Here is a 72089-nt window from a genome sequence, read left to right as displayed (position 1 = left end):
AGGGTTACTTGCTTCACCCTGAACCTCGGTGCTTATTCATTGATGACCTGCGATTGTGACGTCATTCGACCATAGCATTTAATGTCGTGAACACGCTTTCGAGGCCCACTTCTCTGCGTCATGAAGAGGGCACCATGGTACCGGTAACAAAGGCATTTGGGCAAATAAAAGAATGGAAACTACTGATGGAGAGATCAATACAGCGCTGTTGAAATACTTTTTAGCACGAAAGTGTTTTATTCCTGGGTCCACCACGGCGCCGCTGACGTATTTCCGTCACGGATATGACAATGTAAAATATACACTAACAGATGGCAAAGAAAAAAACTAGAAGAAAAAGGTCCGTTGCAGGGAGTCGAACCTACGACCCCTCGATCCACAGCGCGCGGCGCGAAACCACTGAGCCACAAAGCGCATGTTCTCAAGATCACTGACGGCAAGCTATTTATATACACCATTTACCGTACGCGATACTCAGAGCTTGGTGGCTTCAGCGTGTTCTTGTTATCATTAGCGAGATGGCGCGAAGAGAGCGCCGGCGCGCCTTAAAGATCGTAGCTCCGCGATTCGCGATGCGAGCGCGCTTCTACAGGGGGTGTCTCTCGTGCGTGCGTGCTTATCTCTTGATGGGGGCGGTTTACACGTCTTGTCCTTTAACCGCAAGTTACTGTTGACAATTTAGAGAGCACAGATGTCACTTCGGTTGCTGCAGCGGCCGCGTTTCCGAAAGAGCGCGCTGCTCACTCGCAAAGAGGTAACAATTGTGACAGTTGTTAGCTCGCGCTCGTCCTGTGTATGCTGTTTTCTTGTGACATAACAATTTGCTGCTATAGCATTCATTCCTTCACCTTGTGGAGAAACAATGCACAATAAACGCTCAACTACCCCTGTGAATACATGCTTCACTTTCGTGTTATACCGATTCCTATGAAAGGGGGATCATCCATGTTTTTTTCTTTTGGCTGGTGGTTTCTGGATCGTGGGGGTGGGAGGTATATGTTGGTACACGGTCTTCCCAGATACATTGTTCTTCTTCGTGCAAAAAATATGACTTAAAGTTTAGCCGTGAGGCAAGTACCCCGACCAGCGCCCCTTGGCCGCAGAGTTTGAACTTAAAAAAAGAACTGGATGTATATGTTGGTATTGATCTTCCCACCAGATGCATTGTTCTTTTTCGTGCAAGAAAATATTAGGTAAAGTTTAGCCGTGAGGCAAATGGCCCGACCAACGCTCCCTGGCCGCAGAGTTTGAACTTAAAAAAAAACTGGATGTATATGTTGTATTGGTCTTCCCAGATGCATTGTTCTTTTTCCTGCAAGAAAATATTAAAGTTTAGCCGTGAGGCAAATGGCCCGACCAACGCTCCCTGGCAGCAGAGTTTGAACTTTTGTTTAAAAATCCCGGATGTATATGTTGGTATTGGTCTTCCCAGATACATTGTTCTTCTTCCTGCAAAAAAATATTAATTAAAGTTTAGCCGTGGCGCAGTTGCCGTGACCAACGCTCCTGGGCTGAAACCTCTCGCCTTTTTGCAAGCTAGTTAACGCCATCATTAACGTCAGTGATGAATAGATTCAGGAGATTGAGCTGACAAACGCTGTGAAAACACTGTGTCATTGTCGTTGTGAGGTTAACTGTTATTGACATTGACGCCTTTTACACTTCACACGTTATTTTTGTGCATATCGCCATATTCGTGGCGTGTGCTCCAAATTATTGGCTTGCGCTATACTTGGGCCTCACAGTGATGGAAGTGACATTATGCTTTTTAACATGAAAGTGTTTCATGCCGGGGTCCACCAAGACTTCAGTAAAGTGTTTTCGTCACGGAAATGACGTCAAAAAATTGCGCACGATCAGATGACAAAGAAAAGAAGGTCCGTCAACGGGATTAGAACCCATGACCTCTGGGTAAGCGGCAACAGATGCCGGACACGCTATCCACTGCGCCACGGTCGCACACTCTGGAGGCTTTACAAACGCGCCTTTTATATCTCATACTTTCTTCTCAGAGTGCTCTTGGTCGGCGGGGTGGTGTCGCCCTCTGGGAGCGGTAAAGTGAAGTAATGCATCATGACCTTTCCTCCGCGCTTACCTCCTGCAACGTGTCGTTGCTATGCGTCCGTCCCATTCGGGGCGTTTCCAATAGGAGAAGTGCAATTTTATAAACGCCTTAACACACCGCGAGGTGGCGACCTTAGCCCAAGCGTCGGCCTCGCTATAATGTCTAGAATGTACTTGCTAGTGTGCCGACCGCGGGCGTCGTGGTGGCACGGAGAATGATACCTTCCACCGGCGGCCACCAGGCGGCCATAGCCCCAGGGGCCGTGCTATTGGCCGCGCGATCGAGCGGAGTCGCCGCCTGGCGGCTACTGGCTGAAGCGCGCCTAGTGTGGATTGCTCCATGCATCGTCTGCTGACCGCGTTGTGTTTGCATGTGCGCGTACGTCATGCAGGGCCTCAAAAGGTGGTTTGTTCCGTTGCGTTGGTGCAACCTATGGTGCAACTTTAACCGCTCGTACATATGCCTAACAACATGTAAAGAAGCATTTGGCCTTGATTGGCTGTATATGTACTGTAATAAGATCAGTGAGTGCACTTGTCGAGAGTGCTGTGTGTGATTGTCGTACCGTCCGTTCACGAGAGTCATATCAGTGTAGGTGCCGCTCTGTGGTTCAACCGCATTGCAAAGTGCACTTGGCGTTGTCCTAAAGATGAGAAGTATTAAATCTCATGTGAATATAGCCTTTTAGCGGCACGGTGGTTAAAAAAAAAGCTCTCATGCACTTGCGCGTTGTGTTTAAGTGTATAACTTCGGGACTGTCGTTTATAGGTTACGCGACGAGCTTCAGTTGTGTACGGTCCTGGTCCCACTGCAGAGAAATATTTCTGTCAAGTCACGCCTGACACTTCGGTACTTAAATTGTCCCCTAAACAGAACAGAAAATGGAATGACACGGTAATCGCAAAACTGAGTTGCCTTGCGCAATTATAACTTGTGGCGAAATGTATACAAAGGCACCCGTGTACTTGCGAGGTAGCTTATGCCTGTCAAATTTGCGCTGTGGCAAGTTCAGTGTCGGAAGTGCGTCAGGCCTCAATCTCTTCCGCGAAAACCCTTAAAAAAAAGAGAGCGAGCGAGAAAAATATATTCATCAAGAAAAGCAGTGGCGATAAACTCGCTCGCGCATTTTCATCGCTTAGGTGGCGTGTGAGGGCTCATAAAACGATACCCTTTACTATGCACCAGATCATGCATACACACTTGCCACGTTTCGGTGGACGTACTTGCTTACTGCGACCGTCTTCACGCTCGTAGTGCACAGCAGCAACAAGCATATAAATGCACACATTAGCGAGGTTATCGCTGACTACTCACCATTCTTTCTCGTCCGTGAATGCGAATGCACCGTCGTCGAAGTGCTTGCTGCACACCATCGCGTACTTGGAAGGCGTCTCGCCATTACGAAGCCTAACGAGCCACAGTCGGCGACGTTCCGCGTCGGTGGGATAAAAATGGAAGCTTATCCCTGGCTCTGTGCAGTATGTGCGGCATTGTGGCACTGAACAAAACCTCACCATCGATAACGAAGAGTTTTCTGCGGGTACGGAACACAAAATCACGATGTGAAAACAGAAGCCCCGTGCACTTCTACACACACACCACACGAAACTAGTATCCACACTAGCGGGGTGACGGTGCTGCCACCAATAGGTCTATCTCGCCGCGAATTGGCCGCGAGATCGAGCGGAGTCGCCGCCTGGCGGCTACTGGCTGAAGCGCGCCTAGTGTGGATTGCTCCATGCGCCGTCTGCTAGCCGCGTTGTGTTTGCATGTGCGCATACGTCATGCAGGGCCCCAAAAGGCGGTTTGTTCCGTTGCGTTGGTTCAACTTTAACCGTTCGTACGTATGCCTAACACGATGCAAAGAAGCATTTCGCCTTGATCGGCTCTATATGTACTGTAAAAAGATCAGTGAGTGCACTTGTCGAGAGTGCTGTGTGTGGTCGTCGTACCGTCCGTTCACGAGAGTCATATCAGTGTAGGTGCCGCTCTGTGGTTCAAGCACATTACAAAGTGCATTTGGCGTTGTCCTAAAGATGAGAATTATTAAATCTCATGTGAATATAGCCTTTTAGCGGGTCGATGGTTAAAAAAAAGCTCTCATGCACTTGCGCGTTGTGGTTAGGTGTATAACTTCGGGACTGTCGTTTATAGGTTACGCGACGAGCTTTAGTTGTGTACGGTCCTGGTCCCGCTGCAGAGAAATATTTCTGTCAAGTCACGTCTGACACATCGGTACTTATATTGTCCCCTAAACAGAACAGAAAATGGAATGACACGGAAATCGCAAAACTGAGTTGCCTTGCGCAATTATAACTTGTGGCGAAATGTATACAAAGACACCCCTGTACTTGCGAGGTAGCTTACGCCTGTCAAATTTGCGCTTTGGCAAGTTCAGTGTCGGAAGTGCGCCAGGCCTCCATCTCTTCCGCGAAAACCCTTAAAAAAAGAGAGCGAGCGAGAAAAATATATTCATCAAGATCAGCAGTGGCGATAAACTCGCTCGCGCATTTTCATCGCTTACGTGGCGAATGAGGGCTCATAAAACGATACCCTTTACTATGCACCAGATCATGCATACACACTTGCCGCGTTTCGGTGCACGTACTTGCCCTGCGGACCACTGAGAACTGTTCTCGCGGCCGTGTAAACACAGTGGAACATGCGTGAACTACAAAAGGGCACGGGGACTCTCGTTTAAACAGACTCATAGCCAAGCGCGAACAAACTTTGCATTCACAGAGCAGACAGTACATGAATGACACAGAATAAATTCCATGAATTAATTTTCTTCTTTCTCGATTGATTCTCGCTTAATTTTCCTTCGGAAGTGTTCACGCTCGTATAGTGCACAGCAGCAACAAGCATATAAATGCGCACATTAGCGAAGTTATCGCTGACTACTCACCATCCGTTCTCGTTCGCGAACGCTAGAATGCACCGTCGTCGAAGTGCTTGCTGCACACCATCGCGTGCTTGGAAGGCGTCTTGCCGTTACGAAGCCTAACGAGCCACAGTCGGCGACGTTCCGCGTCGATGGGATAGAAATGGAAGCTTAGTTCTCGCTCTGTGTAGTATGTGCGGCATTGTGGCACCGAACAAAACCTCACCATCGATAACGAAGCGTTTTCTTCGGGTACGGAACACAAAATCACGATGTGAAAACAGAAGCGCCGTGCACTTCTACACACACCACACGAAACTAGTATCCACACTAGCGGGGTGATGGTGCTGCCACCTATAGGTCGATCTCGCGGCGAATACCGAGCGGCGTCCCTAGCCAACTCGCGCGCGCGTGCGAGAGACGCCGATGGGCAGTCCCAGCCCCCTTCGAGCTGCGGAACGTTGGTTGAGGCAACGTTCGAGCAAAGCGTAATCAAAAGAATATGATTTCGTTGCACTTACTAATGATCGCACGCACAGATATATCATTATTAGGCTTCACGATACAGGGTGCTTTTTCGAAAAATGCCAATAATGAATACGTGGTTCCCGAGAAAGAAAGATAACTTTTTTCAAAGTAAGCTATTATATGCGGTACGTGTCTACAAATGCTAAATTGGCACCAATTTGTGGCTAATTACCAATAACTTACTAATGATTCACATAGCAACATCTATTTTAGTGATGATCTGTTTAATCACCAGACGACGCTCAGTGTTGAAATTATTGAAGTGCGTCTCACAACCGACAGCCACCGGAGTTAGTTTTCAATCTTCCCTTTTTAAAGGGCCCCTAAACAACCTCTCAAAATAGAAAGAACGAGCGCGTTATACTCTCCTGGCGTTACCGGTCATTTCGACACAATTGGTGAATCCAGCAGTCTGTTCACGAGACGTCATGAGGAAACAAGCTCTCGATCATCATTTGTGAGTTTTCTCCTACTCAGCTGTGCGTTGCAGTCATACGCCAGTTCTGCCTTGTCTCGCATGGCTATCGTGTGCAATCAGCTGATTTCCCTTCGTTCTCTGCGTTTTCGATAGCGCAAGTGCAGATAACAGTGTGTAGCCGAAAAGTGTGAAATCCTGATAGTCTCACTGCTTAGCATAGACATTATCTATGTATTTCATGAAGAAATAAGTGACGCTGAGGAGACAGCGAATGTAGGAGGGATATTGAAGGTGAGGAAGAAACCACTCTCTCGTCTTTTAGGGGCGAAGCTCCTTAAAGCGGCACCCGTTCGTCCCCGTCGTAGTGCGTAACCAGTCTTAACGCTAGTACCAGATCTTGACATCCAAGGTGGTGCCGGTGGGAGATTTCTCCTGTGCGTTGTTGAACAATAAAAAATTCGCAGCGTGCGCGTTAACTAAAAGCCGACTTCTTCTGTCTCTCATTTCCATTAGCAGCCATTGTTTACCTCCAAAGTAGTGCCTGGTGAGATTTCCTCTGTGCGTGATTAAACAATAAAAATTTTGTTCAAAACGCCGTTGATTGATGAAATAAAACAACGAAAGACACCAGATGTTTTCTAAAAGCAAAACGAAAAGGCGCCAGCTACCTAACGAAAGACGCCAGATGTTTTCTAAAGCAATGGTTTTCTAAACAATGAAAATTCACAGCGTACATGTAAAATTAAAGTGAGCTGCAAGTCGTCATAACTCTCATCGAACATTTAGTATAAACGCGCCCGATCTCACGTCGGTGATGATGTACTGGGCAGAATTCACGGAAGATTCACGGTTTACCGATGAACCTCCGCAGCTTCGCCCACTCATCATCATTCACTCCGTGGATATGCTGTGATTTTTAACTCAGAGTGGTTTAGGGGCCGTGTAAATGATATTCCCTCTCGGCTAAACGTGCTGCGTCAGCAGGCACGCTGAATAATCAGACCCGCTCGTCGTTTGAGCGGTATCCACGCGTAGTCTCGTAAAATATGGGTCAAAACAGGTGTTCTCTTAACGCCTCGTTTTCTGCGACGACATCGCGGTTCCGCGAACGGAAACAATTGCGAACCGCGCGCACAGAAAAAAAGCCAGCAATTACATGCGGAGACACGCTTCTCCCGCTTCTCCCGCTTCTCCCGCTTCTCCCGCTTCTCCAGCTTATCTGAAGCGCAAGCGACGCGCGTGCAACGCGCCAACGCGCGCTGTTGATGTGCCGCTCGGTTAGCATGGTCCCTTTGGTGGCCTCCGGCGGCAGGCATCACCGGCAGCGCCAGCGTCTCCCATTGGAAACGCTCGGCGGTCGGCACACTAGTAAGTATATTCTAGGCACTGTAGCCTCGCTCATAACATCCATCCATACTGGATGTATGGATGTTACGCGCGCCTGCTTCACCTGGCTTCAAGACCGCGTTCCCCGCTTACGCTCGCCCCGAGAAAAATTGCGGCCGGGCGAGACCAGTGGGCGAGACACGACGTGCGTTGCGTTTCCCTCTAGTCCGGCCGTGGTGTTCAATAATTCTTTAACATGCCTCGGGATGGCAACCTTAGCCCAGGTTCTGCGTCAAAGCAGCGGCGCTCTACTGGCTGTCACACAGGCTTCTCTGATTACGCTCTCACCGTTAACTACTGCAGCTGCCACAAGGGTTTGTTTAATCATTGATCATGGACGTTAGTCGTCGGGATGTAGATGTACCACCAAGCGTCAACGTGGGTGCATCCTCGTTAAATGGTGATATAGCCGCCAAACACCAACAGAAAGTTATGCAAGCTTTCTCATATCAATGTGCTGTAAGCATTCCACTACTTGAGGGCACGTTTTGCTTTCGTGTTATACAGATTCCTCTGACAGAGGGATCACCCATGTTTTTTGCACAGATTTCAAAGCAAAAAATCTGCCTCTTCGGAGCAGGCATAAACAGCAGAAAAAATGCTTCTTTGGAACAGGTATGGGCTCCTTAGGAGCAGGTGGCAAAGCACGCTGTGCAATTCCGTACAGCACTTCCATCACTGGCCTCATGATCGCCATAGTCGTGAGAGGCGCGTTTCCGACACATACATCGTCGCGTGTCCGTAACGGCCAATTGCTACTCACAAATGCCCAATCGTCTCTTTAGCTACGCCATTTTATGCGATGCGTGCGCTACGTCCTACACGTCGGTTACAGGATTGCTTGATGTGGTCGTGGCTTAATAATCGGCAATATATACACGGTACATGCTTGCCCTCAGAAACACAAATATACATGCTGAAGTATGTACGAAATACATGCAGGTTCGTCACGTCTCTCTTGACCATTGCGCAGTGCAAGACTGCAGAAATATCCAGTTAGCAAAGGTTGTTGTCTCGAAATGACGAACGAATATATACTGACTGATGCATCAGGCCACCGTAGCTGTGATTACACGAGTTCAAGAATCAGTGGCGGTGGTTGGCAACTTATTTCCAAAACATTTCATTCGCTGATATCCGCGCGCTTTGCCCATGTTTCGTTTGTAATTCCTGTTGTGTCGCAAATGGCTAGGGTGTTCCCCCTGTATTATGAAGGCGCTCTTATATTACAACGCTTGTGTACTTCAGAGAGAACTACGAAGTGATGCTGTACGGGGTGTTTCAACAAACATGTCCGAAAATACCCAAGGATACGGGAAATCGAATATTTGCTTGCTGCCTTTATAATTACTTAATATGTAGCGGCAGGAGACATCAATCACGGCCGTAATTAAATAAAGTAAATTAATTAGCCTGTTAATTAGTGGGGACAGGCGGTCAAGTCAAATTGGAGAATTGAAGTCCTTTCTGCAAAGTGCCCAGCTCCGCTTTTAGATTTCAAAAACGCGGAGGTGGGCACTCCGCGAGCCAGAATGATGTCACTGTTCACGACAGCAATTCCAGTGCGGTTAGCGCTTATACATTCGTTAGCGTATGTGTGGCATGCGTGACATAATCGCAACTGGAGCCTGCCTTCCCAAGAAGGAAAGACGATAGACGGCCGATATAACGACGCTCGCTCTTTCTCGACTTCTCGGAAGAATGTCGCAGCTGCGCTACTCCGCATTTCGATTCCGTTTTCGCCGACGAAATCGGTCAGAGCTTGTCACTTTGATAAAATTACCAGTGCCCGCCTTTTGGAAATCTCAAAGCGGCAATGGGCTCTGCGCAAGAAGGGCTCCAATCCTCCCGTTTAATTGACCCGACCACCTGTGTCCAAGAGTTAAAAAAGCTAATTAATTTAATTTCTTTAGCTACTCTAACAAAAATCCGGAAGGTGCTAACTCCGGAACCCTTCCGCCGCGGAACCCTTCCGCTGCCTTGCGCAGCCCCAGCCTCGGCGACCAACTTTGGGCTGTCCAGCAGGCCCGCGAGGCGGCGGTGAGGCAAGGCCTCGACGTCCCCATGTGGGAAACCTAAAGCCCAGTCGGCGAAAGCTCTGCCGGACCATCAATAAAGTTGTAACCAACCAACTCTAACAAATGATGTCTCTAGCCATCTTAAGATGTCTGCTGCTACAGAAAATGTAATTATGAAGCCAGCGAGCATGTATTGCATTCCACTTATTTTTGAGGGTCTCCGAACACATTTCTCGAAAATCCCTGTATTCTGCAAGAACACGATTCCGGAGTTTATCGCTTGAGTATACGTCGAACAGACGGGTGCTTACACTAACACAGTTACGTGGGACAGAGTGCCGCAGTGTATAAGTAAGATTTCCGGGAATTGAGTTCTTTGCAGCGCTGTAGTTCTGCGGTGGCGGTGGTGCATTGTATTTTATTTCTTCAGTCTATACCGATGGCGGAGCCGGTGAAACGGAGGCCCGCTCACGACACATTAACACACAACCGCTTGGCAGTAATGAACGCTTTCAGATTGACACTTTTAACAGCGGAGCTCTTAAGCACGGCATGAATATGTCCCTGCCCCGCAAAAACACTATCATCATCATGATCGGGTATGTGCCACAGAATTTGGGCAAACTCATTACTCGTAGCTCCGGCGTGGCCTGTAATAACCATGATGAGTGAGAGTACAAGTACAGAGAGAGAGAGAATGAAAGAAAGAAAAAAGAAAGAAACAGAGAGACAGACAGACACAAAGAAAGATATAAAGAAAGAGAAAGGGAAATCGTTGCAGAAAAGAAATTCTTCACGAGGAGGAATTCGAACCTGCGTACCCTCGATCCGAAGGCGAGCGCCCTAAACACTCGGCTATCCAGGCACGCTGGCAGAGCATAGCATATCCTCGTATAGTATAGTGCAGCAATTGTGTGGGAAAGGGAAGTGAGCGTGATGAGGAGAGGTGTGATGCTGAGGAGGAGAAAAAGGAGGAGGGGAGAGAGCAAAGCGTAGCACAGAAAGAACGAGAGAGAAATAGAGAGAAAGAAATGCAGAAAGAGAGAAAAAGAGAACATCAACGAAAAAGAAAGAGAGAGAGAGAGAAAATAAGATATAAAGAAGGAGGAAGGAAGCATCCCGTCGCATCGTTTAGCGGCTAGATACCGCACCACCTGGCCAAGCCGCGAATGCGCAGTAGCTAAGCTACGTCCACCGACGGAGACATCGTGCGTGACCGTGCGACTTCAGCTCTACAGTGCATAGCCAGGCTGCGCCCGTACGTGCTTAGACAGTCATGGCGCGTCCCAAGAATGTGCGTACTCCCGAGGAGGAAGCCGCGCATATCGAAGCTAGACGTGTCGGTCGACGGGAAGTACGAGTGGCGGCGGGTCTGGGATTTGCTGTTCCAAGCGCTGCGCGAATTAGTGCAAGCTCCCCGCATTTTTTGTAATTATGAATGCATTTTCAAGGTTTGAGGAGGAGTGTTCGTGGACTAACTCGACACACACGTCCCAACGTAGAAGTAGAATCTCAGAGCCGGCCTTTTGTAGCAAGAATTACGAAATCTAATCCACGGTTAGATGAAGCGTTTTAAACATTGTCACAGCAATTGGAAAAATTTGTGCGGCACATACGATATACAAATTTTGCGATCAGGGTTTGCGAGTTGACGACACATTTGCTTTGTTTTTATTTCGTGCTTCCTGTTAACGAAGGGAAAGAAAACTTAATGAGTAAAAAGTAGGAAGAAAAGCACATACTCAATAGAAGGTTTGCTAGAACACTGCACAGCTTTTGAACTAAAATATATATTTAATGGTTGCAAAGTCGTTTATTGAATGCTACTAAATTGTAGTAAGAGAGAATAAAAAATGGTGCGCCTTGAACAATTAACGTGTCATCTACATGCTGTTACTAGCGTCCTCCTAAATGCATCAGCGAACTTTCTACACCACATCCTGTGCGACTGCTAGGTATATAATGTTCAGAGACAGTCACTGGCGTCCGTTCTAGCGCACCTTAACAGTGGACAAATGTCTGTTGAAACTATACTTGCATGTCGTCAACAGAAGACATCGCAGCTGAAGGCGACGAAGGCACTGCTGAGGTTTTTGAAAGAGACGAAATTGTACAAGCGGCTGTGACAGAAATGTCGCGTACCGCGCAAGAGTGACCGACTGTGACTGACTCTGTGTGCGCTGTGTCATGTGCTATCTTTCTCTCTCTCTTTCCTCTCCATCTTTAAATCTCCCCCACCCTGTTCTCATGTGTAGGGTAGCAGACCGGTCTTCCTAAACTGGTTAACGTCCCTGCCTTTCCTTCTCTACTATTTCTTCTTTTAAAGTTTGAGTGCGCTGTAGAACATCAATTAATGGAAACATTTAACTAGAAACGGAAAAACATGACAGGTGAATACTGTCAGGGTGTGCCCCTGACAGTATTTACTCGGGGACTTTCTCCTGTGTTATATTTACATTGCAATTGTACTGATACCATATAATAATAATAAAGAAAAACGAATGATTGATCGATACAAAAAGCATGGTTGATTCCTCCGTCATAGGAATCGGAATAACACTAAAGCGAAACGTGTCCTCGCAGAAGTAGTTGAATCTTTATTATATATTGATATACGAGAGCTTCAACAATGTCTGTTGGTTTTTGGCAGCTACAGCACCGCTTGATATGGACACAACCGCGTGGACACCTGGTGGCACATTTCCATCCCGACGAGTAACGTCCATGAGCATGACTAAACCTTTGTGGTAGCTGAAGTAGTTAACATACACCTGCACACATCATATGGTGAATCCCGCGTAGACATGGCTTCAACATGCACATAATAAACACCAACTCTACATACGTTCTCTTAAAGCGTCGTAATTAGAGGAGAGAAACGGCAGGGTGTGCGCTCTTTAGTAGTCGGTTCCAGTGCAGTCCATTTAAGCGGCCCTACGCTGACAAGGAGGCGTCACACGCTGACGCGATATGCGAATCGCGTAACGGCGTCGTCACCGAATCGAATCATCGTGGAAGCCGTATTTCAGCGGCTATAGAGTTTCCTACAATGTTGCAGCGAAAACTTCTGCCGCGCTGAGACTACCAAAACGCTCACAGTCGGTGCTTGTTCGTATCATGATGCATTACTGGTGGCCTCCGACACTAGCTCCGGCAGCGCGCCATTGCTAATGTTGTTCAAGTCGTTCCATTCGCAGAGGGAGAACGTAACCAGAGGATGTGGTATGACAGCCAGAAAAGCGTCGGTTATTGGACGCTGAGCTTCTTTACTGAGCTTAACTCTTCTGAGCTTTACTGTGCCTCGATATGAGCGGAGAAAGCGCGCATCGAACCACTCTACTGAGCTTGGGCTAAGGTCGCTATCCCACGCAGTGCTAAAGAGTTAAGAAAAAGATCACACCACGGCCGGGCCAGAAACGCGACGGTAAACGCGACGCACGTCTTGTCTCCCCTCTAGACACGGCCGGTGTGGAAAGGCGCGCAATCGTTCCGGAACGCTCCCGTGTCTTTCGAGTCCGGCCGTGCGCTAGTCTGGCCATGATTGCTCATGGTTCGAGCAAGGAACACGGTGTGGCCATTTAGTTTCCATTTGTCTATGGTGTGACAGCCAGGCGAGCGTCGAAGAGCTATTTTTTAGGGGAGAAGCACCTTAGGGCCTGGGCCTGTTGGCGTGTCATGTCACGGTCCACCATAAAGAGGTATGCACCACAAAAATTGAGTAAATACCACTACTTCCCAGCGATCCATACTATGCATATTACGAGTTAAAGGCTTATCGTTACTGCGTAAAATATTTCTTTGGCTTAGCAGCGGTGTCAGAATCCCCGAAAAAATTTACCAAGGCGCTCAAGTTTCTTACCGAAAACTAGAGACATAAAGGTAGATCTCCACGGTAAACTCATCTATTTGAAACACCACTTCTTGAAACATATCTGCAAAGAGATGGTGCTTTACTCGCCACGGTCCACTAAAAATGAAGAAGGCGACAGTTAGCCCAACAAATAGCCGACAAAGTTAGTGGAGCTGAAACACCCTTCCCTACATGCAGCAGGGAACTGAAACTGGGCATGTAGGGAAGAAGAAGCACCTTAGGGTAAGCTGCGTTCCGACGCACTTTTCCTACGATGTTAGTGGAGCTGAAACACCCTTCCCTACATGCCCGCTTTCAGGCTTGGCACCACTAGTGCCTCACCAAAGAAATCTTTCTCAAAACAATGCGGCAATGTATGCTGTTTTTGTACCCTCTGCCATAAGGCTCCTACCTACTCTGGGAGCTTTGCCAAGAATTGTATGAAATACGAATTTTTTTAGGTATTTTGAGTATTGTATATTGATAAAAAAATACAGAAAGACGTACGTAAAAAGGAAAATGTGGAATAATTGTTTTTCAAAAAAATTAGACCAGACACTTTAATCGTTATCCCGAATAATAATAATAATAATAATAATAATAATAATAATAATAATAATAATAATAATAATAATAATAATAATATAATAAAGGCTGTTTCTTTCTTTTCTTTACTTAAGTCATTAGTATTATAAGAATACTTATACAAGTAGGAATTTAAAATCGTATTCGTTTTGTTTCCTGACGATGACTACTGACTGCGTCAAACGCGTTCCTGTGGCAAAAGACCAGAGCTGAAGCACCGAAGGTGGGTACATTGTCAATTGTGAAGTTCAGCCCCAGGGTAGTGAATGGGATAACAAGCAGTCTTTTTCTTAGTAATCTGTATCGGTGAAATGACAAACAATTGTGCTCTATTGGTTTCATTTCTAAACAAAAGTGAGATAGCGGCGATATCGCCGGACTAGCCCTGTGTGAATATAGATTTAACGGGGCACACGCCATTGTAACCTAGTTATTATGACTTCCAATTGTTTAGTATTACACCACTGGAACTTTGCCATCCGATCGCGTGTATTTCGCCGACATTTTTGCGCGACGGAAATACGTCATGAAAGTCTTGACGGACCACGGCATAAAACACTTTTGTGTTAAAAAGTGATGCTTGCTCTGGCGTCTCCTGTGCTTTGACAGGCACAAATGTCAGGAACAGATAGGCTCAGTGAATGCACAATAATCACACTTTGAAGTACACCTTAACATCGCATAATAATAGCGTGTAATGAGCTATAATGATTATTTTTTTTGTAACAGAATGCGCTGAATATTATACAGTTGACAGCCTTCCGACAATAGAGAAAAAAATGAACCTCAGCTCTACAGAGAAACTGTTCAGTTTTTGTCGAGCTCGGTAGGGAATCTGCTTGTTTCGCAATTTTTTCTCACCAAAATGGCTTACGGCTTACACCTGGAAAATAAAAGAGAAATGCGTGTCTATGTGGAGGTACTGAAACCGAAATAATTAAATACGATCGTATATGTTCTAACTTTGTCGTACGCTCCCGTGTTTGAAAAATAACTATACGCTTGGACATCGGCACAAAAATAAGTACACGTGTGATACAACTTACTAAAATGTCGCATCGCACGTCATTGCGAATGTGTTTGCAAGACATCAAGCAGACCCCACGCACTCAAAGAATCAATCTTAATAAAATCACTCAGGAAGGCGATGAATATGTTTCGTTGTCTGATGATTCTCGGACGCCTGGAGTGATATTTGGAGCACAACGACATTTACCCAGATGTGCATGCAGGCTTTCGACGTGGTCGATCATCGATTCATAGCGTCATTGACCTGATCGCCTACCTGGAGCTCGAAAAAGGCCATAAGCGTCTTCGCGATTCCTTGTTCCTCAACGTCACTGGGGCATATGATAACATTGATGAATAATGGTTGTCAGAGGAATCAGCACTTAACAATGGCAGGTTAGAAATTGCTAGAAGAAGGGCTTCACTCTATTTCGTTTTCGTTGTGTATGTACCATTACGGATGGATTCAAGAGCCCCCTTAGAAACGAGAGTGGCTCAACAGTGGCGACTATAGACAACGCTAAGGACCACCTCGTAAATACCCACATTGAGTTTCAAGCGCTGATGACGCACACGAGACATCTTGCCCGGACACCCCACCGCCACATAGCCTCACTACCAGCGTACAGACCACGCATCTCCTTTTGCCAAACAGTAACCGCGCATTGCGAATCACTACCAACTGGACTCGCACCTGCGGCCTAGACCTTCGGTTTCTCCACGGTGCCTCAAACAGCCAGTCATCGACCTGGAAATTCCAGGCATCCAAAAAAGCAAGGTTTTAGGGGCGAAGCTCCTCTTAGTCTAACCTTGTCACGTCTCCGTTGTCCGGCGTAACCACCTTTGCAAACTGCCCACTACTTCATCTTTGCAAACATCCCACTACGACCCATCACCGATTCATTATTTCACCGACCATAAAGCCGTTATAATGAAGGGGGAACGGAAGCCACCTTTGCAAACTGCCCACTACTTTGTCTTTGCAAACTGCCCACTACGACCCATCACCGATCCATCACTTCACCGACCATAAAGCCGTTATAATGAAGGGGGAACGGAAGCCACGTCTAGCTACCACTTACGATCAATAAAATTTCTTGCATAAATATATACAGTGTTTGTCACGTCTTTGATGATGTACTGGGCTATCGCTTTGATTACTGCTGGGCGAAACCACTGAAGATTTCACGGTGTAACCATGATTGCTTCAGGAGCTTCGCCCAAGCTCCTCATCATTCACCCGTGGATATGCTGTGAATTTTTTTCAACACCACCTCTTAAACAGCTCGCTTTACTTATATTGTACGAAAGGCATCAACAGTGTCTGTACACATGGGCACACTGATCGCGCCATCCTACCCATCAACTTAACTGCGGTGGTCCTGACACCAACTTACGCAACAACTATCAAATTCAGGATGGTTCACCCAACAACATCGATGGCAACAGAGCTCACTGCGCTTTGCGCCGTGCTGCTTTTCATCATCATCATCAGCCTGTCTACGCCCACTGCAGGGCAAATGCCTCTCCCATGTTCCGCCAATCAACCCGGTCCTGTGCTTTCTGCTGCCACGTTATACCTGCAAACTTCTTTATCTCATCTACCCACCTAATTTTCTGTCTCCCCCTTACGCATCTGCCATCTCTTGGAATCCAGTCAGTTACCCTTAATGACCACCGCTTATCCTGCCGACGTGCTCGGCCCATATCCATTTCTTCTTCTTGATTTGGTAGCCTTTGGTAGTTATTCTTGATGAATGGTAGTCTACCACTATCCCTCAGGAGGAAGGTATATAACAACTGCGTCTTACCGGTACTTACGTACGGAGCAAAAACCTGGATATTTACAAAGAGGGTTCAACTAAAATTGAGGACGAAGCAGTGAGCGATGGAAAGAAAATGATAGGTGTAACCTTAAGAGACAGGAAGAGAGCAGGGTGGGTCAGGGAAGAAGCGGGGGTTAAAGATATCATAGTTGAAATCAAGAAGAAGAAATGAATATGGGCTGCTTTTCATTAATGACCAAATGACAAAAGGGTGGGCAAATTTCTGCGACTCCAAGGCGGCACTGCAGTCTCTATGTACTGGGTGTCTTGGTTCAGCATAGTTGTAGCGCAAGGCGTGAAGACGACAGCTGGCAAAAGGGAGAGTGCACACACGCGGTGCGCCTCCTGTTTGTATACTCTCCCTCGTGTTCGTATATGCCGCTTAACCTAGAAACCTATTTTCATGATGTACGTGATATGTGAAATCACGGTCACTTTTAAAGTTTCCCTCTCGAATGTAGAGAAAAATATGTTAATAACCCAAAGCAGCCAACACGGATCATTTTGCTTTCTAGCACTTTTTTTTATTCATGCAGTGCCAATAACGTCGTTAATTCTTGCGGAGCACGTAGCAGCAATGAATACACATTTTGTGCATGTCGCGCATATATATAAGTTTTCCATCCGTGGTGTACGCGTGTCGCTGTAATGACTTCGTATTGTAATGTTTATAAGTCTGGGGGCGTCGGTCTGAACATATATAGAGCAAATCGTTACATCGCCGTGCAGTTGGCAAGAAGTAAATGAGCTGTGGCTTCGCGACCGCTCCCAACGGAGGCCAGAAAAACAGCCGTCGCTCGATATCGCCACGCCGGAAACGCATCTCGGGTAATTCTGGCACTTCTACTTACTTCAGCTATACGTTAGGTAACAGTTAAAAAAGTTCTGAGGCCAAAATGCAGAAACTTCAACCATCGCAACTCATCTGCGCCGAGATCAGTCCTACCCAGTGCGACTCCCAGCGAGCGTTAGGCCTAGCGTACCGACCGAGTCCGTCTACTTGCCACCGGCGCCTCTTCGTTTAAGTACACGCAATTTCAACGTATAAGAATTACTGTAAAGTATAGTCTGGATATCCGTGAACCTAAAAAAGCATTTTTTCTTGTGTACGGTGTCCGCACAAGGAGCGATGACCATCGATGCGACGCGCTTTCAGCAGCGGACGCGGGCTCACCGAAAGCAGCCGGCCGCACTCGCCGGTACTTCTCTGACTCATACGTCAGAACACATACGTGTCAACTGGTACGCGTTAGTGAACAACACACCGGCATCTTTTTTCAACGGATTGTATTTGTTTTTGTTGAGCGGTTTTATAGTTGTAGGTATCGATAGAACTGCAAATCAGTATACAGGCACGCCCGCCCGCGGTAATATCGTCGCTCACGCGAGAAAACTGCTCAGTATGAATTCATGTAGGCGCGTGTTTATCGAACGAGTCATCGTAAAGCTTCTGGACATGTTGATCATTAGCAAGGGCGAGAAACGGCTATTAAAAATCGGCAGTAACAACATGTGCCCTGCTTCTCGATCCATTTGATATTTTTCGGACTTAAGACGCTTAAGCGCTATGTTTCTTAAAGAAACAGCGCTCTTCCCATTATGGGCATTTCATTCGTTGCCGGCAACCCTTTGTTTGTGTCTAATAAAGAAGCAAACTTGATTTGGAAAGGAAGATCGCGTCATCCTTGAGCACGCGACATCAGCATATGAAACGAAACGCTGTCTTACTGCAAAAAAAAAAAAACATTTATTGCCTATATAACGTTTCTGGGCAAATGGGTGGGGTCCTCAGTCCAGGGCTTCACTGGCCTTTGCGGCTTGCTGGGCTTGGTCGAGCAGAGCCAGCTGGCTCTCCCGGTCCTTGCTATTGACACCTCTATTAGAACGGTGTCGGTATGTTTCAGCGTGGCGCAGTGGTAGCGTACTCGTTTGGGGATCGAGAGATGGCGAGTTCGAATCGTCGTGGTAGAGCGTTTTTTTTAATATTGCAATAGTGCTTTCTATATCACTTTCTTTACTAATGTATTTATGTAGGGCAGGTAGGCACGGCCGTTTTAACGCTGTAGAGCCGTTTTGCGCTTCAGTACTCAGCGCCTCTCAGTAAAACGCCGCTCCAGCGGCCCAGTATCCAGCGCGACGCTGGGCCCATAATCCGGCATGATACTGGACGCTGCTACCCAGTGGCGCTGGGTTTTGCAATAGGGAAACGATTCAACATTTCTGTCCAACTTCTCGCAGTACAGCACACGGAGACAATCTCATTGTAATGCTCTCAACAAGTTAGACAACCGACCTCTGTCAGGTCGTACAAGCACTACTAGACGGACAGACAGACAAACAGGCGGGCAGGCAGGCAGGCAGGCAGGCAGGCAGGCAGGCAGGCAGGCAAGCAGGCAGGCAGAGGAACTTTATTGTGTCCTGGGACGAGGGTTCCTAAAAACCCGCGGAGGGCATCGCCCGCGAAAGGGGTCGGGATGCAAAGGTTCCCGATCGCTTCACAGGCTCCCTGGACCGCCCGGAGTTGATTCGGACGATCTGGACTTGCGATGCACTTTAAGAATTCTGTCTTGTTGACGTGATGCTTTCTTGTGCAAACAGGCTTCCCGCGATCTACTGGCCTGTCTGAACGATTCTGATTGGAACGCTCTCGTTTGTGTTTGTGTGTGTGTGATTGTGCCTTTAAAAATGTATTTTTGTTCTATGTATGCTTTCTTTCCAATCCCCAATTTTTTCCACCGCAGTGCCGGGCAGCATACTGGAGGCTACCGTTTGGTTAACCTCCCTGCTTTCGTCCTCTCTGTCTCTCTCATCGTCTGAGTTACTCAGAGAGGCAATTCTATCAGCAAATCGCAGGCTACGGAGACATTCCTCATTAATGCTTGGGCTCTGAAACTCTCCTGTAAAAACGCGCCGAAAAGCAATGGAGATAGCGTATCTCCCTGCCTTACACCCTATTTATTGGAGTTTTAACGCTTTCTCCACAGAGGACTATGGTGGCTGTGAAGCCGCTGTAGATATTTTTAGTACTTTTATATACAGTTCTACATTCTTATTTTGTAATTCCTCCAGATGGCTGAGGTATGGACTAATCACATGCGTTCTTGTAATCTACAAAGACTGTTTATAACGCTTGGCTATATTCTGCGCAGTTTTCAGTCACCTGATTATTAGTGTGAATACGATCAATTGTCGAGTAGCCTTTGTAAAATACCGTTTGGTCCTTTTAGGGGCGAAGCCCCTTAGGGTCTGGCCTTGTCGGTGTGTCATGCTGTCGTCACTGTGGGCGTGTGATGTCGTCGTCGCACTGTCCATGGCTAAACGGGTATGCGCCACAAAAATGGGGTAAATCTCACTACTCGCCACCGGTACATACTATGCACATTATGAGTTAAAGGTTCGTCGTTACTGCCTCCACGATGAAATTGACCAAGGCACTCAAGTTTGTTATCTAAAACCAGAGTCACGAACGTGCATCTTTACGGTAAGGTCATCTATTTGTAACGCCACTTCTTGAAACGTCTGCATAGTGACGGTGCGTTAGTGGACCGGTGGCGAGTAGATCGGTAAAGAGTAAAGATTTTGCTGTGGGAAACAGCGGCGCACACTGCATGCTGCGTCCCTCCCCAGGTTTCACGTTAGTGGAACTGAAGCACCCTTGCCTCATGCTTCGCCCCTCCCCAGTTTTTCGAAACGAAATTCTAGTAGATGTTTTGTTTTCTTTTTCTTTTCCCTTTCAGCGAATGCAGTAAAAAAGGCACACAAATTTGACGTCTTCCTCTCCTTCTTCACTGATTTTCGTGATGGAATGCGTGCGAGGAAGAATATGTATGGGTTAGATGCGGTACGCATCAACAAGCGAATTTCGATTGGTGTGACTACTTCCTTAAAAGAATAGACCAAATGAATGAGAGAGAGAGAGAGAGAAAGAGAAGGAATATAGAAAAGATAGGGAGGTTAACTAGAATACACGTCCAGTTTGCTGCCCTACACATAGGGAGGAGGAATAAGGGAGTAAAAGAGAGAGATAGAGAGAGAGAGAGAAGGAGAGACACATTTCACATAACACACAGAGTGCCGAGTTTCGCAGGCGGTCGCTCAATGAAGTTGCTTTCAAGTGCCGCAGCACGGCTCATGTAGCTTTCTGGGCTGATGTGCTGCCTGGTCGCGCAGCACATCAAACGAAAATGCTAAATCAGCAAGCGGTCAGACTATCGCAAGTTTCTCAAACACGCGGCACGCGGAACATTTCACTAGCGGCCCGCGGGTTCAGAATTAATAAACTTTTTACTAATAATTTATATCCACCTTTCTGGATTTTCGGTCACGGAGAACGCTGATTTTTTGCTGACAACCAACGACGCCGACACCGACGCCGGAATTTCTGCGAAGCGAGGTCGTTAACGCTCTCGCGTTAATAATATGAAGAGCGAGAAAACGAGTACAGAGAGCGCGAAAGAAAGAAAGCAAGAGAGAGAGAGAGCGTAACAAAGAAAGAGAAAGCAATAAAATCGCCAGGCCTTCGCCGAACACGCAGCACAGTCACAGCGAAAGCTGGAAGAGCGTGAATAAAATTTCAAATGAATGAAAATGCTAAATAAGCAAGCGGTCAGACTATCGCATGTTTCTCAAACACGCGGCACGCGGAACTTTTCGCTAGCGGCCCGCGGCTTCAAAATGAAGAAACTTTTTATTAATATTTTATTTCAATCTTTCTGGATTTTTCGGTCACGTAGAACGCTGATTTTTTGCTCACAACCAACGACGCCAACACCAACGCCAGAATTTCTGTGAAACAATCCTCTTATGAAAATGACTATTGATTTTCTATGAAAATGACTATTGATTTTCTATTGCCAAAGTATGATGGAATTATTGACTTTATTGATTATAATTGATTCCGCAATACGCACTGACTCGGTCCAATACTTCGTCAACAACACTTCTGTTGAGCAGTTCGCAATGAAAATGTCATTGACTCATTTCTATCGAAATACCATTGAGGGAATACTTCCTCAACAATATTTCTGTTGAGCACTTTGCATTGAATATTTCATTGACTCATTTCAAGCGAAATACCACTGAGTACATAATTCGTAAACAATATTTCTGTTGAGCACTTTGCAATAAAAATTTCATTGACTCATTTCTATCGAAATACCAATGAGGACATAATTCGTAAACAACACTTCTCTTGAGGACTTTGCGATAAAAATTGCATTTACGATTTTGAAATACAATTGAGGAAATATTTCTTCAACAGTATTTCCGTTGAGTAGTTTGCAATAAAAATGTCATGGACGCAGTTATGTCGAAACATCATCGAGGCATTATACACTGCCGAAGGAACTGTCGTGCGACTCAAAGTGGTTCACGCGTCACTAACCACTGGTAAGCCTCATTTATTAGATGAAAGCATCTTATGGCGGAGTTCAAACCGGTGGTGTGCGGCGTGACCACCCTTACTGCGCATGCGCAAACCCTCTCCACACATCTCCACTCCCCCTCCCCTCTTCACTTCCCCTCTCCACTCCCCACTTCCCCTCTCCCCTTCGCCTCTTCACTTCCACTCTCTCGCTTTCCCCCTCTCCCCTTCCCCATCTCCTCTCCACATCTGAAACGTGGGCTCGACATGCCGAAACGCTGCTTCGCATCGCCTCATGGTCCCCTTTAGCGGGAGATGGTGTGATTTTTTCACTTAGTACAATCAATGCCTCATGAATTTTAATACTGTAAGTCAGTCCAAAACACACACACACACACACACACACACACACACACACACACACACACACACACACACACACACACACACACACACACACACACACACACACACACACACACACACACACACACACACACACACACACACACCATGCACCCCCCCCCCCCCACACACACAAGCGCACGCATGCACGCGTAAACACACACGCACACACATACATGCGTGCGCGCGCTGGTCAAAGTTATGACTCTGACGAAGGCTGTGCCACGGCCAAAACGTTCGCAAATAAGTATAATGCACGCAATTTTTGTTAGGTACGACCTTTAATTTGTCCACCATATGTGCACCGGACCTGCAGAAGTTCCTCGCACCGTTACCTTTGAAAACTCCACGTTTCTTTTGTGAACATTCTTCGCGGTTCTTTCTTCTCGACCGATCCTTTATTGTAAAACCATGGCCGGTCTGGAGGCGCGCGCGCTCTTCGCGCGCCGCCAGACCAGCCGTGGTCGGGCGTGCAGGCGTGGTTTGAAACTTCGCAAATTGTCTGTATGGTGTGCGTCAGGGGCGTAGCCAGAATTTTTTTACGGGGCGTTGGGTGAAGGTTCACCTGCCCTTCATGTATGTTCATGCGTGTATATATATATATATATATATATATATATATATATATATATATATATATATATATAATATATATATATATATATATATATCTATATATATATATATATATGTATATGTATGCAAAGTTGAAAAATTCTGGGGGATGTTAACAGCCTCCCAGTCAGCTCTCTTTTCGTGCATTCGTGTTTATTCCCGCGCTGTTGAAATTGACTTCACGATGAACTACCAACTCCCCCAAACACTCACGTTAATCGGTTTGTGTATGCACGCGTTCTGTGACTCTAACCCTCCCGGGATCAAAGACGCTATAAAAACGCATCGGAAACGTAAATTTTGTCTCGTACTTATAGGTCGTACTTTTCATGAACACAGTAAATCAAAGAAGAAACTAAAATTGCTGCAAGGACTGTATGGCCTTTCCGCCTTCGTTTCTCCAATGCCAAGGACAACGTATTTCGTGGAATACTGCAAAGCGCAATATAGTCGCGCTGCAAAGCGCGACTATATTTTGTTGATTAGCTGTCGCGCTTCAACAAATAAGTATTTTCTCCTGCTTTTATTACCACGACGTGCAATGTACTTTTAAATAGCGTTTAAATGGGCAATTTCAAATTGATAGTAACTTGCTTACATGCCCCAATTAGAATATATCAATTAAGGCTAACAAAGTACATCAATAAGAAAGAATCTGCACCTGTATCACATTGAGGGCGAGGCATTGACGGTGCCATTGGTTCATTGCTCAATACGAAGAGGTATTAACTGGTACCGAGAACAGTTGCTGTCAAAAGGCGCCGGTTTTCCGCGTGCTATTGTTTTGCACACGCACGGACGTGCACATTTAGCCAGCCGTAAGGACAGCAGCTGTTACTTTTGGCAGTAATTAAAACGCACCACTCGTGTTCATATGCTGTATATTTTTAAACAGCGAAATCGTTGTAGTAGTATTAATAACCGATCAGACCCGGTTGACGCGTTGCGGCCGCCCGATTGTATAATACAGACGCGCGTCCGAAAAAGAAGTGGTGAACAAGGCATGACCTCCGAGATTACGAGCCGGCGCAATCCGCCTTTTTCAAGACGCCCCGGCGCACGCGCTTTCCCCTAGAGGAAAAGTCGCGAACCATCTATTCATCTCGGAGGCTTTGCTTCTGGCAATACCGGTTGTCGCGGCCCCTACCAAACCCCTACCAAAACGGCAGAGGGCAGCACAGGAAAATGAAAGAGGAGGATTTCGGAGGCCATGAACAGGCAGGTGCAGTAGACGGACGGGAGAAAGCGCTGCGGCAACTCAGTTCAAAGGTTCAAATCGCCTGCTGAGAGAGAGCCAATCAGTTAAAACCGAAAAACGTGCAGGCGCAGTGACTTTCAGGCTGGTTCAGACTCGTTGAAAAGCTCTCTGCGCTCGCGGCGAAAAAGTGTTTGTTTCGCGCATGTATTTTTACCGTTTTTTTTCAATATTACGTGCGGTTATCGTCGTTGAATGGACATGTACTAATATCGCGTGTCGGGACGTGCGGGTCGTTGTTTGACGTGGAATCGACGGCGGTGATGCGCCGTCGTGGCCCCAACCAGCGGACGCGCAGCTTTGTCTCAACAAGATCGCTAGCGCGGGCCTTTTGACGAGACAGTCACCGCAGCGGATACTACACCTCGGTGAGTTCAAGAATGTTGCCAAATCGCGTTACTTAGTTACCTTAGAGCATGACGACTTTTATGCAGGTAATAGTGCCCGGGTGGGCGGCGAGTTACCACAGCAGGGATGCTGCCCAAGAGAAAGGGCCTGATACGAAAGTATGCATTGTGCTAGTATCTGTGCTTTCGGTGCTCTTCGTTATACTTTTCTACGGAGCGGTTGCCGCGTGCGTTGATTCCAGCTGAAAACAAGCTGAAGAATGCGTGTTCCATTACGGGATTCTGTGATCCTGTCACGGAAGCCTTGTGTTGTTGAGCCGTTGTACCTTGGCTGCGCGAGACCGTCGCTTGGAGCGACTTGCACAGTCAGTGCCTTGTCGACGTAAAAGTGGGTCCGCTTTTAAACATACTGGACGTTCCACACCCTTTCTGTGGTGGAAATACAATAGGAGTTATAGTTCCATAAGCATAGGTATAATGAACCAACTTGCAAAGGTAGACGGGGGCGCAGATAGGAAGACACAATGCTGTCATGCACACGCGATGCTGCTCAGAGCATATGTCTCTGGTTGTGTAACCGTCTACCGTGCTGCGTCGTTTTTGCAAGTAGTTAGCACAGTTGCCTTACGGATAGTATAATAATCTGGCTGCGCATGGTCACGGCTCGTAGCACCTAGATGTGTGCTGTATGCCCATTGGAAGCAATGCATTTGTGTGAATCACGCTATGGATACTGGTAGTGGCAGGGAGTACACACATATAACTGAAAACTAGTTTAACAGGAAGTCGCACAGCAAGCATGTATGGGTGTTTTCTTGTTGGACATTACATATTTTTCATAAATGTTGTGTGAGAGTCAGGCTCCTGTCATTTTCGCACATGGAACATGAAGTTGAGGTGGAAATGCTTCGCCGCATGCAAAATTACTTTGACGCGACTAATTAACAACTCGTCCATCCACTTTTTAACTATTGAGGGAAGTAGTTTATATTAGAAAAATATAGTGCGTGCAAAGTTAAGGCATGTCGATTTTTTTTGAAATCACTAAAGTTGCACGTAATCCGAGTTATTCAACTTCGAACTTTAAGGTTGATATCAAAACTAGGCGCGTCCGGAGCGCGGGAAACGCGGCGTCTCTGTACTACACGTGACAAGGAAGTGACGACATTTCAAGCAAAACTTGGTATGCGATAAATTGTCATGCACCACAACTTTCTAATATAAACAGCTGCACTAAAGTCAGTAATTAAAAAGTAGTTAACGAGTTCTTGATAATTAGCGTCAGTTCCATTATTCATATTAGCAAGTACATTCTCTCCTTGTTGCTGTGTTTGTGTGATTAAAATTGGGTCAGATATTTCACATGCCATTTCATATTTTCTTTCTTTGATGGACCATACATGTTCTAATACAAATTCTTGTAATAGTGAAGTAGCACCATTGCAAAAGCTTCTTATCCCAAATGGTTTAGGCTGTGCTGATGCATCGAAACACTACTTGATTGTGTTGTACTGTACAGTTTTTGTTTTCCTTGGTGCTTTGCTAAAGAAGGAGCAAACTGAAAGGGGGTTCTTATTTGCAGGATGCACAACTAAGATGTAGCATTCAGTGAAACTGGTGACAATGCTGTTTTAGTTAATGAAGTAATTTATTAGAGAAAACAATTTCTGATATGTGTATATATGTTTGCAGATCACAATGGATCACTGGTTCTCAGACGTGCTTACAGCACTGAGAAATTGAACAAAAGCAAAAAAAAATGAAATAGATCAAGGGGCTCAGTTTTTTTGTTAGACACAACCTGATGAAGCCAAGGGAGGCATAGGGGAGATTATTCGTAGTTCTTAAAAGTAGTGTAGCAAATATGACATAAATAATGAGAAATTAATGTGGACAAAAATACAACACTCTGCTGCCAGGGCCTGAACCTACAACAAAGTATTGCATCTGATACTCCACCACACTAGCTACGACATAGTCGTTCGCTCATCCACCCCGCTGGGCACCTCTGTGTGTGTGAAGTCGGCAGTGCCACACCAGCATTCGTAGCCATGCTGGTGTCGCATAGCCCGTGAAATCTTTACGAGCTGGTAGCTGACCAATAAACCTTCACGTGCTACCTGAGGGCATCAAGTTTGCTGGCACGCGGCCCTCGCTATGAAAGAACAAAAGAAGGGGTGTGGATCAAGGGCTCATTAAAATGAACAGACACTTACTATAATTTACATGACCAGGTCCGCATATGAATGGACTTTAGAACAGCAAGGATAGTTTTAAAAAAAGAGGAAAATTGTGCATGTTGCTAAAGCATGCTCAAGATTTAGTAACTGCAAGAACAGCAGAGGGACAGAACAACTGACACAGTGCTCAATCTTTTCTGTCCCGTCTGGAATTCCTGCGCTTTTACTGAATCTTAAGCTTTATTGAAATCTCCACATTCGTGATGTGATACAATGAATGGGCTCATAGTCATCCATTCTGCACATTGGCCATACATATATTTATTTAATATTTTGATGGAAGTGCTCCTGGAGTTTTCTTGTTTTCAAATTACCTATATGACAAGCTGTATAGTTGACATTTTTGTAATAAACAAGGGTAGGAAAATTCGACACCTAATGTATAATTAGAATTGTTTGCAGTGAGCCACTACTCCTCTAATGCTTGTTCTTAATGCATCCTGGGCCCATTTTCGAGGGCAATGTTGGTATATAATTGATGTGCCTGTGTTAAGCCATCAGGCTTAATATTTACTACTTGTGTGCTGTAAAGCCTCTTTGTGCGCAAGTTGACAGAACTTTTTGTTGTATCTGTTATGCATGTATTCAGCGTAGACAGCTGCTCACAGGACTGAAATGGTAGGACAGCTTGCTGTAAAAGATGGAAGCATTCTTCCTGAAAGTCTGGACAAGGCCATATTAATTTGTTTCCATCACTACAAATAGACAGTTTAGACATTTTCGATTGAGAAACTTATTGCATCTATATTGTGAGCAACTCCAAGACGAAACAATACTTTATAGCAAGTGCATGTCATATACATTTCCACTTGGACATTCATGCTTGTGCCACGTGCTTCTGGTAGGATGTGCTGAGTGCTTTGAGTTATAAAGATTGTAAGAGAGACACCTGGAACCAACACTAATGTTCAAAAATGCGTTGTCAACTACCTGCACAGTGCCATAGCAGGTTATCTGCCTGTTTGAGAAAACAAAAGACATCTATGCGAGGCAGAATTAACAAATTGATTTTCAGAGTTTCACGATAAAGTATATCCTTGGTAAAACAAGTTGTAAGGTATGCATGCTTGTGCGTTAGAGTGCCGTCTTGGGCACTGTATTTGCCCTAACCAAGTTGTGCCAATGAACGAACAGCGGACTATGGCATTCAAGTATTATTCTTTACCTTTATGTGCCAAACAGCACAAAAAGCTAACGAAGAGCAAGACTGGTGGAGCACGGCCATAGTGCTGACTACCAGTTTAAGGTTATTAGTAAAATCCAGCCATATATTGCAGTTTCAAAAAGTAATTTTCACAGAGGAAACGAAAAAAGGGACGCATGAAGTGTCTTATGATTGAGAAATTTTACTTTTGCTGCCATGTCTATTGATGGCGTGCTGACTATCTTGTCGCCAGACTTACATACAGTGTGCCTCTAGATCTTCACCGTCCTTCATTTCTGCATTTATTGTAAATCTGTCTTTATGAAGCAAATTTTTGCATGCGCGCTCCTTGCACTGTAATGCTCAGTGACTTCCATATTCTTTTCTACATTGTTCTGGCATTCCACAGCTTGCGCGTTAACATTGTCCTGTCTGCTATTTAAAACTTCACTACAACCTAATAGAATATTGTATGCCAGATGAGTTATTCGGTGTCTTGTGTGATTGGTGGTGGTCCCCTTATATTTGCACGTGATGTTTGGGGCTTGTTTGCAGGTAAGCACCTAGCCCATTTAAAGCACGCCATCAATCAACTTCGCTGCTAAGTTAGGGAGAGCATGTTTAACTTTTTTCAACATGCTGGCTAAATAAAACAGCTCTGAATAGGCGTTTGGTGTCTGTTATGCTTTGCTTCTTACAAACCGTGACATGCATCTTAATATACCACTGTGAAACTGTTCAACTCTTTTGTAATTTTTTAGTTAAAAAGGAGCATTTGGCTGTCGTAGACTGCTTGTGAGTAAATGTGAGTTTATAGTTATAAAAAATAATATTCTTACAAGTATATCCGACAGTGAAGATGCCACTTTTAAAACAGTAACATTCCTTATAGCTGTGGTGTTCTGCAGGCTTTAGTCTAACCAGCTTCCACAACTGCAGTAAAGCCAAAGTAAAATGGTGTTCTGAAGTTTGAAAACACACTTCACTGTCAGCAGTATTATTACATTTGTTTGTATACAAGCCTATGAACAGTAATTATGACATACAAAATGAACTTACCAGCATATTAGCTTGCACAATGCAAATTAAAACGAAGCTACCCTTCATTCTTGTGGCGTGGTGGAATTTTCTTTAGGAGCAATGAAAATATGCTGCACGATACGCACTTCTTAAAGCTGTTTGCATCTCACTTGGGTAAACAGGCAAAATTTCTTCAAAATGTCTTATAGTTTTTGTAAGTTTTCTTACTGAACATATTGTCGCTCAGTAGGAAAAGTTAAATAAGAGAGTTGGGCTAGTTTGTGTGATTGCTTCTGCTGTGACATATCTCCTAACGCCTACACTGAACAGGAAAATCAAGAGTGAAGAGGAGAGGCAGCTCAATCTTTTTGGCAGCTCGGCTGCCAGCGAGCACTAGGCTTCAGGTGACGAAATTGAAAAAATCGCACATGCAAGGAAGCCAGCTTATGTGCAAGCAAATGCACTGAGCAATGCACGCTATTGGCTTGACTGTTAAAACTAAAAATGTAACTCGTATTTTTAACTAGATATGTGGGCTCTTACTGCTCTCTGACAGACATCCAAGAAGACTGCTGCATTTTCATGGCTGGTGATAAATATATAAGCTTGCCATTTTTGAACTCGCAGGGAGAGAAGGGGCAAAACCTAATAAGAACCTTACTGACAATGACTTCCGTCGCCAGTGAAAATTTTTTGCTGGCCTGCTTGAATGTTAGTTTCTGGCACACTTGATGGAGCATTTGTTTGCCCATTGGGGATACTTTGTGATTGTGAATGAATTTCAGCAGTTCAAGGCAAGAGCTCTGCCCTGTCTCTCCTCTTATTTCTGTTATATGTATAGCTGGAAATTACGTTGCAGCCAAAATGGTAAAGTATGCTTCACACCTTTGACATAGAAGGTATTCATAAAGTTCTGGCACAGCGTGCTTTTCGTTCTTGCGCTCTTGTACATTTTTACAGGGGCAATGCAAAATACTGGTCATGCACAGCAGTTATACCCATTCAGAACTAATCAAACAATTTCATCGTGACGCGTGTATACTTTGTGATATTTTTCTTGTGGAACTTTTAGATATAAGTGCACTGTCCTTCTGTCGCAGGCTTCATCTGTCACAAATCGCAGGGCACGAATGTAAAGAACACGCTGGCCCCACTGCTGTCGAGGGAACCGAAGTCGCCTGAACAGCCGAAGATGGGTAGTGCTACCAACAGTGAACGACTGTGATTTTATAATGTGCAAGTTTATGATCAACCGCGTTACGCTAACACGAATTGCATTCACTACCGTAGAATACCGAGCAAGTGCCTCCCTCTCTTTCTTTAGGAGATCTGAAATAAGCGCCAATGACCGAGCAGGCGCCCACCCCCCCTCCCCGTCCTCCCCTGCGGCCAATTTTTTTCAAGACGAGCATCGTTTGTGTAAACTTGCGTCAGTTCATCCTCCTTGACATTCTCAAGAAAGAAAATTGTCATTATCAAGAAAAGAAATGGACTGTAACATTATCGGTGCGATTGTTCCTGTTCAACCCTACAAGCGTTGTAGCATCAAGGAATTTTTAGCGGCTCGCCTGCCGCCATCTTGAATTTCGGTCCGGGACCGAGCAAGCGCCCCCCCATCAAATCTGGTCGGATTATCCTTCACCGTAGGGGGGGGGGGCGCTTGCTCGGCATTTTACGGTAGTCAAGCATTGCAATATTGTAATGTGTAAGTTTATGCACAGTTGCATTAAGTGAGCGCTGGATTAAGCTTGGGCTAGTTTGTAATCACGTATTTTAGTAGTCCTTTACGTAATGACGTAATCACGTTTGTAATCACGTACTCCTTTACTGAGGGTGATGCAGTTCCTTGAAACGCTTGAAAACCCTTGAAATTGAAAAGTACATTTTCAAGGCCCTCGAAAAAAATCCCAGCATATCCACCGGGTTAATGATGATGAGTGGGGCGAAGCTCCGGAGGGAATCATCGGTAAACCGTGAAACGCTTTCGTGAAATTAGCCCAGTACATCATATAAAGAGTGTGAAACACCGTGTATATATTAAACATCAAACTTTTATTGTACTGTTGGTTTACGTGGTCCCTTCATTATCACCGCTTTGTGATCGGTGAAGTGCAAGGAAAGTGTACGCTCCCGAGCGATACAGAAAGCGCGCCATGAGCGACCGCGTTCTCCGCTCCCCTGTTAGAATTAACGGCAAGGCTAGAGGGAAGACACGACGCGCGTAGCGTTCCTCTTCGCGTTCCACAACGCGAGATCGGTAGCATGCCCAACGAAAGCCAACGGAACGCGATCGTGCAAGTGCTCCGGCTTCGCATCGCCTCATGGTCCCATTTAGCGTCCCAAAACCAAACATCTTGCTCAAGGTGTGCTTTGCGTTTTTCGTAGAAATAGTTTTTTTATCATGTACATTAACACGAAAAGTTGAAAGCTCACTAGAGTATATCGCCCGCAAAGTATGTCTTTTAGTGTGATTTAACTCTCGTACGACAGGGTCCTCGCGCCTTTGCCGACCGGCGCTCGCCCGTTGCCGATCGGGCGAGGTGGCTACATACTACTACAGAGGAGGGAACGACCCACACCCTAAGGAGCTTCGCCCCTAAAACCTGGAATTGGTTTCTTTCCTTGAAAACCCTTGGAATTTCTTGGCATGTGGTGTCTAATATCGACTATAGTAATTGCTTTCTGTGGTCGGTAAACATTTGTCTAGCAAAATGAGGGAACATGTCGTGCTCAGTGATGATTGCACTACTGTGTTTACCTTGCCTGCATCATTGCTTGACCTATAATTTATTTCGTTTCCGCAAGTGTCGGTCCGCATTATCCCCCTTTCTCTCGACTTGGCTCCTTGGGACTCGACTTCACTCCCAGCGCTTATGCTAATTTTTTCCTCTTTTATAGCTAGCTCACTGCATGTGATAGATCTAGCTCAACAAACATTCACTGTCCTAATGCAGGCAAAATTGAAAAGAAGCTGATGCTATGTGCTAGAAAAAGGTAGTGCTTCTGACTAAAGCTGATGGCATTGCTGCTCAGGCTTAGTGATTGGCTCTCACGTAGTATTGCTCTTTTATGTATGCAAAACTGCTAGACTTTATACGCAGAGGATATTTGCTCAGTTTCTTGCTCTGCTGGCACAAGTCAAATTCACATTTGACTCAATCCTTATCAAAACCCCAAAAAGAGAAGCATGATGACTGCTTGCAGTAAAAGATGTATTCTAACGATCAAATTGTAAAAATGGGGAAAAAATTTGAAGCGGTCATACCATTTTTTGTAATAGCAGGTCAGTACTCGGAAAAAGTAGAAGCGTCATACATCACCTTCATAAAACTGAACAGTTTCCCAATGACTGAAAAAGTGAGATGGGGTAACAGAACAAGACTACCTATCTAATATAAAAGATGTCCCAGCAGCTGCATTAATGCTGTGAAGTTTTATGCACATTAGTAACCTAAGGTGATCAGGTAGAGTATCGGACGCATTATCTCAAGGTTGTAGCTTTGGTCCCTACAAGGAGCAAGTTGATCTTTCATCCACTTTAATTCCTTTCCATTAATGTCATAATTACTGTTCTGCAGTTAAAACCTACAAATTATGTCCTTGAAACCTTCCTTGGCTTCATTGCCTCTAGGTTCTCATTTGGTTGAATCCCGTTTTAAATGCGAAGCATTTATTAGTGAAGTTTTGCATTTTGAGCGCTTCTATCTATCTATCTATCTATCTATCTATCTATCTATCTATCTATCTATCTATCTATCTATCTATCTATCTATCTATCTATCTATCTATCTATCTATCTATCTATCTATCTATCTATCTATCTATCTATCTATCTATCATCTATCTATCTATCTATCTATCTATCTATCTATCTATCTATCTATCTATCTATCTATCTATCTATCTATCTATCTATCTATCTATCTATCTATCTATCTATCTATCTATCTATCTATCTATCTATCTATCTATCTATCTATCTATCTATCTATCTGTAGCGAAGCGTTGTTAGTCTGTAATGGGTCGCCCTCTCGAACGCTTTCTAGTGGGTCGTCCCCTTCGGCTCCGCTCCTCGCGCTCAGAGCCCGCGCTCTGTCTTGACTGTCGCCGTTGTGCTTCGTCGACTAGTGCTGTCAATAAACGCCTTTATAATTTGGTGGAGAGTGCTGCGCCGTCCAACCAGCTTCGGTCCGTTCGATGCCCCTGGCGCTTCGATCCCGTACCGTGCCCTCTACCATGCCTCAAGACGCCGCCCAGCAAACGCTTCCCCCTGTACCGACACCATGCTCCGGTTCCCCCCGCATCCGCGACCCTCCTATATTCACCGGCGCGGATGGCACTGACGTGGAGGACTGGCTCGCGATATACGAGCGCGTGAGCGTACCCAACAAATGGGACGAGGCAGGAAAGCTGAGCAACCTGGTTTTCTACCTCGCGGGTGTGGCAAGCCTGTGGTACAACAACCACGCAACCGATTTCCTCACGTGGTCCGATTTCAAGACCGCCATCATCAACGTGTTTGGCCGACCCTGCCGTACGTAAACTGCAAGCCGAACAGCGTTTACGTGAACGAGCTCAACAGACCGGTGAGTCGTTTACCAGCTACATCGAAGACGTCCTCGACTTGTGCAAGAAGGCCGACGTAACCATGTCTGAGTCTGACAAGATCCGACACGTTATGAAAGGCATCGACGACGATGCCTTCACCATGCTGCTCGCCAAGAACCCTCGTACCGTGACAGAGGTGATCACGCTCTGCCAAAGCTACGAGAGCTGCGCCGGCAGCGGTTGCTGACCCGTCGACCTCCATCACGCGACGCCGACCTCGCTGGCTTGTCGGCCATTTCTGATCACTCGGGCTTGCTCGCCGAGGTCAAGTCATTTGTGCGCGAGGAAATTGCCCGCCAGTTTTCTCTACTGACCTTGCCTCAGTCGCAGCATGTTGAACAGCCGTCCACCACACTGCTGCCTCCCTTACGCCGCGCTATTCAACAGGAAATCGCGGAGGTCATGCGGAATACCGCCAGCCACCTCCGGCGCTTGCGCCACTCAGTTACGCGCAAGTTGTGGCCAGGCCACCCCCAGCGATCCCTGTGTCTGCCCCACATCCTTACGCCGAAGTCGTCACCAGACCACAGGCCTTCCAGGCGAGTGTGCCGGCTGCGTACGCCGACGTCATTCCTAGGCCACGACTGCAGCCCACCATGCAGTCCTATCAGCCGCCGCCCCGTCCACCGCGTCTTGGACTATGGATGGGACCCACCCCGGCGAACCGATGGCGCACTTCCGACAACCGCCCCATCTGCTTTACGTGCGGTTGCGCCGGTCACGTCGCCCGCTATTGCAATCGCGTGCAGTCGCCCCCAGTCGCTTCAACCATGCCAAGCCAGTCGAGCCGCCCGTATTACGATTCACCGCAGCCTATGTCACCGCCGTCTCGCCCAGCGCCCTCTACCCGCCGTTCACCGTCACCACGACGCCGCTCACTGTCCCCGATGCGGCCACGTCTGGTCCCACGCGACCAGGAAAACTAGTCGTCGCAGTCCACGAGGCAAGGGCTGCGACGCGATCGAACTGCGAAAGCCCTCAGCGAAGCCCATCGAACGTGATAGACGTGTTTGGTAGACGGTGTTCGTGCATCTGCCCTTATCGACACTGGAGCCGCTGTATCCGTTATGGACGCAAAGCTTAGCCGAATACTGCGCAAAGTGACGACGCCACTTTCCGGGCTCTCCCTCCGTACAGCCAGCGCCCAACGTATTCAGCCTACAGCGGTGTGCACAGCCCGCGTCATGATTAAGGACGCTATGTACGCCATCGAACTGATCATAATTCCTGCCTGCTCTCACGACGTCATCCTCGGATGGGATTTTCTCTCCCGCCATGACGCCGTCATTCATTGCGCACCAGCCGAAATAGAGCTGTCACCATTCTGTAATTTGACGCCGGAAGACAGTCCATCGGCTGCGAGCAAGGTACTCGTTAAAGACGACATCAAATTGCCTGCAAACTCGTCCACGGCGGTGTCCGTCTACTGCGCCAGTCTATCCGACACCGTTGCACTCCTCTCGCCATATGACCGTATTTGCACGAGGAAAGGCTTGCTGGTGCCTTTCGCGACCGTTCAAATCACTCAGGGAAGCACCTCTATTTTTGTAATCAACCCCTCCCCGTACAGTGTTACGTTGGTGCGAGGGGAATGTCTCGGCAGCGTGGAACCCCTCGAAGACGCACAAGTTATGGACGAACCCGATGACACGCACGGCCGCAGTTCCAGTACGCTCAGTGCTGTTTCGATGTCTGGTTCATCACCCCGCTGACGTGTTTGGTTCCACCATAGCTGACAACCTTACGCAGGTCCAGCGTTCCCAACTTCTGGACCTGTTGGAAGAATTTCGCTCTTCTTTCGATGTCGCTCAAACGTCTCTCGGTCGCACGTCGGCCGTTACGCACAGCATCGATACTGGCGCCCACCTGCCACTGCGGCAACGTCCATATCGCGTATCTCCCACAGAACGCCGTGTAATCACCGAGCAAGTCGACGACATGCTTCGACGCGATGTTATTCGACCCTCCAACAGCCCTTGGGCGTCTCCTGTCGTTCTTGTTGCGAAGAAGGACGGTTCTGTGCGTTTCTGTGTCGACTACAGACGACTCAACAAGATCACTCGTAAGGACGTGTATCCACTGCCGCGAATAGACGATGCGATTGACAGCCTGCAAGGCGCCGAATTCTTTTCATCCCTCGATTTGCGCTCAGGCTACTGGCAAGTACCTATGGCTGACGACGCTCGACCGAAGACCGCCTTTGTCACGCCCGACGGCCTGTACGAATTCAACGTCATGCCGTTTGGGCTGTGTAATGCGCCCGCCACCTTTGAGCGCATGATGGATACCGTTCTGCGCAACCTGAAATGGCACACGTGCTTGTGCTACCTCGACGACGTCGTCGTTTTTGCTCCGGACTTTTCCACCCATCTTCAACGCCTACGGCATGTTTTGACGCGTTTGAGCGACGCCGGTCTGCAACTGAATATAAAGAAGTGCCGATTTGCAGCACGGCAGCTGACAATCCTCGGCTACGTCGTGTCCAAGGACGGAATTCTCCCCGATCCAGGCAAACTTCGCGCCGTGACCGAGTTCCCGAAACCTACGTCCGTCAAAGAACTGCGCAGTTTCGTAGGACTGTGTTCCTACTTTCGGCGCTTCATTCGAAATTTCGCGACTATCATATCGCCTCTGACGAAGCTCCTCGGAAGTAACGGGCCCCTCCATTCATGGTCGTCCGAGTGCGACGACGCTTTCGAAAAGCTCCGCCGTTTGTTGACGTCGCCTCCCATACTACGCCACTACGACCCTGCGGCTCCTACAGAGGTACACACAGACGCTAGCGGTGTTGGCCTTGGCGCTGTCCTTGCGCAGCGCAAACCAGGGTTCCCTGAATATGTCGTGGCATATGCAAGTCGTACGCTTACTAAAGCCGAGACCAATTACACCGTCACCGAAAAGGAATGCCTGGCGATCATCTGGGCCCTTACGAAATTCCGACCTTATTTGTATGGTCGCCCATTTGATGTGATCACCGACCATCATGCACTATGCTGGTTGTCGTCACTGAAGGATCCCTCAGGTCGCCTCGCCCGCTGGGCACTTCGCCTGCAGGACTACGATATCCGCGTGCTGTACCGCAATGGACGCCAGCATGCTGACGCCGACGCACTCTCGCGCTCCCCCTTGCCTGACGACAATACCCATAGCTCAGTGTCTCACAATGCCGTTTCTTCTATCGACATTCACACCATCGCTACTGAACAGCGCAAGGATCACTGGACCGCCTCATTGATAGACTTGCTGACTGATCCATCGGCAACACCATCCACTCGCGCGTTGCGTCGTCAAGCCCACCATTTCGCCGTTCGCGACGACCTCCTCCACCGACGCAATTACGGCGACGGCCGCCAGTGGCTACTCGTAATACCCCGCAGTCTGCGTTCCGACATATGCGAATCGTTCCACTCTGATCCGCAGTGCGCACACTCTGGGGTATCGAAAACTTACCACCGCATTCGCCAACGGTACTTTTGGCGAGGGATGTACCGCTACGTGCAGAAGTTCGTTCGCTCCTGCATTGATTGTCAGCGCCGCAAAACATCAACGCACATGTCGCCGGCAATTCTGCAACCTCTGCCTTGCCCTGACCGGCCGTTCGGGCGCGTTGGCATAGACTTGTATGGACCACTTCCTCTAACGTCGGCTGGTAATCGCTGGGCCATCGTCGCTGTTGACCACCTTACGCGATACGCCGAAACTGCCGCCCTCCCAGCGGCTACAGCGCGCGATGTTGCTTCCTTCCTGCTTCACCGATTCATGCTGCGTCACGGTCCACCCCAGGAGCTGCTCAGCGATCGAGGTCGTGTCTTCTTGTCGGAAGTCGTCGAAGCCATCCTGAAAGAGTGCCACGTTGTTCACCGGAAAACTACTGCTTACCACCCGCAGACGAATGGCCTCACCGAACGCTTTAACCGCACGCTCGGCGACATGCTCTCGATGTACGTCGCCGCCGATCACACCAATTGGGATGCCATTCTGCCATTCGTCACCTACGCCTATAATACCGCCCCTCAGAGCACTACTGGTTTCTCCCCCTTTTTCTTATTGTACGGCAGACACCCGTCGCACACAATCGACACAATCCTTCCATACAAGCCGGATCCGTCTGAGTGTGCGCCTATTTCTGCCACAGCCAGACTTGCTGAGGAGTGTCGGGAGCTTGCCAAGACGTTTACTACGCATGACCAAGAGCGGCAAAAGAGCATTCGCGGTGACACCACCACTTCTTCGCCCACGTTCAGCCCTGGAGCACTCGTATGGCTCTCAGTCCCTACCACTGCACCTGGCCTCTCTTCCAAACTGCTGCCCAAGTACGACGGCCCCTACCGTGTCGTCGAACGCACATCCCCGGTCAACTACCTGATCGAGCCCATTGAACCATCTTCGGACATGCGCCGTCGAGGGCGCGACATTGTCAACGTCGAGCGCATTAAGCCCTATCATGACCCGCTCATAGTGACAAGCAGTTAGGTCGCCAGGCGGCTCCCTTTTTCGTACCCGGGGTAATTGTAGCGAAGCGTTGTTAGTCTGTAATGGGTCGCCCTCTCGAACGCTTTCTAGTGGGTCGTCCCCTTCGGCTCCGCTCCTCGCGCTCAGAGCCCGCGCTCTGTCTTGACTGTCGCCGTTGTGCTTCGTCGACTAGTGCTGTCAATAAACGCCTTTATCTATCTATCTATCTATCTATCTATCTATCTATCTATCTATCTATCTATCTATCTATCTATCTATCTATCTATCTATCTATCTATCTATCTATCTATCTATCTATCTATCTATCTATCTATCTATCTATCTATCTATCTATCTATCTATCTATCTATCTATCTATCTATCTATCTATCTATCTATCTATCTATCTATCTATCTATCTATCTATCTATCTATCTATCTATCTATCTATCTATCTATCTATCTATCTATCTATCTATCTATCTATCTATCTATGTCTGGGTGCTTTCATGATCGCCTCATCAACTTGGTGTAGGCCAAAATTGACATCGGAGGGTAAGAGGATTTGACGAATATGAATGTCGGGTCATGATATGAATAACGTGAAAATGCTGTCGCGTACGTCGTCAAACCCTTTCGTCCAGACAAGTGTGGCCCAGACCCGTTTACCACGGGCCGCGGTGTACGGGTATGCGCCACAGATGATTGACAGCTTATATCTACCCAGAAACGGAGAGAACAGACACTGGTAATTTAAATGCGAGAGAGTTAAGAAAAAAAAATGACAGCATATCCACGGGTGAATGATGAAGAGCTTGGGCGAAGCTCCTGAAGCAATCATGGTCGCGGGATCCGCTTCTCGTTGAGCCCGTTTCGCAGCGGCGTCCTTGGCGCGCACCGTCGCGGGATCCGCCTGGCTGCCGCCAAGGGAGCGCCAAGCAAGCGAGCCTCTCGGGATCGAGAGGCTGCCGCGACGCGAGCAGCCAATCGGAGAGCAGCTGCACCGCCAACGCCATCTAAGCGTACCTTCAGCCAACCGCCATATTGTACGCATGTCTATGGGACAGCGCGCTCTCGGAAATGAGACGAGAAATGGGGATGACGACAGAGAATGCGTACAGCGCCATCTAGTATATTGTCACCCAACTGCAGTTTGCATGCCTCTCTATGGGACAGCACGCTCTATTGTACGATAAGGGAGCACTACGGGGTGCGCCGGATGGATCGACGATCGACAACCGACCAGGTCTCGCTATAAGGAGCTTCGCCCCTAAAACCGGACATCGGTATCGTTGACCCGATGAATGGAAAGAATAAAAAGCAGGATTCCAGCAGGAATCGAACCCAAGCATTCTGGGTGGTATGAAGGTATTCTAGCACAGAGCCACGCCAGGTCTATAAACTGGTTTGTAAAAACAGCCTATGGAGGCTCAATGTCGGTGCAGATTCAATTGTGGTTGTAGTGCTGGCTATCTAATTTTACAAGAACGCAATAAACACTACATATATACTCCTACTATATAGGCGCTATATCAAATTAACGTCGGCGGTTCCAGTTCTGGCTCCGCTTTTGTAGCAGTCTAATAAACATTACATTTGTGGTCCTATAATCAGCAAGCTATATTGAATCATTGCTTGACCCCAGAGGACTACAATAACGAAAGTTACGTATGATATTCACATGATTGCACCATAAAGTGAAATTAGTTTCGATAATACTGACTTATGTACTCTAACGTGAGGGCTGACGTTACGTCGCAGTATAAGTTACCCTTTAAACGCCAGTGTTGTCGACGTGCCTGGTAAGCCCACTATGTGCACTTAGCTACTACACTTACAAAAACACGTCGATCCACTTCGTAACGCTTGGCTCAAAGCCATAAAATACAGCCATAAATACTCGCTGACTGCTTCGCATGATACCGGTTCCCACATCGCGTGGGATCTGCCGATGTTTCTTTCTTGTATTTGGAATGCATAAAGCTGCCCGTATTGTTTTGGAAACTTTGATAGAGCAGAAAATGATACTTGTGATGCTGCTTTGCGTCCTCCAAAAACTTTCTATATGAATCCTTGAAAATCCTTGAATTGGTGCTTCGAAACCAGTAGGAGCCCTGTTCACTCCTGTACATTTTTTCTCGTATTGTGTTTGCCTTGTAAGCAGTGTTTAAGTGCTTTTTTACCTTCCGATACTTCGAGTGGCCTAAATTTTTTTTATGGAAAGTGGTGCTTTACATAGTGTTTAACCTATTTTGTCAACTTAGATGCGGTTTGTACATTACAGTGGGAAGTTCTCTACTATGGCAAACCACAAATATTTAGAAACTTGAACAAATGTTGTTGCTTAAAAATAAATATTTTACTTAGAAAACTGTTCTCTTGCTTTTCCCAATTTGCAATAGAACTCGACTAGCGTCCATTAAAACAAGTTAGTAGAGAAGAACAGAAGTTCATGGCAGTGCTACTGTGTTGCTGCTTGGCATGTGCCTTGGTGTCGCCAACTTCGGGTGCAAGTATAAGTGGTGTTTACTGACAGGTGTTTGAACCCTCCAAACACTACCTGAATGGATCAAGGGAGGCATGTCAGTGCTGAAGTAGGACCTGTGTGAATATCTGTTGGTAGAGGAGACTGGTATATAGCATTGGCTGTGTTGGACTTTAAGATATAATACAGATCTAAGTAAGCTTTAAACATCACCTTGTTTAGTGCACCTGACAACGTGTGAAAAACAAGCAGTGTATTCATGAACGATGTTGCTGAAGGTTTTATTCCAGCTGGCAGCAATCTGAACCTATGTCACGTAATTGAGATTGTTGTTGCTATGAAAAAACGGGCAAATAAATACGTAGGCACTTATGTACGGCAGGCCGAAGATACCTAGGCAGGCCTGCAGTACACATGTGCTACATTTACATTTGGCCGTTTTCCCAAATCAAGAATGACCTCAGTTAGGCTGTGAGCGTCACCTATATTTCACTGCCCTTTCGCTGTTGAAAGTGAAAACTCTATCAACAACGCTTCAATTAGACGTTCACCGTTTTTCAGCAATAAACCATTGTTGATTTGTTTATGGTCATTAATTGAAAGTCGTGGGCCCATTTGCAATACGGGTCAACAGCTTGCTCAACAATATTTCACTTGATCCACAATGTATCGGCTCCGGCGCTGGGGGAGCCTGGTACCACAAAATACCGTTTCACACTTGTAATCAATTAGGAACGCACCTCGACACGCTGGAGAGGTGGCTGAAAGCGAGACAAAGATAGCCATCTTCTAGTCACTTCCGCCGCGACAACGGTAACTGCTTTTCGACGTGCCAGCCGCTTTGAGAACTGAACGTACGCAAAGCATTGCAAAGCCTCTACTCCAAGGCGGTATCCGCGCGGAGGGTCACGAAGTAATGGCTTGCCACCCGAAAAAAAATTAGGCGTGATGCACCGGCCTTGAGAGACAGCGACATTCGTCGGCAGCGGTTGACAACACTGCCTCCGTGATTCTGCTGTGTGTGGCGTCGCGCGCTTTACCACAGGGCAATTCTGTGCTTGAGGGGAAGCCATCGCCGCCCTTTCTTTCAGTGCGCCTTTGCTTCTATTGACACAAAACAAAAAAAAAACTGTCATTCCCCCCTTGGAAACACTCCTCAACTCATTTCAGATAAAAAAATATAACGATAGTCGTGTCCGGCATAGTATCGCGATACAAACGATACATCTTAAAAGTATTTCACTACTGAGATACAAATACATTTTGAAATGTATCTCGATACAGAAATACAGATACTCAAAAGTATCTCTGACATAATATCACGATACTCTTGTATCGCGATACTGCCCAGCCCTGGCCGAAAGGACAACGAACGCGGTCACCCCATTGCGCCACTGCATGCCGATGACGTACGTGAAATATATTTGAGAGATGAGGTTCTTTCGGCTTGCTTCATTAAGCAGTTTTAGTTGGGCGTCCGCAGAAGCTCTGCAGACGCAGGCTTTCATTAGAAATGGCTGGCAGGGCGGGTTCATAGAGCTGCTGCGGGCGCCCGACCGAATCTATTGGCAGCCTGCGTCCGCAGAACTGCTGCGGACGCCCGACTGTAACGAAGCAAGCGAAAGACGCTCACCTGTCAAAAACATTTTATGATTCATGGTTCCTTCCACATGGTAACATTCCCCCCAGTAGAAAAAATGGGAAGGCGCACGGGCGCCCAGAAAATTATATGTTAGCGAAATACACCAAGCGCTGAAAAGGAGGAAAAGAATGCAGGGAACCAAATGCACCTAACGCGGCAAACCAACCGCTCGCGTTGCTTGCTATGACTCACCGTAGCAAGAAACACACGTGTAGACGACAAAATAAGCGCGACTTCCGAAAGCCACTTTTAGGGGCGAAGGTCCTTAAGGCGGCACCCGTTCGTCCCTCGTAGTCGTCGTCGTCGTCGTAGTAGTAGTAGTAGTAGTCGTAGTCCGTTACAAGTCTTACGCTTTGACCTCCAAGGTGGTGCCGGTGGGAGATTTTTCCTGTGCGTTCTTGAACAATAAAAAATTCGCAGCGTGCGCGTTAACTAAAAGCCGAATTCTTCTGTCTCTCATTCCCCATTAGCAGCCATTGGCATGTTCCAGTAGGAAACGTTAGGAGAAGTAGAAGTGCAAGTGTTAGCTAAAAATCACAGCATATCCACGGGGTGAATGATGATGAGTGGGGCGAAGCTACGGAGGGAATCATCTGTAAACCGTGAAACTCTTCCGTGAAATGCGCCCAGTATATAATATAAAGAGTGTGAAACATCGTGTATATATTAAACATCAAACTTTTATTGTACTGTTGGTTTACGTGGTCCCTTCATTATCACTTGTGATCGGTGAAATGCAAGGAAGAAGTCCGCTCCCGAGCGAAAGAGCGCCAAGAGCGACCGCATTCCCCGCTCGCCCTGTGCGAATTAAAGGCAAGGCTAGAGGGAAGACAGGACGCGCGTTCCACGACGCGAGGTCGGTAGCATGCCCAACGAAAGCCAACGGAACGCGATCGTGCAAGTGCTCCGGCTTCGCATCGCCTCATGGTTCCATTTAGCGTCCCAAAACCAAACATATTGCTCAAGGTGTGCCTTGCGTTTTTCGTAGAAATAATTTCTTTATCATGTACATTAAGACGAAAAGTTGAAAGCTCACTAGAGTGTATCGCTCGCAAAGTATGTGTTTTAGTGTGATTTAACTCTCGTACGGCAGGGTCCTCGCGCCGTTGCCGGTCCACCTCGCCCGTTGACGATCGGGCGAGGTGGCTACATACAAGTACTACTGCTACACTTTAAGAAAAACATCTGGCGTTCTTTCGTTCTGCTTTTACAAAACATCTGGCGTCTTTCGTTGGTTTATTTCATCAATCAACGGCGTTTTGAACAAAATTTTTATTGTTTAATCACGCACAGGAGAAATCTCACCAGGCACTACCTTGGAGGTAAACAATGGCTGCTAATGGCAATGAGAGACAGAAGAAGTCGGCTTTTAGCTAACACTTACACTTCTACTTCTACTAACGTTTCCTACTGGAACATGCCAATGGCTACTAATGGGGAATGAGAGACAGAAGAATTCGGCTTTTAGTTAACGCGCACGCTGCGAATTTTTTATTGTTCAACAACGCACAGGAGAAATCTCCCACCGGCACCACCTTGGAGGTCAAAGCGTAAGACTTGTTACTCACTACTACGACCACGACGACTACGAGGGACGAACGGGTGCCGCCTTAAGGAGCTTCGCCCCTAAAAGCCGACTTCTTCTGTGTCTCATTCCCATTAGCAGCCATTGTTTACCTCCAAGGTAGTGCCTGGTGAGATTTCTCCTGTGCGTGATTAAACAATAAAAATTTTGTTCAAAACGCCGTTGATTGATGAAATAAACCAACGAAAGGCGCCAGATGTTTTGTAAAAGCAAAACGAAAGAACGCCAGATGTTTCTAAAGCAAAACGAAAAGACGCCAGCTGCTTAACGAAAGACGCCAGATTTTTCTAAAGCAATGGTTTTCTAAACAATGAAAATTCACAGCGTACATGTAAAATTAAAGTGAGCTGCAAGTCGTCATAACTCATTGAACCTTTAGTATAAACGCGCCCGATCTCACGTCGGTGATGATGTACTGGGCAGAATTCACGGAAGATTCACGGTTTACCGATGAACCTCCGCAGCTTCGCCCACTCATCATCATTCACTCCGTGGATATGCTGTGATTTTCTACTGACGGTCACTGAGCGACGGCTGCTAGTTTTGGAGAGACGAAGGGAGAAAAACCGACAACAGTGAGATATATTTATTTCGCTTCTTACCCAATTCCCTTTTTTAAAGACTTGGACATTTACGTCCACTGTTGCGAGAAAGTTAAAGCTACTTACGTGTGCTTCATTTCATGAAAAAAAGCATGAAAACCCCGATAGTCTCGTTCCCAGGAGCCTTACTTACCCAGAAAAGTGGTACTTTCATAAGTGAGCCTTCAGAGGCGTTTTTGAAACTTTCTCCGTTGTTATCTGAAACTTGTACTTTTATCGCATTTTCATAAGTAAACTTTTCGCCCAACTTAAGTTCTGTTCTTGAATACGGCCCCTAGGGACCCGGGCTGTCGTATGCTGTCGTCGTCTCACGTGGCTTGGCGTAACGCTGGCAAAACCGCCTATAGCATAGCCATCTGTAGAATATTGAGCGCGCGCTCGCGCCACGGAGAAGTCTTCTTCCTCTTGTTTTTCGAGTGCCTTTATGATGATATCAAGTGCGGAGCACTTTAGGCGCAAGGGCTGTCGTTTGCTGTCGTCACTTGGCGTAACGCACGCGGAAAAGCACGTATCAAACTAGAAAAAATGAGGAACCAAGCGAGAAATAGAAAGAGAAAGAGAAAAAATAGGAAGAAAAAATAAATAGAAATAAAGAATACGAAGAAGAAATAAAGAGAAATAAAGAGAAAAAAAAAGACAGAATAAACTGCAAGAGAGAAAGCAAATGAAAGGGAGGAGGAAAGAAAGAGAGAACCGAAGAGAAACAAAGAAGGCTGCCCAGCTCCGCACTTTCTTCAGGCTTGGCACCCATGGTGCGAAGCGGTCTTAAATTTTTTTATGTTATATTAACCGTTATGTTACAAGATTATTTTCGTGGAATGTGTTGGACATTCCCCTTCTGATAAATCATACGGGCTACTTTCTTTTTTAATTTTAGTTTTTTTGCGGCCAGAACATTCCAACTGCCTTTACCTCCTCCGTCTCATTCCCTGCAGAGTAGCATGTAGGCGATTATAAGTTGGCCAGCGCTCTGACTCTTCATAAAGCGCTTTCTCTCTTTCTCTCTCGAACCTGATAATCAAGGTTAACCACGCTCAATATTTTGCACGTACGGAGAGACGATATCTTTAGAACATTTAGCTATCTTGCAGGCACGTTCGTAAAAATAAGGCTTTGTGTGCTGTTAAAACTAAACAGTACAACGTGCTGCTCTTTTCTACTATTGCTGCGAGTGTTGCACACACATGCGTTTCGCCACACAGGTGTGTTGCAAAGGGCCACATACACGAACTACATGATCTCTGCTGCAGTGCTGGACGACTATACTCTGGATAAAGTTGAAAAGGTGAAAGTTCTGTGAACTTGTTTCTCGTTTGACGGTATACCGCAGGCACATTATGCATGACGTGAGAACAGTTCTTTTTAAAAGGACATTGCCGTGAGTGAGTCTACATTCATTGATAAGTTCGAGGCGGTAATTAATAAGTAAGGGAAGCGGAGTAGCCGGAGCCATGTATAGGCACCAACAGCTCCTTAAATACATTTATTAAAAAAACTATACAAGCTAGCTGATAGATCGTTCGTCAAAATACTCAAACATTGTTTGATTGCACTGACGATAGCTAGAATTCTGGGAAGAAACAACAACTAAATATTTCCATAGTCTTTGTACTTTAAGGCGTCCAGAGGTTCATTTGATTGCTACTGACGCATATAAAAACGCTGTAGCGCGTTTGAAGAATATTCTTTCATCACAACGGGCTCATCCGTGGGAATTCAAAATGCATTCCGTATGCCTGGCAGTGACGCTACTTTTCGGCACCTTCGTTCTTTTAGAGTGAGTATCTGTAAATTTGTTTGGTATAATATGTACCTATTACTTTTTTGTGAGGCTTGTAATTTTAATGCTAAAGCACTACCCGTTTCATTTTGAGCGAAAAGCGCCGTTCATGCGTGAGTTGTCAGTCGTTGCTGTAATCAGCAGGCAGTAAATACGTAAGGAGATATGTAGATATACAGATATACATATAGACCGGCTTGTGTGTGGGCTATGTGCCGTGCTTACGAGGCACCGCGAACATACCGGCCTTATAGTCCTTGGTTGTCTCTCCGTTCCGCTCACACCTTCCCCCAGTTCGACTGCTCAGCGGCAAAATAGTGGTTTCAGGACAGCAAAATTCCAGCCAGTTAGAGGCCGTAAAAACCATTCGACAGCGAAGCTGCCGCCCCTTTCGTCAGGTATTACATATTACAGCGCTCGCTTGCTTTCCTATTTTCGTGTAATCGGTCGGTTACAGATGTAACCAATGCCTCGCGCAAACCGCGCCCGATTGTCTGGGAACCTTTCAGACTATTTTAGAATCTTATGATAGGCTTGAGCGTGCAACATGAACAGTAGAATATTCTCGAACTAACGCGGCCACCATCGATAAGGCTGAAATCTTCGATGCCACATGTATAAATGCCTACGCGCTTTACTGCTGATCAGATTACTCATAGAGCAGGTAGCGCAAATATTACGGGGACACAAGCCAGGAACATAAACACGAGGAACACGAGGAGCACGAGGAACATAAGCACGCACGAGAGAGCGCTCGTCCCGTGTTTTATATATATATATATATATATATATATATATATATATATATATATATATATATATATATATATATATAAAGAGAGAGAGAGAGAGAGAGAGAAAAGACACAACTAAGCGGTTATCTTAATTTTATTTGCCGACGGTTTCGACCAGAGGACCGGTCTTGGTCAGGGCGTAAGCCCTGACGAAGACCGGTCCTCCGGTCGAAACCGTTGGCAAATAAATTTAAGATAACCGCTTAGTTGTGTCTTTTCTCTTTCCAAGTACGTTTGGCCCATTGGAAAAGCTTCTTCAGTATGTGTATATATATATAATATATATATATATATATATATATATATATATATATATATATATATATATATATATATATATATATAACGTTTATATATATATCAAAAATGTGTTTATGTTCCTGGCTTGTGGCCCGGTATTTTTTGCGCTACCTGCTCTATGATAAATTCTTACGAACTCGCCCACATTTCCGTTTAGATTACTCGACGGCCGACGACTAGAGTCTTCTGATAGGCTTGAGCGCGCAACATGAACAGTAGAATTTATTCTGAAACTAACGCGCCCACCAACGATTAGACTGGAATCTTCGTTGCGATATGTATAGGGCTGCGTGTATACGGATAAATCTGAAAAAATCCGTTGAACACTCGCCGGTAAAATTTGTGAAAGTTCCGATTGATCAGATAAACTCAGATTTTAAGAGGGCATTTTCAAAGCTGACAATCATCAGTCGAAATGAGCACACCTCCATCAGCGGCAGCAACCTCGTAAAATATGCTTGCGTCTATTGAAACCAGCTTTAAGGTGCTGTGGGTTAAGATACGAACAAGCGTAGGTGTTTCGTATTCAAGTATCTCTGCTTGTATATATGTGGGTTTATTAATAATAATAATATCTGGGGTTTTACGTCCCAAAACCACGATATGATTATGAGAGATGCTGTAGTGGAGGGCTCCAGAAATTTTGACCGTCTGGTGTTCTTTAACGTGCACCTAAATCTAAGTACACGGGCCTCTACCCTTCCGCCTCCATCGAAATGCGATGTATATATATGGGTTTTTGTGTTCAAACGTTCCAGACATCTAAAATACACTTAGTGTGTTCGCATGTTGTCGTGTTCAGATATCATTTCATCTAAGATTTAGGAGTGTTGAGAATAAAAATAATAATAGGTCCTTTTTTCATCAAGAAGATGAGGGAGGCTGGGAGAAAAACTTGGACCATCTCCCCGAAGGGAACCCTGATGGGATGCGAAGCAGCAGCGGTGCGCACGGCGTTGACCCGGTTGAAACGGGCGTCAACGCGGGTGCTGGAAGAACGGTTTGAAGCGAAACTCGGTGTAGCTTTTACTCCAGTAAACGTTTGTTTGAAACGCAAAGACACGGGAGGCGGGTTGGGTTTCGTGTAAGTTCCATTAAAGCGTTTGGCAAGACTTCGTAGTCGTTGTTTCTTCAGAGCCGAGACACGGGCACTGGACCGGAGCAGGCGCGCGTTTCGCCTTGACTACCACAGGTGAATCGAGAGAGAAGTGAGACGTTCAGAGGTGTTGCGAGCGGGCGGGGCAGCCGGCAGCTGCGGGCGCTACGGCGAGCATGCTGCGGGTGAGGGAGAGAATGACGTCTGCGCGCACCTGCGAGAGAAGCGTGCGAGGGGAGCGTGACGTCAACGCAAAGCTGTGGCGTGACCTACATGGCAACGCTCCAACACCTACGGCGACGGGAACGCGTTGCGGCGCATTCGTGCGGACGCACGTAACGTACAGCGTTACACACGTGAGTGAAAGAGCTGCTTCGCATCTAAAAAGCTGAGAAGCAGCTTGACTAGCTCCTGCTCCCCCTAAAAGTACACTTTGGCGAGTTTAGAGCAGTGCACACCAATAGCCTTATTAACAGGGTAAATGAACAGGGAGCATGAAAAAATGAAAGGATGGAGAAGCAGGATTATTGGCAGCAATGCAACGCATTTTCATTGGCAATAAAACTAATAAGAACACATTGCAACAGCTTATAATGCAAAATAACACAACCGAATTTCGGAGAATTAGAGATTTACGAGAAATAAACTCCGATCAACGCTGAATTTCCTCCCAGAAAATAAACTCCGAAAACACGGAGCCCTACATATGTATAAATGCCGAAGCGCCTTACCGCTGATCAGATTATTCGACGACCGACTACTGTGCGCGCCGGTACCGTTGAACTTTGAGTGTCATTCTTTTCTGGCCACAAGTCCGCCCAATGAAGAGTTGATCTTTACCGGCTGCGACTGCTTTCTTCAACGTCACAACCGCGTGACAATATTGCCCCTTGACTGACTTCCACCTGACTTCTCGTGACTTCTTCCCCCTCCTTAAAACCACCTGCAATAAACGCGGGAGAGCAGTCTCCCGTCAGTCTCGCCGAAGCTTGGTCTACGCGTCGTCACTACACGCGCCCTCCCGTCGTTCGGCCTCTCCGTCGGCCCGCCGCGGAGTACGCCTCGCTCCTGCCCTACACAACAGATTTCTTTGTTGTTTCTTTATTCTTCAGGTTAGAGCATCTGGGTCCCGTGCGACGATATGCTCATTTACGGCAGTGCAATCGCTCAATCTTGAGCAGGCCGTGCCCTTTCCACCCGCACACTCCCAAAACGCATATATTATCGGGGCTGCGCTGGAACGCAAGCAGCGTTACCGCGCTGCTGCTGTGCATGACATGTGCGGCCGCAACATTCGTACCTCTTTCAGTCACACCTCCTCCCCGCGGTCGATCACGCGACCTCCTTCCCTTTCCACTGCTCACGACGCTCCATCTTTTCCCCCTGGTCACGCGATCGTCAGTATAATGTATTCATATGCTTCCCATAAATTCATGTTGTGCAAGAGCGGGTATATAGCCTAGGGGTCAAGAAACTTGTCTTAGGACCGGGAGGGTCGGCTTCAAAGCCCGCCTCGCCAAGGAAGTTTGTTTTATTTACTTCTTTACACTCCCCCATTCAGTTAAAGCTCCTCGGCATGGTCTGTCACGTGAGCTCCTTCCCTTTCTCTTCCTCACAAGGCTCTTGCTTTCCCCCTGGTCACGCCACCTATTTCAGCGAACGCAGTCAACTAGCGAACGCCAGCGAGACCGTACAGGGCCCGTAAAGAGAGCTTCGCCGTAAAAGGCGCTTATTTTTGCTACTCATAAAGTCCTAACCCCACGTACGCGTTATAACGCGTAAGCGAGAGGGCTCGCATCTATACGTTTTAAGAGTTGCCGCACGTCGCAGCAGGTCACCGTAGCAAAGGTAACCAATACATTTGCCTGCATCCCCGCCTAGGACGACATGACAAGGATTGGTGACACTTCGTTTCTGACACAAAATAATTTCTAATTAAATCAAGTGATGTCTAAAGTGTGTCTCTTCAGCAAAGCGGGTCACAGTAGCTAAACCACTCACGAGATGGTGATTCGTGAGCCCCGAGCACATTTCGCACAGCGACACCGGGCGTTCTCAGCGAGGCGGCTCGCTTCGCTTTCATGTTTGTTCTTCACGTCGAGAACATCGAGAAGACTGATTGCGTATATTAATGGACGATATTACAATACAACTATTAATCGTGCTGGCGAAAATAAGAGCTATACGACGAGCTCGCACCGGATCGCAAGCAGCGTCGGCCGAAACGTCACTAGGCCTACCGTGCGCCCCAGCGGAGCCGTCAGTGAATGCGAGCTGTTGCTGCTTGCTTGTTGCTCACGAAGACACGCTTTTGTCGATTATGTTCTTGAACAACGAGGCAGCGTTAGGTAATTATGTTTTTATGTTTCTGATGGAGCGCTTGACGAGGATACGAAGTCTTTCGATCAACGTACGTACCGAGACGCTGGATCTGGGCGGAGCACAGACACGGCTCATTCACTCATCCTGTGTTTTGAACCGTCGCGTGCCAGGGCATATTACGCCTGCTGTGCGAAAATTTCCGATTTCACCGCAAGCTATCCACAACGGCACAAGACTTCACTGCGACGATTACACTGCTGTGGATATAATACATAATCGCAAGCACTGTCACAACCAGCATAATCTCGTTGCTCGTAGAAACTGCAGTGTCGCATCGAAACGTCGTTCCCGAAGTGACATGGGCTTCACGTGCTGCTCACGTAGGCTCGCTGAGGCGAGCGACGCCGCAGCAGCTTCCGGCGCATGACGCGAAAAAGCTGACAGCACTAGCTCTCGTCTTCCACGCCCTTTAACACGCGATTCAGGCTCCTCTGCTGACGATGATGCGGAGCATCGCGTGCTGACGGGTTCCAGCGCGTACGTGTGGTTGGGGTTTAAGGTAGCGCGGCTCAGCGTCGTTGGGGCGAAAAGAAAAGTGACTGAAAGAAGAGGCCTCCTTCTCGAGCACAAAAGTACCCACAACCTCGAGCGCCATGCCAGGGTAGCCTCTCTGGCAATTGAGAACTAGTGGGTGCCCGGCGGCGATGGGAATTGAACGAAGTGCGTCTGGCATTGGAGAGCCTCAGAGGCGACGCACCCTTCCAGCAGCCCTCTCTCTTGACTCTTCGGCGGCCCCACGCTGACGAAGGGAGAGCCAAGCGATGAATCAAGACCGGACTCCTGAATGCGCTGCGCGTGAGTCCCTGGAACAATGAGCGAACTTCGTTCCTTGTTCCGAACGCCTTTTATTCTGGCTACCTCTGAACTAATAGTGGCGATAAGTCAATGGACTTAACGCTCGCTTTGACCTGCACCTGTGCTCATCAATGGCACCGCACGCATCGTGCCGACCGCTCGAGTTGCTTGAACGCCTGCAGTTTTACGTAGAGGATAACAGCATCACGAATTCTAACATGAAGAATAGGGCGCGCCTGTGGCACTGTGCGATGATCAGGCACGCGCAATTGTCTTCGCTATTTTGCAACGAATGAACCAAGGTGAAATGGCCTAAGACCACATTGTTGTGGCACTTTAGAAACTCGACGGCCCGATACTGTCCGAGACGAGCTCGCCCCCAATGATGTGATTAGTAGGAAAGACGACAAGCGCCTACGTCGCGCTGCTGAAACTCCTGGCCGTCAACTGCTAGTTCGCGAAGGTACGTAAAACGTACATGACATCCGCGGTACCAAACAGCGAAGATCACCAACAGCATCGATTACGCATTATTGCTTCTGTTGGACATCATGTTGTTCGGCCTACTTTTGCGTAGACAACGGGTCAATCTTCTGCGACATAGACTTATTGCTGTGAGTCCAAGGCCTGCCGCTCACAAAGGCCTCCGACAGCGCTGTCGCATGATCGAATTTGGGCACTCTCGAAGACAGTGCCAAGAACACCTGTCCTTCTCAGTTCGGTAATTTTTATGAAACATTATTCCTGATTATTACAGAGCATTTTAGTTTGTGCTTATCGTCCTATTTCGTGCATGTAAGGCGCTTACGGTTTTTATGCTCACGGCCGCTTAATAAGAAAAGCGTACCTCCCTTGCTTTTTGCAAAACAGGTTTCGGGCAAGTTGGTGTTGTATTTTTTTTTTTTACTTTGCAGCTTCCGTTCTGACGTGCTACTTTGCGTAATTGACACATATGTGTCAATATTGCAATATTGCAAAAGATATATACTGCGCATGCGCGAGTACACATACCTTCCAAACGAACAGCCTCGACCACAGATTGAAAAAAAAAAGGTTTATTCTAACTTAACAAACTAACAATAAAAGGTATAGCCGTTTTGCCAACTATGCAGATGGCATCTTCAGTATACGAAGGTAGAGGATCTTAGGGCTCGTTTCCTTGTTGATACAAACTCAATGAAGACTAGCAGATAATGAAGCTAAGGAAGGTATAGGTGACGTTAATTGTACTGTCTTAACTGCATTGTGGTAACTTCGACATAAATGTAAAGAAAGTCAAGTGGACGAAAAGACAACTTGCCGCCGGCAGGGACCGAACCTGCAACCTTCGAATTACGCGCCCGATGCGCTACCATTTGACCGATAGAGCTACGGCGGCGGTCGCCCTGCTGTTCACTTTATCGGGTATTTAGGGGCATGCAAACTTCGTAGTGTTTGTCAGCGCCTCTTGCGGCCATGACGACGAGTGTGGAACACTCTTTAGTTGCCTGCTGGCGTCACGTAGCCCGTGATCTTTTCTTTTTTTTATAACGAGCGGACAGCTGACTCAGAAGCCCTCGCATACGACTTGAAGGCATCAAGTCTGCCGGAACGAGACCCTCGCTGTGAATGAATGAAAGAAGGGAATCTTGAGGGCTCGTTTCTTTGTTTGATACAACCTTAATAAAAACCAACAGATATGGAAGCCAAGGAAGGTATAGGAAACGTTAGTTGGTCTGTTTTGACTGTATTGGAGTAATTACGATATAAGTGTGAAAAATTAAAGCAGGCGAAAAGACAAGTTGCCGCCGGTCGGGACGGAGCCTCCAACCTTATTTGTGTCAGTTTACACAAATCAGGGGAGGCCGATCAGCTTACTCATCACACACGTATTTGCAAACGCCCGGCAGGGGCCACGGTTGGTGCTGCACGCCGACAAGTCACGGGGGATGAAAGAGGATTCGAGGAATTTCCTTTTGCCCCACTTTTGTTCACGGGCCATGTCTTCGCATTGTCCCTGTCAGAGCTATACCACGTCGTGCATACAGCAATATTCGCCAGATAGATAAAAAGAGAGAGAGAGAAACAGATAGTTTAATTTGGCAGTAGAGTGACGCTACATTCCGCAACCCTTCCGGGAGTATGGCTCAGCACCTTCGGCAAAGAAAAGGTGGGGATAGATAGAAGACAGCAGAGTGTTCGCCTAATACCATCTTAGAACGCGTTGCACGGGTGGCCTTGACCTGTCTTTCGGAACATGTTAACGCAGCAGCGTAAAAGAGCTTGTTCCGCAGAAATTGCGGTGTGGGCGTTGGTGTCGGCGTCGTTTGTTGTGAGCGAAAAATCGAGAAAGATGCAAATAAAATAAATAATAGAGATCTTTGGTGGACGTGTACCCTCTCCCACGAATAGACGACGCCCTAGTTCGACTCCACAAAACCAAGTACTTTTTGTCGATGGACCTCAAGACCGGCTACTGGCAAATCGAAGTCGACCAGAAAGACCGAGAAAAGACTGCCTTCGTAACACCAGACGGCCTGTTCGAGTTCAAGGTCATGCCCTTTGGTCTTTGCTCGGCACCCGCGACTTTCCAACGTGTCATGGACATGAACACAGTACTGGCTGGCTTGAAGTGGCAGACTTGCCTCGTGTACTTGGACGACGTCATTGTGCTTGCCTCAAACTTCGACGAACACCTACGGCGACTTGAAGCTGTGCTTCAAACAATCAAGAGCTCCGGACTCACCCTGAAGCCAGAAAAATGTCGCTTTGCGTACAAGGAGCTCTTGTTCTTGGGACACGTGATAAGCAAGTCCGGAGTACGCCCTGACCCGCAGACGACAGTCGCCATCGCTACATTCCCGCCACCTGCCGACAAGAAGGCCGTGCGTCGATTTCTTGGCCTGTGTGCCTATTACAGGCGATTCGTCAAAAACTTTGCCCGCATCGGCGAGCCACTTACTTACATTAGAGAGTTTTAGCTTGTAACGTATACTTCTTTACGTTACCGTTACCGGATTACGTTTACCGTGTTACCGGAACTCAAGTTTTAGTAAAGTTTTTTAGCTGCCCAAACGTGAACCTTTACGTACGTACGTAAACCTTTACGTTTGCGCAAACCACTAAATGGTGATGATAACTGCATTTAAACTGCATTTAAACTACATTTAATTTAGATAATATTGAATTACGCTGCGGAAAAATCATCAGAGATGTTTTTAGCGTGTACAGTATCGTGGTATAAGAAAAAGGGTGTAGCAATACCAGGTAACCGGGCGATGGTTTCGACATCTTGTGACGCTTCATGCAGCCACAATCATGAACACGTTTGTTTTCGCTTAGTGTTCTTGAGGGGGCAAAATGATTAAAAAGACAACTCATTCGTAATTATACCGCTGCAAGGCATTTACATTGGAAGTAGAACGCCCGATGTTTCTGCTGCAACAATTTTGTGCTTGCCTGGTACACCATGGCCCCGCTAGATGGCGCCACCTATCCAGCTTGTCAGCGTCTTTAGGCCTCTCACGTTTGCGGATTCGGTATTCTAGGTCGCTCTAGCCTCGGTAATCCGGCTGAAATAAGGTGATAGTAAGTGACGCTCACACTTCGGCTTATTTTGACTGGGCGGCTGGAGTCTCCGCGAAGCGGCATATCGCGAGTAGCCACGAACGAAGGTGGATTTGTGAGATAGGGCCGTGAATGTAAAGCCTATCCGGCGAGTAGTTTACGTTCCGCAAAAGTTTACGTTCCGTAAAGGTTCGCGCATGCGCAGATTCTATCCGGTATCCGGTAACACGGTAACGTAAAGAATTATACGTACAAGCTAAAACTCCCTATTACCAGGACCGACATCAAGTTCAAGTGGGCAACACCGCAGGAAGAAGCATTTCAAGAACTAAAACGGACGCCTGCAGACGCCTCCGTTAATTGAGCATTTCGACGAATAAGCCCAAACAGAAGTGCACACCGACGTAAGCAATGTAGGACGACTCGACGCCGTTCTTGTGCAGAGGACTGAGGGATCGGAATGGGTAATCAGCTATGCTAGCCGGTCGCTATCAAAGGTGGAAGCCAACTATTCTACGATACAAAAGGAGCGCTTTGCCATAATCTGAGCTACATCAAAGTTTCGCCCCTACCTTTACGGCAGGCCCTTCAAAGTTGTGAGCGACCACCACGCCCTGTCTTCGCTAGCTAACTTGAAGGACCCTTCAGGTCGTCTCGCACGATGGAGCTTGAGACTTCAAGCATTCGACATTACCGTCGTTTACAGGTCCGGAAGAAAACACTCTGACGCCGACTGCCTGTCTCGTGCCCCCGTAGACCCGCCGCCGCAAGACGACCAAGATGATGACTACTTCTTGGGAACCATAATGCCGACGCGATCCGACCCGGAACCCAGAGGCCTTATGGAATACCTCGAAGGCAAGACCGCCATCGTTCCGAAAGTGTTCAAGCGAGCATTGGCGTCGTTTTTCTTATGCAACGGCGTTCTCCAAAAGAAGAACTTCTCACCACATCGAGCCAAGTAGCTTCTCGTGGTGCCTTCAGAATTGCGACCAGAAGTCCTCGAGACCCTTCAGGACGACCCGACAGCAGGACATCTCGGTGTTTCCCGAACGCTGGCAAGAATACAGGAAAAGTACTACTGGCCGCGCCTTGCTCTTGCACTCGCTACGTAAGGACATACCGAGACTGTCAGCGACGCAAGACCCCGCCAACAAGACCAGCGGGCTTTCTTCAGCCGATCGAGCCACCTCGGCAACCGTTCCAGCAGATCGGGATGGACCTCCTGGGGCCGTTCCCGACGTCGACTAGCGGTAATAAGTGGATCGTCGTAGCTACCGACTACCTGACCCGCTACGCCCAAACAAGGGCCCTACCTAGAGACAGTGCCGCCGAGGTAGCGAAGTTTTTTGTTGAAGACAACGTTCTGCGTCATGGCGCCCCAGAGGTACTCACCACCTAGAGAGGTACGGCGTTTACTGCGGAGCTAACTCAGGCCACCTTGAGGTACAGCCAGACAAGCCACCGCCGGACCACTGCCTACCACCCTCAGACCGATGGCCTCATCGAGCGTCTAAGTAAGACCATCGCCGACGTGCTGGCCATGTACGTCGACGTCGAGCACAAGACGTGGGATGCCATCCTTCCGTCGTGGCCTTCGCATGCAAGAAACGACGCAGGTGACGCCTTACACGTTGGTGTACGGAAGGAGCCCAGCAACGACGCTCGACGCATTGCTGCCAACGGCCACCGACGAAGACAATCTCGACGTCGTTGCTTATTTGCAACGCGCCGAAGAAGCTCGACAGCTCGCCCGCCTGCGCATCAAGAACCAGCAGAGGGTCGACAGTCGCCACTTTAATCTTCGACGACGCCACATAGAATACCAACCGGGTGACCGTGTGTGGGTGTGGACGCCGATACGCAGTCGGGGACTTAGCGAGAAGCTTCTTCGGCGATACTTCGGTCCATACAAGGTGCTTCGACGTCTCGGCGCTCTAGACTACGAGGTTATCCCGGACGACATTACGAGCTCTCAAAGGCGCCGTGCATAATCTGAAGTCGTCCATATCGTGCGCCTTAAGCCGTTTTATGCGCGTTACGAACCTGAGGACTGTACCTTTTGCTTTAATATTGTAATTTTGCTTGTACTTATTGCTTGTTGTAAATTATTTGTGTATGTACTTGTTTTTGTCTGTCTATGTTCTGTCACAAGCATCGGGACGATGCTTCTTCAGAGGGGGGCATTGCCACGCCGGCTTCTTGTTTTATTTTGATGTATTCGGAATTTGACCAGCAAGGAAGGTTAGCAACGCTCGACGCTGACCGTGCCGCAGTGTTCGAGAAGCTTCGCGATTGTAGTGGATCATTTTGTTCAGATTGCGCGCAGGACGCGAATAGTCTACATTATTTCGGAGCTTGCGCGACCACCAGTGATAAGACTGGAGAGTTCGATGCGTGATGTATAAAAGAAGGTGCGTCCCAGCCATGAGCACATTATCGACGGCCCACGCCCAGTTCGCGCTATCAGTTTTTTTGAGCATGTCAGCTGTTGTCTTCGTAGACGTCACGACAACGTGACAATATGGTGAGGTCATCGGAGTTTCGCGGGAATATTATCTCACAAGGCCTCCTAGCTGGATATATTTTCGTTTGCAGTGTACTTACCACTAATCCACAAGAAATGAAGAAGGGGACACATGGACGTTAAACACCAACGCATTTGCCTCACAAAAACAAGACGATGCATGTCGCGGCAAAAAGGCCATAGCTGCTGAAATGGAAAACTTTAACTTTAAAAGGGATTACGCGAAATTTGAATGGGACGGACATTTCGGACTTAGTTGCAGGGTGTGTGATAGTCTGTGGTTATAAATTACATGTCAACCCTGCACAGATCGACAAAAAATGTGGAGCTCACTCAGACTCACTCATGAAACTTATTTTGCCCTTAGAGCTCACTCAGACTCGCCAAAGTTTTCCTCAACCGGACTCACTCAGACTCAGAGTCACTGAAATTTTTTTCAGCCGGACTCACTCGGAATCAAACTCACCAAAATGTTACTCGCTGGGACTCACTCGGACTCACGGCTCCATCTGAGTCTCCGTGAATCGACTCACGAGTCCATCAGCGTATAATTAGCTTTTTCGACAACGGTGTCAATGCTCTTTAACACCAGCATCTCGCATAATTTCTGCTCTACTTGGCGCCTTTTGATGCCGTACCATGATATGTTCATGAGTCATGAGTGGTTGCAATTCAGTAAACATTTTTATTGAAATAGATGACTCACACGTGATGTTTTTATGAAGAACTTCCTGTGAAAGAGTTTTGAGGGTCGAGATCACGGCACGTGCTCCCCCCCCCTCCCATCTTTCCCCACTCACGGCTCTGATTAATAAATATGGAGCTGGCTTATGAACACGAGGCAAAACAGCGAGGCGAGCTAGTTGGTAGTGATTCATACTGATGTAATAAATGCCTTCGGTGTAACGAATGCTATTCGATCCGTGGTGTTGCTATACGGGAAAATCTAATGCCAGTCGTTCATGATATCACTGTCAATAATTCAGAAAAAAAAGGCCGGTAAAGTTGAGGAAGGTAAATGTAGAGTCACAGGAAAGTGAAGTTATTTATTTTAAAAGACACGTGGAAAGTCGCTTCGCTCAATAAACACTTTATAAAAATTTCATGTCACAGATTATCTGCCCACCAGAAAGCCAGGACGACGCTTAGGCAGTAGCTACTGCTGATAGAATGAACACAATCAAAATGGTTGCCATGGCAGTGCCGCTGAATAACGACGCTGCAGCAAGTATAGCGTTTGGTTGCATTGTACTTGGCGTTGCGAGCAATGAGCATAAGCCAGAAGAAGAGACTTGATCGTGAGATACAAGAAGAATCAAGACACAGCCTGTTGAGTCTGCACGTAAAACAAGGCGGTGTGCGTTCGCTTAAGACATGCGCGGCGTGACGAAAAAAAAAAAAAACGTCTCGCGCCTATTGAAGTTTTCTAGATTGCGAAGTGACAGGTGGACCCATGGCAGTTTGCGGTGCGACGGCACACACACAAAAACCTAGAGCTTTCCGCGTTCTCACACGCGTCCATGTGGAAAAAGAGTTTGCAACGTAACTGCGCACAATTGTCTTCCGAAAGCCGTGTGAGAGCAAACATCTCCGCCTAGTTGCAGTGCGCTCGTGGAGCTGATGCCACCGCCACTACCGCTACAGATGCACGTGTACACAGGCGTCTGTTTAGTAAACGCATTTAACGACAGCCTTCCGTACACCTGCTGTCGTTAAAATGGCAAATGCTTTAAGAAAAGCAACAATTATAGCGTGTTTGCATGAATGCGTGTCAAACTGAGAATGCTGAATGCCACATTTTAAAGTAGTTTCTGGGTTAGAGAGTACACAATCGGTTCGCCTGCGATAGCGACTATGTTTTTCGGACTCATTCGATTTCTTAAGTCATTCAATTCTGATGACATTAAATATCGATGTGTAACAGCCGCATAATGTCATTAGATGCGAACGTCATTCTATTCGATTGAAATTAACACGTCCGAAGGAAAGAAGTGTTAATTTTAAGGGCTCGTTTTTCTTTTTTATACAAGAACTTGATGCTTTCAGGTAGTATGCGAGGCATTATTGGTCAGTTGCCAGCTCGTAATAAGTTCACGTGCTACGTGACGCCAAGAGGCATAAAAAAGAGTGTTCCACACTCGCCGTCATGGCTACTGGCGGCGCTGACTGACGCTCCCACGTTTAAATGCACATATATACCCTATAAAGTGGACGGGGGATGGCCGCAGCGGTAGCTCAGTTGGTTGAGCATCGGACGCGTCATCGAAGGTCGCAGGTTCGGTCCCTTCCCGCGGCAAGTTATCTTTTCGTCCACTTTTCTTTGTTCACATTTACCTTACATTTACTACTAATAACATCCCCTATACTTTCCTTGGCATTATTGTCTGTTAGTGCTCATTAACACGTTCGGTGTGACAGAGGTATAATACACCTTTACCTAGTGTGCCATACTTAGAGTTACAATATATGCAGTATACGGAAAGTACTTACGCTTAGGACGGAAACGAGCTGGCACGACTACCGTGCAGATGAAGTGCCTGCTCACCGTCATTCTGTGGATGGAGAATATATTTTGTTCAAGTTTTAGCCTACTTATAGGTGTTCAATTAAGAGTTGTACGTAGCGTTACAAGTAATCGATTTCTTGTAATATATTTTCTTGTAATTTTGAAATATAATCGACTACTTTTTCGAAACTGCAACGTTCTGGGTAATATAAATACGATTTCTTGTAACTGATTACTGGTAATCAATTATTTTTTTTTGAAAAATCAAGTTGCAACCAGTTTTCTAAGGCAGTTCTCTTCCCGAAAAACATGCGACCGCTCTGTCGGTACTCCCCGTCCTGTCAGACGGGGGTTTCCTACATAGACTATTCTTTCTCCTTTTCTTTGGCTTTACCTGCAACGCCTTACCCTAGCGCTAGCAACAGAGGAGCGCGACGCTTCATAGAGGGCATGGAAACTAGCATCGAAGCACTGCGTAACTACAAGGTGGTGCTCAAAGTGTTCCTACGCTATAATACCGCCTTTCGCTCCAGCGCATGCATTGAGAGAGTGTTCAGTGTAGCAGCTGGCCTCTGAACGAGGAAACGTACAAGAATCAGCGACGACAACTTCAAAAAACCACTTTTCTTGAAAGTTAACATGTAACACTATGTCACAGAAGCTACAGTAAGCCTCTCAGCCCTCACGCAAGCCTAACCCTTCTCTGTACCATGAAGGCCACAGTAGTTCTTTGTAGTTTGAGTAAACTTCTGTTATTGGGTTACGGCAATAAAATTTTGAAGGAAAGTAGCTCAAAAGTAATCGATTACATTTCTGCAATTGCTGTTACTTTTCTGGCGCTGTAGTTGACCACTGTTATCAATTACGTTTTAAGTCAAGCAATTGTAATAATAATCGGTTACCTATTTTCTGTAACGTGTACAAGTCTGGTGTTCATAGGCTTTTGAAGGGACAGCTTACCGCACTTCCCTAATAGAGCACCAATATGCTCTGAATCGTCCCCATTTTTACTAAACACGCATTAGCACCAGTGAGAAAATAAATTTTAGCACTTATACAAAATAAATATGTTTTATTAAAGGGGAGGAGGATCTTCCGGAGGCATGAAGCCGAGAGAGTGGTACGATCAGCACACGTGAGTATGGGCACCACGGTCTGCCATTGGCGTGGCGTAGATTCTGGGGTGGATATGATTGCAGAGTTTCTTTTTTTCACGTGAAGTATTTATTTCTTTCTTTTCCATAACAGTAAATCAGGGATAATGGTCGAAAGCCTAGGCTCTTCAGTACAGTCTCACATATCAAAATATATAAGAAAACATAACAATATAGATACAAAATTGGCTGCACTTGCAGCTGTCACAAACGGTGTTACGCAAAACACAGGTCGCTATCAACTAAATGTTGTTTAGTATCTTTTTAATACATTAAAAGACACATGAAAGCTAACATTTAGCGATGCTGTATCAAGAGTTGTATTCACTTGAACACTTATTTTTGTATACCATAGTACGAGTCATTAGGACCTGGAGGATTTGTTTGCGAAAGTTATACCTATCGCTAGACTCAGGATTCTGTTGAGTGTGTAATTTAAGAGTTTTAATATGCCGCAGCAAACGAAAATGGTAGCCCTGATTCTCCTTAAGCGGACCATGCCTGCGAAACAAAGGCACCACGGAAAAACTTTTGGTCTGCCATCGGAACAATTGGTGTAACGCATATCTCTTTTTTGAAGTTTAAGTAGTTTGTGACAGTTAGTGGCAGTAGTAGTTTACCATGCTGCAATAGAGTAAGTTTGTACACAAGTGCACAACAAAGCTGCTGTCTTCACCGCACGGGTACTATATTAGGTACCTTGTAGAGACAGCCCACACATACTTATTTCAGATGTTAATCTTAATATACGTGTTAGATCTAGGAAATGTTCTGGTGCAACCACACACCATGAAATTTAATGCAATCAACCTTGCGTATTGTTACATTTCCAAGGCGAACGTTTATTTTGTATAAATAGGCAGTATTAATTGGCCTACATATACCGTAATTTGTTTTAGACAAATTTCAGGAAAAGCTATTGTATTGTAGGCCGGATTGTAAGTTACCTAAGTATCTATTTACCATAGCCTAGGCTTGAGTTTGAAATTTTGCTCTAAATGCTTTTATCATTAGCACATATAATCATGTCATTAATACCTGGTAGATTGCTGATATAATTAATATACGTTAAAACATTTTTAGTCGAAAGTAACTCTTTCGATAGATAGTCGAAATGTAGAACCCTGAGGGACTCGGCAAGTGCTAGTTATTCGGTCACAAGAAACATAATTCACCTGCATGTATTTTATTTTATTTACAATACTGCTACTCTCTTTCGAAAGCATGGCAGTTGGGCAGAACAATATTTTTTCACAAAAAAATTTAAACAGAAAAATTCGGCAGGTCCCACGGCTTATGGCACTCGGTTTCATTCGAAGCAGTCGGCTAGTCGGCGGTAGTTCTATGCTGTAATTTTGGCTTTGAGCCAAGAGTTACGAGGTGGATCGATGTGTTTTTGTAAGTGTAGTAGTTGTGTGAGCATTGTGGGTTTATCAGGCACGTACGTCAGTGTTAACGAAACGAAGTGCACTTTGCGGTGTCATGATGTAAATATCATACATAACTGTCGTTAGCGTGTTTCTGCGGGGTCGAGCGACGCTTGAATATAGCTTGCTGAATCCTAGGAATACAAATGTAATTATTGTTTATTAGACTGTTATAAAAGTGGTGCCAACACTTGTGGGTGCTGGGCTTGCTGCGTCCCGTCCGCAGTTAAAGCAAGGAAGACGGAGGCTTCAACTCGCAACAAACAACAACAACAATTTATTTAACTCTACGCTGCGTACGGCGGGGTCGGTCCAGGCACACGAGACGACGAGGCGACGACCATGATCGGCGGCAGCAGCAATCGGCCAGCGCGGGTGACAGCATCCATCCTTCCTGGCATCCCAGGCACGTCTCCCCTGGGCGGCGCGCAGGCTGTCCCTTTTAAGCCGCGCAGCTGGGCCACGCGCACCGCCTCTGCGCAGCACGTGGCGCTATCTCGCGATAGCCGGTGGACGTGGTTCTCACACGTCCCCCCCCCTCAAAATGACGTGGTGGGGACCGGAGGATGGTCCGGAAGGTCCGGCTGCAAGGACCCTAAAGCATAGCGAGGACAATGAAAACCAGTAAACATTTTCTTCTCGCCACCAAAAAAATTATGCGCATTCAACGCATAACAATGCGAACGGGACATTAGAGTACTTTGGGAAGGCCTACGAATGCTTCATCCTCCTTGCCAAAGTTCGTGGAAAAACAGAACTGGAAAAAGTACAAGCACCGGGAATGAGTCATTTTCGCAAACCCCTCTTGTCCGTCACCGGGGACGCAGGTTGTACCACTTGCTTGGTGGCGTGGGTGACTGGGTGGCCATGCCCTGGTGAGGTATATCTGGATCACCAGCTGCTGCGTCTTGCCGTGCATAAAATGGTTTCAGATCTGACAGATGAATAGGGCTACACGCTTGATTAGTTAAGCAATCTTTCAGCATGTACGAGAGCCTGGACTTCTGGGTGATTCTATACGGTCCGTCCCACCTGTTAGCTAAGGAAGCGGCAAAACCTTTCGAGGCGTCGATGAGCGGGTGTGTCCACTTCAACACCAAGTCCCCAACCTCAAAGCTAACGTTTTGTCGACGCTTGTCATACTCTCCTGCCTGTTCTATTCGGGACACATCGAGGTGCTGTCTGGTGTGTTGTACCGCGTCGGTCAGCCTCTGTCTCAGGTCCCCTGCAAACTTTGAATAAGGCATTCAAGAAGCGGTTGCACATGTCAAAGCACTGTCCTGCGGAAAGCTCAATTTTTTGCCTAGGTTAAGTTGAGCAGGAGTGAAACCTGCTGAGCGATTAACTGTCGTCCTAGTTGCGAACGCTATCTCTGCCAGTTTCAGATCCCAGTCTTTATGACGCACAGTATGCGCGACAAGCATAGATTTCAGATTTAAGTTTACCCGTTCCATGATGTTGGCTTGCGGGTGATACACAGACGTGCGCTTGTGACGAATTCCCAAGGCGTCACAGGAATCTATGAACACCTTGCTGGTGAAGTACGTCGCGTTGTCCGTGATCATCTGGGCAGGGAATCCGAACCTCGTGAAGGTTTCGAGAAGGCAGTCCCATACTTTGTGCGAAGTGAGCTTGCGCAAAGGAAACAATTCAACCCATTTCGTGAAATGGTCAGTCACAACAAGCAGATACTGGTTTCGCGGCGGACTCATGGGAAACGGGCCCATTACGTCACATGCAACAATCTGCCATGGCGATGTACTCTCAACTGACTGCATTGTTCCTAACGGTAAACTCCCACGTGGTTTCGCCTTTTGACAAACTGAACAGGAACGCGCGTAGCGTAATACATCCTGTTTCAACCCTGGCCAGGTTACAGTACGACACAGCTTCTCGTAAGTCTTCTGCCCTGAAGAGTGACCAGCTAAAGCACTGTCATGGTAGTACTTTATGAACAATTTGCGAAGTTTGCGAGGAATAACAACTCGAAACGGTGACTCCACACTACCATCATCAACCTGAGGAAAGTACCGGAACAAGAGGCCTCCTTCTCCGAGCAGGTAGCAGTCTGTCTCCTCGCCGCTTCCGGTGTCAGTTGGATCACGAGCCGCTAGCTTTTCTGACACCTTACGACAAAGGCCATCGCCCTGCTGTGCTGCAAGGAGCTCCTGTTTACTCACCAAAGTACCCCAACGTGACTGCATTGTCACAGCTGGTGTCGTAACCGCGCACACTGTTTCCGTCTCGACCTGGGGTTCAATAGACAAAGGTGCACGTGAAAGTGCGTCAGCAGCTGTGTTAGTGCTACCCCTCTTGTGCTCAGTGACATAGTCGTAGCGCTGCAAGGTAAGCGCCCATCGGGCCAATCGTCCCGAGGGATCAGGCAATCGTTTCAGCCAAGAGAGCGCTTGGTGATCAGTCTGAATGACAAACTGAGCCCCGTCCAAAGACATGTCAAATTTCTTTAATGCGAAAATGATAGCCAGGCACTCTTTTTCTGTAACCGAGTAGTTGCGTTCCGCCCCGGTCAGAGTGGCTTGCGAAGGCAACGGGCCTCAGAGCGCCCTGCGCATTCCTGGAAAAGTACTACGCCAAGTCCGTAATCGCTGGCGTCTGTCTGTAACACAAAAGGTTTGTTAAGATCTGGAAGCTGAAGGGAGGCGTTACTGGTGATCGCTTTCAGAAGCGTGTCGAAAGCTGCTTGTTGCTCACCGCTCCAGAGCCATGTCGCGCCTTTCTTCAGCCACTGAGTTAGTGGTCGGGAGATGTCTGCGCACTGCGAAATGAAGTCACGATAAAAAGCAATCATTCCGAGAAACCTTTGCAAGCTCTTAGTATTCTGGGGTGGGGGTAATCTGCAATTGCGTTCAGTTTATCTGGGTTTGGTTTTAGTACGCCGTTGTCGACAACAAACCCAAGAAGGTTGATTTTGTTAGTAGCGAGCTGCAGTTTTCCGGGATGAACAGTTAGGCCGGCTGCTGACATGCGCTGTAGCACCGTATGCAAGTGTTCAAGATGCTCTTCAAACGTGCGCGAAAACACCGTCACATCATCGAGATACCAAAGTGCATAATTAAACTTTGCATCACCCAAGACCATATCCATCATGCGCTGATAGGAACTCGGACTATTGGAAAGACCAAAAGGCATGCGCACAAACTCCAACAAGCCTCTATGACATGTGAATGCCGTTTTCGGGATATCGTCGGGGTGAACCTCGATTTGCAGATACCCACGAGAACAGTCGATAGTGGTGAAGAACTTTGCGTTTCCCAGCGCGTAAGTTATGCTCGATATTGCTGGCAGAGGGTAGGAATCTCTCACCGTGACTGCGTTGAGCCTACGGTAGTCCACACAAAGACGTGCCGTACCATCTTTCTCTGGGGCCAATACCACAGGGAAGGCCCACGGACTGTCCTAGGGTCTTACGTCCCCTGTGTCAATCATTTCGTCTAGGGCTTTATTAAGAACGGCTCGCTTGTGCTTGCTCAGGGGTCTCGGGTTGCAACGCCATGGCCGGGCGTCGCCGGTGTTGATGCGATGCACTAGAACGTCGGTCTTCCCAGTACGTTCCGTAAACATGCCCGAGAACGGTGTCAGCACGGCCACTAGCTGCTTCCGTTGGTGGTTCGTTCCCGTGAAGTCGCTGAGGGACTGCATGACTTGACGGCAGAGTGGTGTGCATGGCCGCCAGGCCTTCCGCGTGTCTTGGTACAGGCACGAAGTCTTTCTTCTCCGCAAAGGGTGTTGTCTCGGACTCTCCATGAAGGCGGTAGCCTCTTGCAGGAAGTCGAGTATGAGCCCCTCGTCTGCAAGAAAATCTCGACCGAGAAGCATTGACAATGATAGACCAGGCAAACAAACAAATCGCTGGCGCTTCGTTTTTCCATTAAAGCTTATCCGTAAGCGAACACAACCTTCAGCGTTTGATACATGGCTTGATGCCATCCGCAACTGAACATTTGAGTTACGAAACTTCATCTCTTTAGCTTTACACTTCTCAAGCAACACGTCACCGATTAACGAGATTCATGAACCGGTATCAAGAAGAGCAGGTACGGTAATGCCCAGCGCTTTAACTTTCATCGTCGGTTCTGGAGACTGCGCCTGCGTTACGCGGCAAACAGAGGGAACGTTGACTGACTCACCAGCTTCATGTTCGTCCATTACACGCTCCGGACAGTGTTCCACGCTGCTGGCATTGACGGTCGTGGGCTGCGACACACCGCCAGTGGTTAGTGTCGCCGGCCGAAGCGGTTTCCCGAACTCTCTGCATTCGCGCTACGCCGCTCAAAGCATTGCCGCCTCACATAACCACTTTGACCGCACTGGTAGCATAAGATATGCGTATGTCTGCGTTGGCCAGTTAACCTATCACTGAAATCACGCCTTTCGGCGGAGTGGCCCCCGGAGTACCCATAACAGGAGCGCCTGTCGCAGTCGGCTCGCGCAGGACTTGTGAACCCGGCGTATCGGGACTGGAGGTCCGACCGACTATGCTCTTGTATGGCTCGAGTAAGGAGCGAGCGCTCTGCAGTATGACGCTGCTCCGCGGACACTTGCTCCCAGGCTCAAGAGCAGATTGCGGCGCTGGCGGTGGCACGTAAGTGCTCTCAGCTAACAGGGGCTTTTTGTACACCGCGGGCCTCCCGTGCGAGGTGCTCAAGGGTTTCGAATGTGCGCCCATAAAGCAATGGGCTGAATCTGGGATGACTCTGTCGAATGAACCGAGCTACTTTGTCCCCTTTCCGAGGCAGTCGGTGCTGCTCGGCGATGCAGTTCCTGCATCGTCCGGACGTACTCGAGCAAACTTTCGTCCGGATGCTGGGTTCTCAGTTCGAGCTCACGCTGGACTAGCAGCTCGCACCCAGGGGGCACAAACTCCTCTCGGAAGCGCTGTTCAAATTCTGCCCATGTGGTGAAAGGAGTTTGTAGCCTCCACCACCGTCCTGCGGCATCCCGTAAAGCCAAAGGCAGGATTCGAGCCATCACGTGCGCTTCCGAGGCACCGGTCGCTCTGACATACCTGTCTATTTCCTCTAGGAAGTCCGCCACATATTTCGGGTCGTCGTAACCCGTGTACGTGGGTAGCGTGGCCGGAGGTAGGAGCTGTGGTTCGCCGGCCTGAGTGCCTATGCGGTCCATGACCGGGTTGCACAACTCAGCGACACGCTGAAATGTGTTCAGCTGCTGTGCCAGCAGCTGGTCAGCCTGCTCGTGCGAAGAATCCTGCTCGCCGCCGGTAGGCAAGATCGTCCCGGACCGGAGATGCATTCCGTCTGCCTGCGCGATGAAGAGAAAGAAAAGAAAACCCGCGCCACAAAAGAACACTACGAGAATGCGCTATACCGAGACTCAACGAACAAGGCGAGGGACTGGACCTACGTCCACCGGTACTACCGGCGGCGAGCAGGATTCTTCGCACGAGCAGGCTGACCAGCTGCTGGCACAGCAGCTGAACATATTTCAGCGTGTCGCTGAGTTGTGCAACGCGGTCATGGACCGCATAGGCACTCAGGCCGGCGAACCACAGCTCCTACCTCCGGACACGCTACCACGTACACGGGTGGGAGCAAAAACCACGTTGGGCGCCATCTGTGGGTACTGGGCTTGCTTCGTCTCGTCCGCAGTTAAAGCAAGGAAGACGGAGGCTTCAACTCGCAACAAACAACAACAACAATTTATTTAACTCTACGCTGCATACGGCGTGGTCGGTCCAGGCACACGAGACGACGAGGCGACGACCATGATCGTCGGCAGCAGCAATCGGCCAGCGCGGGTGACAGCATCCGTCCTTCCTGGTATCCCAGGAACGTCCACCCTGGGCGGCGCGCATGCTGTCCCTTTTAAGCCGCGCAGCTGGGCCACGCGCACCGCCTCTACGCAGCACGTGGCGCTATCTCGCGATAGCCGGTGGGCGTGGTTTCCACACACTGGAACCACAATTGACGTGAACCTGACAAGACGCTTGAAGGAAATGAGATGATTTTCTAAGGGCTCGTTGATATTTGTTAGACACAATATTAATGAGAACTAACAGACAATTACGCCAAGGAAAGTATAGGGGGTGTTATCTGTAGTATTTAGAACATAAATGTGAAGAAAGTAAAGTGGAAGAAAAGATGACTTGCCGCCGGCAGGGACCGAACCTGCGACCTTCGAATAACGCGTCCGATGCTCTACCACAGAGCTACGGCGGCGGTCATCCTCCCGTCCACTTTTTTGGGGTATATATGTTGATTTAAACGTAGGAGTGTTAGTCAGCGCCAATCGCAGCCATGGCGGCGAGTGTGGAACACTCTTTGTTTGCCTGGTGGCGTCACGTAGCACGTGATCTTTTTACGAGCTGGCAGCCGACCAATAATCCCTCGCATACTACCTGAAGGCATTAAGTCTGCCAGGACGAGACCCTCGCTATGAATGAAGGAAATGAGATGATTTTCTAAGGGCTCGTTGATCATTGTTAGACACAATATTAATGAGAACTAACAGACAATTACGCCAAGGAAAGTATAGGGGGTGTTATCTGTAGTATTTAGAACATAAATGTGAAGAAAGTAAAGTGGAAGAAAAGATGACTTGCCGCCGGCAGGGACCGAACCTGCGACCTTCGAATAACGCGTCCGATGCTCTACCACTGAGCTACGGCGGCGGTCATCCTCCCGTCCACTTTTTTTGGGGTATATATGTTGATTTAAACGTAGGAGTGTTAGTCAGCGCCAATCGCAGCCATGGCGGCGAGTGTGGAACACTCTTTTTTTGCCTGGTGGCGTCCCGTAGCACGTGATCTCTTTACGAGCTGGCAGCCGACCAATAATCCCTCGCATACTACCTGAAGGCATTAAGTCTGCCGGGACGAGACCCTCGCTATGAATGAAGGAAATGAGATGATTTTCTAAGGGCTCGTTGATCTTTGTTAGACACAATATTAATGAGAACTAACAGACAATTACGCCAAGGAAGTATAGGGGGTGTTATCTGTAGTATTTAGAACATAAATGTGAAGAAAGTAAAGTGGAAGAAAAGATGACTTGCCGCCGGCAGGGACCGAACCTCCGACCTTCGAATAACGCGTCCGATGCTCTACCACTGAGCTACGGCAGCGGTCATCCTCCCGTCCACTTTTTTTGGGGTATATATGTTGATTTAAACGTAGGAGTGTTAGTCAGCGCCAATCGCAGCCATGGCGGCGAGTGTGGAACACTCTTTTTTTGCCTGGTGGCGTCACGTAGCACGTGATCTTTTTACGAGCTGGCAGCCGACCAATAATCCCTCGCATACTACCTGAAGGCATTAAGTCTGCCAGGACGAGACCCTCGCTATGAATGAAGGAAATGAGATGATTTTCTAAGGGCTCGTTGATCTTTGTTAGACACAATATTAATGAGAACTAACGGACAATTACGCCAAGGAAAGTATAGGGGGTGTTATCTGTAGTACTTAGAACATAACTGTGAAGAAAGTAAAGTGGAAGAAAAGATGACTTGCCGCCGGCAGGGACCGAACCTGCGACCTTCGAATAACGCGTCCGATGCTCTACCACTGAGCTACGGCGGCGGTCATCCTCCCGTCCACTTTTTTTGGGGTATATATGTTGATTTAAACGTAGGAGTGTTAGTCAGCGCCAATCGCAGCCATGGCGGCGAGTGTGGAACACTCTTTTTTTGCCTGGTGGCGTCACGTAGCACGTGATCTTTTTACGAGCTGGCAGCCGACCAATAATCCCTCGCATACTACCTGAAGGCATTAAGTCTGCCAGGACGAGACCCTCGCTATGAATGAAGGAAATGAGATGATTTTCTAAGGGCTCGTTGATCTTTGTTAGACACAATATCAACATATATACCCCAAAAAAAGCGGACGGGAGGATGACCGCCGCCGTAGCTCAGTGGTAGAGCATCGGACGCGTTATTCGAAGGTCGCAGGTTCGGTCCCTGCCGGCGGCAAGTCATCTTTTCTTCCACTTTACTTTCTTCACATTTATGTTCTAAATACTACAGATAACACCCCCTATACTTTCCTTGGCGTAATTGTCTGTTAGTTCTCACTAATATTGTGTCTAAGAAAGATCAACGAGCCCTTAGAAAATCATCTCATTTCTTTCATTCATAGCGAGGGTCTCGTCCTGGCAGACTTAATGCCTTCAGGTAGTATGCGAGGGATTATTGGTCGGCTGCCAGCTCGTAAAAGATCACGTGCTACGTGACGCCACCAGGCAAAAAAGAGTGTTCCACACTCGCCGCCATGGCTGCGATTGGCGCTGACTAACACTCCTACGTTTAAATCAACATATATACCCCAAAAAAAAAGTGGACGGGAGGATGACCGCCGCCGTAGCTCAGTGGTAGAGCATCGGACGCGTTATTCGAAGGTCGCAGGTTCGGTCCCTGCCGGCGGCAAGTCATCTTTTCTTCCACTTTACTTTCTTCACATTTATGTTCTAAATACTACAGATAAGACCCCCTAAACTTTCCTTGGCGTAATTGTCTGTTAGTTCTCATTAATATTGTGTCTAACAAAGATCAACGAGCCCTTAGAAAATCATCTCATTTCCTTCATTCATAGCGAGGGTCTCGTCCTGGCAGACTTAATGCCTTCAGGTAGTATGCGAGGGATGCGAGGTCGGCTGCCAGCTCGTAAAAAGATCACGTGCTACGTTACGCCACCAGTCAAAAAAAGAGTGTTCCACACTCGCCGCCATGGCTGCGATTGGCGCTGACTAACACTCCTACGTTTAAATCAACATATATACCCCAAAAAAAGTGGACGGGAGGATGACCGCCGCCGTAGCTCAGTGGTAGAGCATCGGACGCGTTATTCGAAGGTCGCAGGTTCGGTCCCTGCCGGCGGCAAGTCATCTTTTCTTCCACTTTACTTTCTTCACATTTATGTTCTAAATACTACAGATAACACCCCCTATACTTTCCTTGGCGTAATTGTCTGTTAGTTCTCATTAATATTGTGTCTAACAAAGATCAACGAGCCCTTAGAAAATCATCTCATTTCCTTCATTCATAGCGAGGGTCTCGTCCTGGCAGACTTAATGCCTTCAGGTAGTATGCGAGGGATTATTGGTCGGCTGCCAGCTCGTAAAAAGATCACGTGCTACGTGACGCCACCAGGCAAAAAAAGAGTGTTCCACACTCGCCGCCATGGCTGCGATTGGCGCTGACTAACACTCCTACGTTTAAATCAACATATATACCCCAAAAAAAGTGGACGGGAGGATGACCGCCGCCGTAGCTCAGTGGTAGAGCATCGGACGCGTTATTCGAAGGTCGCAGGTTCGGTCCCTGCCGGCGGCAAGTCATCTTTTCTTCCACTTTACTTTCTTCACATTTATGTTCTAAATACTACAGATAACACCCCCTATACTTTCCTTGGCGTAATTGTCTGTTAGTTCTCATTAATATTGTGTCTAACAAAGATCAACGAGCCCTTAGAAAATCATC

Source organism: Rhipicephalus sanguineus, chromosome 4, assembly GCF_013339695.2.
Source record: "Rhipicephalus sanguineus isolate Rsan-2018 chromosome 4, BIME_Rsan_1.4, whole genome shotgun sequence".
Lineage (NCBI taxonomy): Eukaryota > Metazoa > Arthropoda > Arachnida > Ixodida > Ixodidae > Rhipicephalus > Rhipicephalus sanguineus.
This window is presented reverse-complemented; position numbering follows the sequence as displayed.